At 63.5% G+C, this 69,016-nt stretch overlaps 2 protein-coding genes and 1 pseudogene across 2 annotated transcripts; 2 read left to right on the top strand and 1 right to left on the bottom strand.

Annotated features, from left to right (window-relative positions):
* Positions 1–101: 101 nt before the first annotated feature.
* Positions 102–45,036, top strand: CHD3 (chromodomain helicase DNA binding protein 3; the record flags this gene model as incomplete). Its single annotated transcript, XM_035572137.1, is given in 42 exon segments — positions 102–154; positions 1,600–1,726; positions 1,840–2,007; positions 3,326–3,450; positions 4,142–4,380; positions 6,282–6,412; positions 7,267–7,429; positions 8,689–8,888; positions 10,689–10,922; positions 11,933–11,990; positions 11,993–12,132; positions 13,094–13,308; positions 15,082–15,213; positions 15,483–15,582; positions 17,137–17,328; positions 18,739–18,939; positions 20,493–20,630; positions 20,911–21,032; positions 21,706–21,879; positions 23,651–23,792; positions 24,247–24,279; positions 24,281–24,379; positions 24,864–24,981; positions 25,417–25,541; positions 26,320–26,551; positions 28,748–28,914; positions 31,278–31,455; positions 32,526–32,591; positions 32,884–32,969; positions 33,830–33,963; positions 35,946–36,090; positions 36,339–36,501; positions 37,148–37,260; positions 38,116–38,251; positions 38,333–38,431; positions 38,693–38,806; positions 38,902–39,010; positions 40,844–40,976; positions 41,604–41,799; positions 43,658–43,821; positions 44,250–44,376; positions 44,933–45,036. Coding segments are annotated over 42 exon segments (5,895 nt in total), but the record flags the coding sequence as incomplete, so codon positions are not given.
* A 2,011-nt stretch (positions 45,037–47,047) lies between these two features.
* Positions 47,048–52,096, bottom strand: LOC118261313 (ADP-ribosylhydrolase ARH1-like). Its single transcript, XM_035572138.1, has 7 exons — positions 52,086–52,096; positions 51,768–51,991; positions 50,885–50,983; positions 50,694–50,799; positions 49,942–50,021; positions 49,666–49,849; positions 47,048–47,420 (listed from the first exon to the last, which is right to left on the bottom strand). Exons 1-7 carry the CDS (start codon positions 52,094–52,096, stop codon positions 47,048–47,050), a joined length of 1,077 nt encoding a protein of 358 aa, XP_035428031.1.
* A 14,210-nt stretch (positions 52,097–66,306) lies between these two features.
* On the top strand, positions 66,307–67,343 carry LOC118261314 (olfactory receptor 14J1-like; annotated as a pseudogene).
* Positions 67,344–69,016: the final 1,673 nt, after the last annotated feature.

A 69,016-nucleotide genomic window follows, 5' to 3' on the forward strand; every position in this document is an offset into this window, starting at 1 on the left:
TGAAAGCCGGGGAAACGGGGCTGGCTGCGGTTGGAAACGGCGGGGTTGGTTTTGCGCCCGTTTTTTGGGGCTGAAACCCGTCATTGGGGCGTTTCCGGGAGGATTTTGGGGTGCGGCCCCCCCCCCCCCCCCCCCCGCCAAGGCCACATCCACCCCATTCCATCCCTTTTTGGGGCCGCTAACGATGCTGGATTCGGGCAAAAATCCCCCAAATCCCCTCTCCCCAAATAGGGGGGCTGTTGCATTTCCCCCTGACCCCCCCGAGAAATCGCTCCAGATAACCCCAAATCCTGCAATTTTCACCCCAAAACTGGCCGGGCTCCAGCAAAGCCCCCAAATCCCCCATAAATGGTGGTTTTTTTTTTGTTGTCTGGGACTTGGTGCCCTCCAGTGCCATAAATAAAAGCGAAAACCCCTCAAAAAGCCGTTTTCCGGGCTTTCCGCAAGCACATGGCCGCACCGCTCTCCAAAAGCCACTTTTTCGCCCCAATTTACGCAGGGCTGGGATGGAGGCGGGTGACCAGTGTTTGCTGGGCAAAACCCACGGGGTTTCGGCCTCTTTTTGGGGTAAAAAAGCCAAAAAGCCTTCCAGGTTTCCGAGAAATGGGGGAAATGCCCCAAAAATGACGTTTCTGGTGCTTTTTTATCCTTTTTTTTGCGTGCCAGCGGTGGAGGAGATCCCGGCTGCGGCCGCTTGGTTTTATTTTTGCGAGTTTTGCCCCCCAAAGTTGGGGTTTGGTGCTTTTTACTCCCCTCGGCTTCCCTGCCCCAAAGGCGCCGCGTGAGGTCGTTGGTTTTGGGTTAAGAACCGGCATAAAAAGGAAAAAGGGCGCAGCCGAGCCATCCTGCATGGGTGTACGGCCCATTTTTCACCCAAAAAAAGGGACGAAGTGGGGAAAAAAAAGCCCTGAAGCTCGTTCCTGGCGGTGGGTGCCAGCGCGTCCCCGTCCGTGGGGTTTTTGGGGTGTAATGGGGGCAATTAAAGGCACCTCGGGGTGCTTTGGGGTCCCGTGGGGTGCTATGGGGCACCTTGGGGTGCTGTGGGACTTCTTGAGGGCCCCTCGGGGTGCTTTGGGGACAGCTGTGGGCACCTCGGGGTGCTCCGGGGCACCTTAGGGTGCCGTGGGGTCAACTGAAGGCACTTTGGGGTGCTTTGTGGGCACCTTTGGGTGCTGTGGTGGCTGTTGAAGGCCCCTTGGGGTGCTGCGGGACTTCCCAGGGACCCCTTGGGGTGCTTTGGGGCCTCTTGGGGTGCTTCAGGGCCCCATGGGGTGCTTTGGGGGCTCCTCGGGGTGCTGTGGGGGCAATTGAAAGCCCCTTGGGGTGCTGCGAGGCCCCTTGGGGTGCTTTGGGACTTCCCAAGGACCCCTCGGGGTGATTTGGGGCACCTCAGGATGCTTCAGGGCCCCGTGGGGTGCTTTGGGGGCCCCTCGGGGTGCTTTGGGGGCAATTGAAGGCCCCTTGGGGTGCTGTGGGACTTCCCAAGGACCCCTTGAGGTGCTTCAGGTCCCCATGGGGTGCTGTGGGGTCAACTGAAAGCCCCTCGGGGTGCTGCGGGGGCACCTTTGGGTGCCGTCCCCGCCCCTCAGGCGGCCGTGTCCCCGCAGACGGAGACGAGGAGCTGCTGCGGGGCCTCGAGGGGGCCCTGGGGGTGAAGAAGAAGAAGCGGGGCCCCCGCAAGCAGAAGGAGAACAAACCCGGGAAGCCGCGGAAACGGAAAAAATTGGTGAGGCCCAGACTTTTGGGGGGGGGGTCCCGGCGTTTTTTGGGGGGGGTCCTGGGATTTGGGGGGGGTCCGGGGCGTGACCGGCTCTCGGGGGGGGGGGTCTCGGGGCGCAGGTGAGCGAGGATGAGTTCGAGTCGGAGCGCGACGAGTACCGGGAGAAGTCGGAGAGCGGCGGCAGCGACTACGGCGGCGTGGCCAAGAAGAAGCGGCGGAAGCACCGCGAGAAGAAGGAGAAGAAGACGAAGCGGCGGAAAAAGATGGACGAGGAGGGGGGGCAGAAGGTGAAGGTACGGCCGGGGGGGGCGCGCTGGGGGCCCTGGGGTCCCCCCCGACCCTTTTGGATCCCGTTGGGGTCCCAGTGACCATTTTGGGAGCCTTTGGGGTCCCTGCACCCACTGTGGATCCCGCTGGGCCATGGCTTTCCCCCCACCTGTTTGGATCCCATTGGGGTCCCCATGACCATTTCGGGGCCCTTGGGGGTCCTGGTGCCCATTTTGGGACCCATTGGGTCCCCCCCAACCCCTTTGGATCCCATTGGGATCCCAGTGCCCATGTTGGGACTCATGGGGTCCTCCCAACCCATTTGGATCCTGTTGGGGTCCTGATGACCGGTTTGGGACCCGTTGGCCCCCCCCCCAACCTCTTTGGATCCCGTTGGGGTCCCGGTGACTGTTTTGGGGCCCATGGGGGTCCTGGTGCCCATTTTGGGACCCAGTGGGTCCCCCCCAACCCCTTTGGATCCCGTTGGGGTCCCAGTGACCGTTTCGGGGCCCATGGGGTCCCTGCAACCCATGGTGGATCCTGTTGGGGTCCCGTTGAGCCATGGGTTTCCCCCCAGCCATTTGGATCCTGTTGGGGTCTTGATGACCATTTCGGGGCCCATGGGTTTCCCCCCACCCATCTGGATCCCGTTGGGGTCCCCATGACCATTTTGGTGCCCCTTGGGGTCCTGGTGCCTGTTTCGGAGCCTATAGGGTCCCCGCACCCGTTTGGATCCTGTTGGGGTCCTGATGACCATTTCGGGGCCCATGGGTTTCCCCCCACCCGTTTGGATCCCGTTGGGTTCCCGATGACTCTTTTGGGGCCCATTGGGGTCCTGGTGCCCACGGGGTCCCTGCACCCATGGTGGATCCCATTGGGGTCCCGGTGACCATTTCGTGGCCCGTGGTTTTCCCCCCACCCATTTGGATCCCATTGGGGTCCCCATGACCATTTTGGGGCCCCTTGGGGCCTTGGTGCCTGTTTCGGGGCCTGTAGGGTCCCCGCACCCATTTGGATCCTATCGGGGTCCTGGTGCCCATTTCGGGGCCTTTGGGTCCCTGCACCCACGGTGCATCCCATGGGGTTCCCGGTGCCCCTTTCAGACCCCGCGGGGTCCCCCCACCCATTTGGATCCCGTTGGGGTCCCGCTGCCCCTGCCCTTCCTGTCCCCACCCCCTGTCCTTGTCCCCGTGCCCGTTTCTGACTCGCTCCCCTTCTCTCGGCTCTCGCTGCTGTTTGTGCCACCCCCTGTCCCCGTTCCCGTCCCTGTCCCCGTCTCTGTCCCCTTCCCCGTCCCTGTCCCCATCCGCGTCCCCGTCCCGTCCCCGCCGGGCGCAGCCGGTGGAGCAGAAGTCGTCGGCGCAGCTGCTGGGCGCCTGGGGGCTGGAGGACGTGGACCACATCTTCACCGAGGAGGACTACCACACGCTCACCAACTACAAGGCCTTCAGCCAGTTCATGAGGTGGGTGCTGGGGGGGCGCCTCGGGGTGCTGGGGGGGGCAGGGGAGGGCTCCTCGGGGGGTTTTGGGGCACCTCGGGGTGCTGCAGGGGGACCTCGGGGGTTTTAGGGGCTGTTGAAGGCTCCTCAGGGGGTTTCGGGGCACCTTGGGGTTCTTTGGGGGCCGTTGAAGGCACCTCGGGGTGCTTTGGGGCACCTCGGGGTGCTGCTGGGGCACCTTGGGGTGCTTTGAGGGCTGTTGAAGGCACCTCAAGGGGCTCTGGGGCACCTTGGGGTGCTTTGGGACTTCTCAATGACCCCTTGGGGTGCTTTGGGAGCTCCCACGGGCCCTTTGGGGTGCTTGGGGGGCAGTTGGAGTTACTGAGGCGTTTTGGGGCACCTCGGGGTGGTGTAGGGGCAGTTGAGGGCTTCATGGGGTGCTGCTGGGGCACCTTGGGGTGCTTTGGGGGCCGTCGAAGGCACCTCGGGGTGTTTTGGGGCACCTTGGGGTGCTGTGGGACTTCTTGAGGACCCCCTGGGGTGTTTTGGGGCGATTTGGGATGCTTTGGGTGCTGTCGCGGTCCCCTTGGGGAGCCGTCGAGCCCTGCGGGGCCATCCGGGCGCACCCCGGGGTGCTCTTTTGGGGGGGGGGGGGCGGGGTTCTCCGCGGGCAGCCCCCGGTGGGGTTCCCAGCCCCGCTGCCGCTCGCTCGCAGGCCCCTGATCGCCAAGAAGAACCCCAAAATCCCCATGTCCAAGATGATGACCATCCTGGGGGCCAAGTGGAGGGAGTTCAGCGCCAACAACCCCTTCAAGGGCTCCGCCGCCGCCGTGGCCGCCGCCGCCGCCGCCGCCGCCGCCGCCGTGGCCGAGCAGGTGTCGGCCGCCGTCGCCGCCGTGGCCCCCGAGGCGCCGCCGCCGCCCCTGCGCAAGGCCAAGACCAAGGAGGGGAAAGGTGAGCGGCACCCCCGGGGACCCTCGGCGCTGGGGACAAGGCGTCGGGACCCTCGGGGACCCTCCGTGTTGGGGACAAGGTGCCGGGACCCCTGGGTTCCCTTCTTCTTGGGGACAAGGCGCCAGGACCCTCGGGGACCCTCCCTGTTGGGGACAAGGTGCCGGGACCCCCGGGGACCCTCCCCACTGGGGACGAGGTGTCAGGACCCCTGGGTCACCCCTGCATTGGGGACAAGGTGACGGGACCCCTGGGGACCCTCCATGTTGGGGACAAGGCGTCAGGACCCCAGGGTCACCTCCCATTTGGGGATAAGGTGAAGGGACCACAGGGTCCCCTCCCTTTTGGGGACAAGGTGCCGGGACCCTTGGGGGCCCTCCGTGCTGGGGACAAGGTGAAGGACCACAGGGTCACCTCCCTGTTGGGGACAAGGTGTCAGGACCCTCGGGGACCCTTCGTGTTGGGGACAAGGTGCTGGGACCTCTGGGGACCCTCTGCGCTGGGGACAAGGTGAAGGGACCCTTGGGTCACCTCTGCGTTGGGGACAAGGTGCTAGGACCCCCAGGTCACTTCCCTGTTGGGGACAAGGTGCTGGGACCCATTGGTCCCCTACATGTTGGGGACAAGGTGCCGGGACCCCCGGGTCACCTCCCGGTTGGGGACAAAGATGCCAGGATCCCCAGGGTCCCCTCTGTTTTGGGGACAAGGTGAAGGGACCCCTGGGTCACCTCCATGCTGGGGACAAGGTGCCGGGATCCCCGGGGACCCTCCACGTTGGGGACAAGGCGCCAGGACCCCTGGGTCCCCTCCCTGTTGGGGACAAGTTGCCAGGACCACAGGGTCCCCTTCTGGCTGGGGACAAGGTGTCAGGACCCCCAGGTCACCTCCCTATTGGGGACAGGGCTTCATGACCCTTGGGTTCCCTCCTTCTTGGGGACAAGGTGCTGGGACCCGTTGGTCACCTCCCTGTTGGGGACAAGGTGAAGGGACCCCAGGGTCTCCTTCCTGTCGGGGACAAGGTGCTGGGACTCCTGGGGACCCTCCGTGCTGGGGACAAGGTGCCAGGACCCGTTGGTCCCCGTCATGTTGGGGACAGCGGTCCAAGACCTCAGGGTCCCCTCCCCATTAGGGACAAGGCGCCAGGACCCCAAGGTCCCCTCGGTGCTGGGGACAAGGCGCCAGGACCCCAGGTCCCCTCCCCATTGGCGACAACATACCGAGACCCCAAGGTCCCCTCCCAGTTGGGGACAACACACCAGGACCCTGGGTCCCCCTCCCCACTGGGGACAATGTTCCAAGACCCCAAGGTCCCCTCCCTTTTGGGGACAAGGTGCCAGGACCCAAGGTCCCCCCCCCAAGTTGGGTACAATGTTCCGAGACCCCAAGATCCCCTCCCCGTTGGGGACAAGGTGCCAGGACCCTAGGTCCCCTCCCCACTGGGGACAAGGTGCTGGGACCCTTTGGTCCCCTTCTGGTTGGGGACAAAGCGCCAGGACCCCCGGGTCCCCTCCCCATTGGGGACAAGGCGCCGGGACCCCCGGGTCACCTCCTTATTGGGAACAAGGCGTCAGGACCCTCGGGTTCCCTCCGTGGGGACAAGCTGCTGGGACTCGTCGGTCCCCTTCCTGTTGGGGACAAGTTACCAGGTCCCCAGGGTCCCCTCCGCACTGGGGACAAGGCGCCAGGACCCCAGGGTCCCCTCGGTGCTGGGGACAAGGCGCCAGGACCCCAGGTCCCCGCCCCGTCGGGGACAACATACCGAGACCCCAAGGTCCCCTCCCCGTTGGGGACAACACACCGGGACCCTGGGTCCCCCTCCCCGTTGGGGACAAGGCTCCAGGACCCCAGGTCCCCCCCCCCCGTTGGGGACCCGAGCCCTCGGGGACAGCCGTGTCCCCCGGCAGGGCCCGGGCACAAGAAGCGCAGCAAGAGCCCGCGGGTGCCGGAGCTGAAGCGGAAGCTGAAGGGCAAGAAGATGGCGCCGCTCAAGATCAAGCTGGGCGTCATCGGCGGCAAGCGCAAGAAGAGCAGCTCGGTACGGCCGCCGCGCGGCCCTGCTGTCCCCTGCTGTCCCCTGCTGTCCCCAGGTGGTGGCACCCGGCCCCGTGGGGGGCACCCAGAGGTGTCCCCCACGTCCCCTTCCTCGCCCTCTGGTGTCCCCACGTGGTGGCACCCGGCCCCTCTGCTGTCACCCAGAGGCGTCCCCACGTCCCCTCCTCACCTTCTGGTGTCACCCGGAGGTGTCCCCACGTCCCCTCCTCACCCTCGGGTGTCACCCAGAGGTGTCCCCACGTCCCCTCCTCACCTTCTGGTGTCACCCAGAGGTGACCCCACATCTCCTCCTCAACCTCTTGGTATCGCCCAAAGGTGTCCCCACGTCCCCTCCTCACCTTCTGGTGTCACCCGGAGGTGTCCCCACGTCCCCTCCTCACCCTCGGGTGTCACCCGGAGGTGTCCCCACGTCCCCTCCTCACCCTCTGGTGTCCCCACATGGTGGAATCTAACCCCTCGGGTGTCACCCAGAGGTGTCCCCACGTCCCCTCCTTGCTCTTGGGTGTCACCCAGAGGTGTCCCCACGTCCCCTCCTCGCTCTCTGGTGTCACCCAGAGGTGTCCCTGAGCCCCTCCTCATGCTCTTGGTGTCCCCAGGTGGTGGCACCCAGCCCCACGTCCCCTCCTCACCCTTGGGTGGCACCCAGAGGTGTCCTCATGTCCCCTCCTCACCCTCTGCTGTCCCCGCATGGTGGCACCGAGGCCCTCGGGTGTCACCCGGAGGTGTCCCCCACCCCCTGCCATCCCCCCGCGGTGTCCCCCAGCCCCATCCCCCCTCACTCCCCGCCTCGGCCCCATGCCCCCCCCGTGTCCCCCCGGTGCCCCCCGGTGTCCCCAGTGTCCCCCTGTCCCCGTCCCGTTGCAGAGCGAGGACGCGGGGGAGGCGGAGGAGGAGTCGGACGCCGAGAGCTCCAGCGTGCACAGCGCCTCGGCGCGCTCCGACCCCGCCGCCCGCATCAAGAAGCTCAAGCGGGGCCGCCCCGGCCGCAAGAAGAAGAAGGGTGAGTGGCCTTTGTCCCCGAGCGCCGCCGGCCCCCCCCCGCCCCGTCCCCTTGTCCCCCCCCCTTGCCCTCCCCTCCCCCCCGTGTCCCCTCCCCACACCGGGACCGCGGGTGACGCCGCCGCCGTCTCTCCTTGCAGCCCCCTGCACCGTCCTCAACAGGGAGCGCGGCCCCGCGGGGACGGGCGCTGTGCCCGCACACGGTGAGAGCCCCCTCAGCTGTCCCCAGATTGTCCCCAAGTTGTCCCCCGAGGCCAAGGGGTCACCCCGGAGCAAGGGGCGCCCCTCCCCACGTCTCCTGGGTTTGGGGCTGGGGGTCCCCCGGGGGTGTCGCTGTCCCTGGGTCCCCCTCTCCACCGGCCGGCCGGCCGGGGGCTCTCCCTCATCCGTGTCCCCGTTGTCCCCGTGTCCTGACGTCCGATTGTCCCCAGGTGTCCCCAGCATCTCTCCCCGCTGTCCCCATCCCCGCTGTCCCCATCCCCACTGCCCCTGCCCCCTGCTGTCCCCGTGTCCCCATCCCCACTGCCCCTCGTGTCCTGATGTCCCCATCCCCATTGTCCCCACATCCCTGTCCCCGTGTCCCTGTGTCCTTGTCCCCGCCATCTCTCCCTGGTGTCCCTGTGTCCCCCTGGAGGCGTCCTGGTGTCCCCCTGTCCCTTGTGTCCCAAAATCTGACCTTAGCCCTGGATGCTCCTGTCCCCAGGTGTCCCCCAGTGCCCGTGGTGGCCCCACTGACCATGGTGTCCCCACCCATGTCCCTGTCCCCTGTCCCTGTCCCCGTCCCCATCCTGTCCCCATCCCCATCCTGTCCCTGTCCCCGTCTCCATCCCCACCCTGTCCTTTCCATGTCCCTGTCCCCATCCTGTTCCTGTCCCCATCCTCTCCCCATCCCTGTCCCCATCCCCTGTCCCCGTCCTTGTCCCCATCCCAGTCCCAATCCTGTCCCCACCCTGTCCTTGTCCTTGTCCCCATCCCCATCCTGTCCCTGTCCCCATCCTCTCCCCATCCCTGTCCCCGTCCCCATCCCAACCCCATTCCCCATCCCCAGTGCTGCCACTGCCCCATCCCCCCACTGTCCCCAGTGTCCCCGTCCCTCCTGTCCCCACATCCCCATCCCCGATGTCCCCATCCCAGTGTCCCCGTCCCAGTGTCCCCATCCCCGCTGTCCCCATCCCCCTGCCCCCATCCCGCCCCCCCCCCCCCCATCCCCGCTCTCCCCATGTCCCCCACCCCCGTGTCCCCGAGGGCGCGCGGTGGCAGCGGGCCGTGCTGTCCCCGCAGGCCCGGGGCCGGAGGAGGACGGGGACGGCTACGAGACGGACCACCAGGACTACTGCGAGGTGTGCCAGCAGGGGGGGGAGATCATCCTGTGCGACACCTGCCCCCGCGCCTACCACCTCGTCTGCCTCGACCCCGAGCTCGACCGCGCGCCCGAGGGGCGCTGGAGCTGCCCCCACTGCGTGAGCGGCCACGGCAGGGGGACGGGGGGCACGGGGGGGGGGGGGGGGTCCCTGTGATGGGCTGGGGGCGTCCAGGGGGGCCCTGAGGGAGTCTGGGGGGCCCTGGGGGTGGTTTAGGGATCCCTGGGGGGGGGTCTCTGTGTTGGGTTGGAGGCTTTGGGGTTGGTCTGGGGGCATCCAGGGGGGCCCTGAGGGAGTTTGGGGGTCCCCAGGGGGTCTCTGTGTTGGGTTGGGGGTGTCCAGGGGGTCCCTGAGGGAGTTTGGGGGGCCCTGGGGGTGGTTTAGGGGTTCCTGGGGGGTCTCTGTGTTGGGTTGGGGGTGCTTGGGGGTGGTTTAGGGGTCCCTGAGGGAGTTTGGGGGGCCCTGGGGGTGGTTTAGGGGTCCCTTGGGGGTCTCTGTGTTGGGTTGGGGGTGCTTGGGGGTGGCTTAGGGGTCCCTGAGGGAGTTTGGGGGGCCCTGGGGGTGGTTTAGGGGTCCCTTGGGGGTCTCTGTGTTGGGTTGGGGGTGTCCAGGGGGTCCCTGAGGGAGTTTGGGGGTCCCCAGGGGGTCTCTGTGTTGGGTTGGGGGTGTCCAGGGGATCCCTGAGGGAGTTTGGGGGGCCCTGGGGGTGGTTTAGGGATCCCTGGGGGGGGGTCTCTGTGTTGGGTTGGGGGCTTTGGGGTTGGTCTGGGGGCATCCAGGGGGGCCCTGAGGGAGTTTGGGGGTCCCCAGGGGGTCTCTGTGTTGGGTTGGGGGTGTCCAGGGGATCCCTGAGGGAGTTTGGGGGGCCCTGGGGGTGGTTTAGGGGTCCCTTGGGGGTCTCTGTGTTGGGTTGGGGGTGTCCAGGGGATCCCTGAGGCAGTTTGAGGGTCCCTGGGGGTGGTTTAGGGGTCCCTTGGGGGTCTCTGTGTTGGGTTGGGGGTGCTTGGGGGTGGTTTAGGGGTCCCTGAGGGAGTTTGGGGGGCCCTGGGGGTGGTTTAGGGGTCCCTTGGGGGTCTCTGTGTTGGGTTGGGGGTGTCCAGGGGATCCCTGAGGCAGTTTGAGGGTCCCTGGGGGTGGTTTAGGGGTCCCTTGGGGGTCTCTGTGTTGGGTTGGGGGTGCTTGGGGGTGTCCAGGGGATCCCTGAGGGAGTTTGGGGGGCCCTGGGGGTGGTTTAGGGGTCCCTTGGGGGTCTCTGTGTTGGGTTGGGGGTGCTTGGGGGTGTCCAGGGGATCCCTGAGGGAGTTTGGGGGGCCCTGGGGGTGGTTTAGGGGTCCCTTGGGGGTCTCTGTGTTGGGTTGGGGGTGCTTGGGGGTGTCCAGGGGGTCCCTGAGGGAGTTTGGGGGCCCTGGGGGTGGTTTAGGGGTTCCTGGGGGGTCTCTGTGTTGGGTTGGGGGTGCCTGGGAGTGGTCTGGGGGCGTCCAGGGGGTCCCTGAGGGAGTTTGGGGGCCCTGGGAGGGTCTCTGCATTGGGTTGGGGGTGTTGGGGGTCTCTGGGGGTCCCTGGGGGTGTCCAGGTGATCCCTGGGGGTGTTTGGGGGTATGTGGGGGGGGTCCCATGGGAAGTTTGAGGATCCCTTGGAGGGGGGGGCTCTGCATCACCCTATGGGGACTGAGAGACCCTGTGGGGCTCAGGGGTCCTTGGGGCGGGGAGGTTCCTTGGGGGGGGGGTCACCGGGGGTCCCTGGGGGAGCTCAGAGGGGCCGGGGGGGGTCCCCTGGAGGTCGGGTGCCCCTCAGGACGTCCCCAGCTGGCTCGGGGTCTCCGGGAGCGGTCTGGGGGCTGCGGGGGGAGGGGGTGGGGGGGGGGGTGTTTCCCTGACGCCCCCCTCGGTGCCCCCCAGGAGAAGGAGGGGGTGCAGTGGGAGGCGAAGGAGGAGGAGGAGGAGTACGAGGAGGAGCTGGAGGAGGAAGGCGAGAAGGAGGAGGAGGACGACCACATGGAGTACTGCCGCGTCTGCAAGGACGGCGGCGAGCTGCTGTGCTGCGACGCCTGCATCTCCTCCTACCACATCCACTGCCTCAACCCCCCCCTGCCCGAGGTCCCCAACGGCGAGTGGCTCTGCCCCCGCTGCACGGTACGGGGCGGGGGGCACGGGGGGACGGGGACGGGAAGAGGGTGGGGATGGGGGTGGGGGGTGCGATGGGACCAGGGATGTGGATGGGGCAAGGATGGGGACAGGGACAGGGAGGGGATGGGACAAGGACAGGACGGGGATGGGGGCAGGGATGGGGCAAGGGTGGGGACAGGGACGGGGGGGGGATGGGACAAGGACAGGACGGGGATGGGAGCAGGGATGGGACAAGGGTGGGGACAGGGACGGGGGGGGGATGGGGACAGGACAAGGATGAGGACGGGGACGGGGATGGGGATTGGATGGGGATGGGATAAGGATGGGGATGGGGACATGGGTGGGACAGGATGGGGACGGGGACGGGGACGGGGATGGGATGGGGACAGTGATAAGGGGCTGGGGACAGGATGGGGACAGGGCAGGATGAGGACGGGGACATGAGGGTGGGGACAGGGATGGGGTGGGGACAGGACAGGGACGGGGATGGGACAGGATGAAGACAGGGACAAGGATGGGGACAGGAACAGGGGGCAGATGGAGCTGGGGACAGGGACGGGGATGGGGGTGGGGACAGGGACAGAATGGTGATGGGGACAGGAACCTGTTGGAGACAGAGTTGGGACAGGGACAAGGACAGGGACGGTGACCGGGAGTGGATGGGGACAGGGACATGGATGGGGACAGGATGGGGACAAGAGGCCTGGTGACAGGGACAGGGGGCGGATGGGGACAGGGACAGGACGGGGACAGGGACAGGGTGGGGACAGGACAGGATGGGGCTGGGGACAGGGACCCGATGGGGACAGGCGGGGGACGTGCTGGGGACAGGCACGGCGATGGTTTGGGGTTGGGGACAGGGCCAGGGACCTGCTGGGGACAGGATGGGGACAGGGACCGGGACAGGATGGGGACGGGAGACCTGGTGGGGACGGGGACGGGGCTGGGGCCAGGATGGGGACGCAGTGGGGACGGGGGGTGACGTCCCCTGCGCCCCAACGCCGCTGTCCCCGCAGTGCCCCGTGCTGAAGGGGCGGGTGCAGAAGATCCTGTACTGGCGGTGGGGGGAGCCGCCCCCCCCCCGTGGCCGTGCCCCCCCCCGAGGGGCCCCCCGAGGGCCCCCCCCAAGGTGCTGCAGGGCCGCTCCGAGCGCGAGTTCTTCGTCAAGTGGGTCGGGCTGTCCTACTGGCACTGCTCCTGGATCAAGGAGCTGCAGGTACCGGTGCGCGCGGTGTCCCGGGGGACGTGGGGACACCCCCGGGGGGGGGCGGGGGGACATGGGGACACCCACGGGGGTGGCCTGGGGGACAGTGACATCCCCCGAGTGGCCTGGGCGACATGGGGACACCCACGGGTGTGGCCTGGGGGACACAGGGACACCCCTGGGAGTGCCTGAGGGGGACAGGGACACCCCCTGAGTGGCCTGGGGGACATGGGGACGCCCCCCAAGTGGCCTGGAGGACATGGGGACACACCCCGAGTGGCCTGGGGGACATGGGGACACCCCCGGGGGTGGCCTGGGGTATGGGGGCACCTCCCTGAGGGGCCTGGGGGACACAGGGACACTTCTGAGGGTGTCCTGGGGGACATGGGGACACCCCAGGAGTGGCCTGGGAGACAGGGACACTCCTGGGGGTGGCCTGGGGGACATGGGGACACCCCTGGGAGTGGCTGAGGGGGACGAGGACACCCCCTGAGTGGCCTGGGGGACGTGGGGACACCCCTGGGGGTGTCCTGGGGGACACGGGGACACCCCTGTGTCCACCCTAGGGAACAAGGGCCACCCCTGTGCCCACCATGGGGGGTGACACGGGACCGGGCCCCCCCTGGGGACACACTGGGACCGAGGACGCCCCCAGCACCCACCCCATAAACCCCTCGGGAGCAGTCAGGGACACCCAGAGGGGCCACCCGCCCTGCGGGGCGCCACCGGGGTGTCACCAGGGGGGGCAGGGCCCCCCGTGTGCCCACCATGGGGGGTGACACGGGACCGGGCCCCCCCTGGGGACACACTGGGACCGAGGACGCCCCCAGCACCCACCCCATAAACCCCTCGGGAGCAATCAGGGACACCCAGAGGGGCCACCCGCCCTGCGGGGCGCCACCGGGGTGCCCCGGGGGGTGTCCCCCGCGCCCCCAAAACTAACCGGGGGGTGTCCCCGTGTCCCCCCCCCCAGCTGGAGATCTTCCACCTGGTGATGTACCGCAACTACCAGCGCAAGAACGACATGGACGAGCCGCCCCCCCTGGACTACGGCTCCGGGGACGACGACGCCAAGAGCGACAAGCGGGGCCGCAGCCAGGACCCGCTCTACGGCGGCATGGAGGAGCGCTTCTACCGCTACGGCATCAAGCCCGAGTGGATGACGGTGCACCGCATCATCAACCACAGGTGGGGGGGTCTCGGGGGGGGGGGGTTGGGGGGAGTTTGGAGGGTTTTAGGGGGTTTTAGGGGGGTTTTAGGGGGGTTTAGGGGGGTTTTAGGGGGGTTGGGGGCTGTAGTGGGGTTGGGGATAAGGGGACGCCTTGGGGACTGATGGATGCTGATGGAGGTTTTGGGGATAACTTCAGGGGCTGCTGGACAGCCCTAATGCCTGGGGGTGACCCCAAGCACCCTTGGGTGCCCTCCTACACCCGTGAGTGCTCCCACCCCAGGAGGGGGGCTTGGGGACGCTGCTGGAGGCTTTGGGGACAAGGGGGAACTTTGGGGGCTGCTGGATGCTGCTGGAGGTTTTGGGGATAACGGGGAAGTTTGGGGGCTGCTGGACACCTTTAGTCCCTGGGGGTGATCCCAGGCACCCTTGGGTGCCCCCCTAAACCCGCGGGTGCCCCCCTACACCTGTGGGTGCTCCCACCCCAAAAGGGGGGCTTGTGGTGACATCGGCACGGGGCTTCTGGGGGTTTGGGGACGCTGCTGGTGCCTTTGGGGACAATGGGCAACTTTGGGGGCTCCTGGACACCCCAGCACCCATGGGTGACCCCCAACACCTGGGGGTGCCCCCTCCCCAAATCCGAGCAGGGTTTGGGGACACCCCTGGGGACACTCCCGGGGACACCCCTGGCACCCTTGGGTACCCCCCAGCTTGCCCCTGGGCAGCCCCGAAATCCTGAGTGTCCCTGTCCCCGGTGTCCCAGACCCCAGTGTCCCCTGTGGGTGTCCCCTTGGGATGTCCCCGTGTCCCCTCTGGGTGCCCCCCCGTGTCCCCATGTCCCCTCGGGGTGTCCCCCCCGGGTGTCCCAGCCCGCTGGCCGCGTGTCCTCAGGTGACTCCGTGTCCCCAGATGCCCTCTGCTGCCCACCCGTGGCCTTGTCCCCGTGGCCTTGTCCCCATGTGACCCCTCTGTCACCGCCTGCCCCCGGGCGACCCCGGCACTGGGTGTCACCCGGCTGTCACCCGGCGTGTCCCCGCTGGCAGCGGTGGCAGCGGGTGACCCCTGGTGGCCCTGCGGTGCCCGCCACCCGTCCCTGGGGCCTGGCTGCCACCCGCGTCGCGGTGGCACGGGGGGATCCCCGCTGTCCCCCATGGGTGCCCAGGTCCCTGTGGGTGCCTCGTGTCCCCCGTGGGTGCCCACTGTCCCCATGGGTGCCTGCTGTCACTTGTGGTGCCTCATTGTCCCCACGGGTGCCCCATTGTCCCTATAGGTGCTTGCTGTCACCCATGGGTGCTCATTGTCCCCTTGGGTACCTGCTGTCACCTGTGGTACCTTCTTGTCCCCATGGGTGCCCCACTGTCCCCACGGGTGCCCCATTGTCCCCACAGGTGCCTTGTTATCCCCATGGGTGCTTGCTGTCACCCATGGGTGCTTGTTGTCCCCCCTGGGGTACCTGCTGTCACCTTCAGTACCTTGTTGTCCCCATGGCTGCCCCACTGTCCCCACAGGTGCCTTATTGTCCCTGTAGGTGCCCATTGTCCCTGTGGGTGCTCGCTGTCACCCACGGGTGCTCACCATCCCCCTGGCTACCTGCTGCCACCTGTGCTGTCCCCCTGGGTGCCCGTTGTCCCCAAGGGTCCCTGCTGTCACCCCTGGTGCCTGACACCACCCCGGTGCCCGATCCACCCCCCTGTGCCCGCTGTCCCCTGCGTGCCTGGGGTCCCCCGGGTGCTCGCTGTCCCCCCGGGTGCCCGGTGTCCCCCGGGTGCCCGTTGTGACGGCGTGTCGCGCAGCGTGGACCGGAAGGGGCAGTACCACTACCTGGTGAAGTGGCGCGACCTGCCCTACGACCAGGCCACCTGGGAGGAGGACGAGATGCCCATCCCCGACTACGACCTCCACAAGCTGGCCTACTGGAAGCACCGGTGAGCCTGGGGACACCGGGGGGGGTGGGGGGGCACACCGGGAGGGGGGGACACCAAGGAGCGGGGGGGGACACCAGGGGACGTGCCACGGGGGGACACACGGCGGGGGAATGCGACACGGCGTCGGGAACGGGGGACGCGGGCGAGCCCCTGGGGGGACCAGAGCCGCCGGGCCACGGTGTCACCGTGTACCCCCACCTCTGACATGTCCCCTGTTGTCCCCCCCCGTTGTCCCCCCCTCCCCACTGTCCCCTCCCCGATGTCCCCAGGGAGGTGTTCATGGGGGAGGATCCGGCGCAGCCCCGGCGCTACAAGAAGAAGAAGAAGGAGACGCCGGGGGAGGGCCCCCCCGACTCCCCCACCAACGACGTGAGTGTGGGGCACCGCGTGTCCCCCCCCAGTCACCTGCATGTCCCCCCTGTTGTCACCTGGATGTCCCCTGTCACCTGGGTCCCCCCCGGGTTGCCTGGGTCCCCCCACTCCCTTGGGTTCCTTCCCTGTCCCCCGTGTCCCCCTCCAAGTCCCCTCTGTCCCCCCCATGTCCCCCAAAGTCCCCTGTGTCCCCCCCCAGGTGCTCTGTGCCCCCCATGTCCCCCAAAGTCCCCTGTGTCCCCTCCAACCCCATGTCCCCCCAGCTCCCACTCCCCACACCCCCTTCCACCCCCTCCCCAGTGGCGGTGTCCCCCCCATGGTGACGTCCCCACAGCGACATGCCACCAGGGTGACGTGTCCCCATGGTGAGGTGCCGCACTGTGATGTGCCCCACGGGGACATGTCCCCCACGTTGAGGTATCCCTGCGGTGGCACCTCCCCATGTTGAGGTGCCCCACAGTGACATGTCCCCACGTTGATGTGTCTCCATGTTGACCTGTCCCCACATTGACATTCCCCACGGTGACTTTCCCCACGTTGACGTTCCTCATGGTGACCCATCCCCACATTGACCCATCCCCGCAGTGATATGCCCCATGGTGACATTCCCCATGGTGACCCATCCCCACGTTGACGTGTACCCACCCTGACGTTCCCCACGTTGACATTCCCCCCATTGACCAATCCCCACGTTGACCCATCCTCATGTTGATGTTCCCCACGTTGACGTACCCCATGTTGACGTGCCCCGCGATGACGTTACCCACATTGACATTCCCCACGTTGACCCATCCCCATGTTGACGTTCCCCACCTTTTAGCGTCCCCACGGTGACATTCCCCATGTTGAGTTGCCCCACGTTGACGTTCCCCACGTTGACGTTCCCCATGTTGACGTTCCCCACGTTGACGTTCCCCGCGTTGACGTTCCCCGCGTTGACCCATCCCCACATTGACGCGTCCCCACCGTGATGTTCCCCACGGTGACATGTCCCCACGTTGACGTTCCCCACATTGACCCATCCCCACGTTGACGCGTCCCCACCGTGATGTTCCCCACGGTGACATGTCCCCACGTTGACGTTCCCCATGTTGACGTTCCCCGCGTTGACCCATCCCCACATTGACGCATCCCCACCGTGATGTTCCCCACGGTGACATGTCCCCACGTTGACGTTCCCCACATTGACCCATCCCCACGTTGACGCGTCCCCACCGTGATGTTCCCCACGGTGACATGTCCCCACGTTGACGTTCCTCATGCTGACCCATCCCCCCGTTGACGTTCCCCGCGTTGACGTTCCCCACATTGACCCATCCCCACATTGACGCGTCCCCACCGTGATGTTCCCCACGGTGACCCATCCCCATGTTGACGTTCCCCACGTTGACGTTCCCCACGTTGACGTTCCCCACATTGACCCATCCCCACGTTGACGCGTCCCCACCGTGATGTTCCCCGCGGTGACATGTCCCCACGTTGACGTTCCTCATGCTGACCCATCCCCCCGTTGACGTTCCCCGCGGTGACGCGTCCCCGTCCCGTCCCCAGCCGACGGTGAAGTACGAGTCGCAGCCGCGCTTCATCTCGGCCACCGGCGGCACGCTGCACCTCTACCAGCTGGAGGGCCTCAACTGGCTGCGCTTCTCCTGGGCGCAGAGCACCGACACCATCCTGGCCGACGAGATGGGGCTGGGCAAGACCATCCAGACCATCGTCTTCCTCTACTCGCTCTACAAGGAGGTGGGTGGGCGCCACCATGGGGTGTCCTCGCGCTCCCGTCTGCGGCCCCGTGGCCCTGCCTGTGGCCATACGGCCCCCATAGGGTGGCCCCGTGGTCCTACTGGTGGTCCCAGGGTCCTGCTGGTGGTCCCATGGTCCTGCTGGTAGTCCCATGATCCTAATGGTGACCCCATAGTCCTGCCTATGGTCCCATGGCCACCATGGGGTGTCCTCATGGCCCTGTTTGTGTCCCCATGGCCCTGCCTGTGTCCATATGGTCCCCATAGGGTGACACCAAGGTCCTGCTGGTAGCCTCATAGTCCTACCGGTGGTCCCATGGCCACCACGGGGTGTCCTCGTGGTCCTATCTGCGTCCCCGTGGCCCTGCCTGTGTCCATATGGCCCCCATAGGGTGGCCCCGTGGTCCTACTGGTGGCTCCATGGTCCTGCTCGTGGCCCCATGTCCCTGCCTGTGGTCCCATGGCCACCATGGGGTGTCCTCATGGCCCTATTTGTGTCCCCGTGGCCCTGCCTGTGTCCATATGGTCCCCACAGGGTGACACCAGGGTCCTACTGGTGGTCCCAGGGTCCTGATGGTGTCCCCATGTCCCTGCCAGTGTCCCCATGGCCACCATGGGGTGTCCTCACGGCCCTATTCTTGTCCCTGTGGCCCTCCTTGTGTCCCCACGGCCACCTTCAGGTGGCCACAGGGTCCTGCTGGTGTCCCCATGGCCATCCCAGTGCTCTCACAGCCACCCCACGGCGTCCCCACATCCCTTCCGGTGTCCCCATGGCCACCATGGGGTGTCACCAGGGCCCTGCTGGTGGCCCCACGGCCCTGTGTCCCCACGGCCACCCTGGGGTGTCCCCGTGTCCTCCCGTGATCCCGCCGGCGCTCTGGGCTGTCCCCAGGGCCCTTGGCTGTGTCCCTGCTGCCACCCTGTGGTGACACTTGGCAACGTCCCCGGGATGTCCCCGTGTCACTTCAGTCGCTCTTGCTGTCTCCGTGTGCCTCCCCGTGTCCCCATGGCCACCCTGGGGTGTCCCCATGTCCCTATGGCCACCCTGGGGTATCACAGTGTCCCCATGGCCACCCTGGGGTGTCCCTGTGGCCACAGTGGGATGTCACCGTGTCCCCATAGCCACCCTGGGGTGTCTCCATGGCCACCCTGGGATGTCACCATGTCCCTATGGCCACCCTGGGGTGTCACCGTGTCCCTGCCTGCGTCCCCCTGGGGACATTTTCATGTCCCTGTGGCCACACCAAGCCACCCCCTGCCCCATGTGTCACACTGTCCCCATGTCCCCATGTCCCCACGGCCCCGTCCCGCCGCCCCCCGCCCCCTGTGTCACACTGTCCCCACGTCCCCAAGGGCCCGTCCCGCGCCGCCGCCCCGTCCCCGTGTCCCCGTGTGACGCGCTGTCCCCCAGGGCCACACCAAGGGCCCGTTCCTCGTCAGCGCCCCGCTCTCCACCATCATCAACTGGGAGCGCGAGTTCCAGATGTGGGCGCCCGCCTTCTACGTCGTCACCTACACCGGGGACAAGGACAGCCGCGCCATCATCCGCGAGAACGAGTTCTCCTTCGACGACAACGCCATGAAGGGCGGCAAGAAGGCCTTCAAGATGAAGGTGAGGGGCGAGGGGGGCGCGGGGGACGGGTCCTCGGGGTGATGGGGGTCCTTGGGGTGATAGGGGTGACCTGGTGGCCAGGTCCTTGGGGTGGTAGGGTTACCTGGTGATGGGTTCTTGGGGTGCTGGGGGTCCTCAGGGTGATGGGGTGACCTGGTGGTCAGGTCCTTGGGGTGCTGGGGGTCATTGGGGTGCTGGGTGACCTGTGAATGGGTCCTTGGGGTGCTGGGTGACCTGTAGATGGGTCCTAGGGGTGCTGGGGGTCCTCGGGGTGCTGGGGCGACCTGGTGGCCAGGCTCTTGGGGTGCTGGGGGTCCTTTGGGTGCTGGGTGACCTGGTGGCCGGGTCTTTGGGGTGCTGGAGTGATCTGTGGATGGGTCGTAGGGGCCATTGGGGTGCTGGGTTGACCTGGAGGCCAGGTCCTTGGGGTGCTGGGTGACCTGGTAGTGGGGTCCCTGGGGTGACGGGGTGACCTGGTGGCCGGGTCTTTGGGGTGATGGTGGTCCCTGGGGTGATGGGTGACCTGCGGATGGGTCCTAGGGGTGGTGGGTGACCTGGTGGTGGGGTCCCTGGGGTGCTGGGTTGACCTGGTGGCTGGGTCTTTGGGGTGCTGGGGATGCGGGGTGACCTGGTGGCCAGGCTCTTAGGGTGCTGGAGGTCCTCAGGGTGCTGGGGTGACCTGTGGATGGGTCCTAGGGGTCATTTGAGGTGCTGGGTTGACCTGGTGGCTGGGTCCTTCGGGTGCTGGGTGACATGTGGGTGGGTCCTTGGGGTGCTGGGGGTCCTTGGGGTGCTGGGGTGACCTGGTGACCGGGTCCTTGGGGTGCTGGGTGACCTGGTGGCCAGTCCTTGGGGTGCTGGGGGTCCTTAGGGTGCTGGGTGACCTGGTGGCTGGGTCCTTGGGGTGCTGGGTGTCCCCAGGGTGCTGGGTGTCCCCGGGGTGCTGGGTGTCCCCGGGGTGCCGGGTGACCTGGTGGCCGGGTCCTCGGGGCGATGGGGCCCCTGGGGGGCTTTGGGGGTCCCCGGGGTGCCGGGTGACCTGGTGGCCGGGTCCTCGGGGCGATGGGGCCCCTGGGGGGCTTTGGGGGTCCCCGGGGTGCCGGGTGACCTGGTGGCCGGGTCCTCGGGGCGATGGGGCCCCTGGGGGGCTTTGGGGGTCCCCGGGGTGCCGGGTGACCTGGTGGCCGGGTCCTCGGGGCGATGGGGCCCCTGGGGGGCTTTGGGGGTCCCCGGGGTGCCGGGTGACCTGGTGGCCGGGTCCTCGGGGCGATGGGGCCCCTGGGGGGCTTTGGGGGTCCCCGGGGTGCCGGGTGACCTGGTGGCCGGGTCCTCGGGGCGATGGGGTCCCTGGGGGGCTTTGGGGGTCCCCGGGGTGCCGGGTGACCTGGTGGCCGGGTCCTCGGGGCGATGGGGCCCCTGGGGGGCTTTGGGGGTCCCCGGGGTGCCGGGTGACCTGGTGGCCGGGTCCTCGGGGCGATGGGGCCCCTGGGGGGCTTTGGGGGTCCCCGGGGTGCCGGGTTGTCCCGGCGGCCGGGCGCTGACGGCCGCGGCAGCGGGAGGCGCAGGTGAAGTTCCACGTGCTGCTCACCTCCTACGAGCTGATCACCATCGACCAGGCGGCGCTGGGCTCCATCCGCTGGGCCTGCCTGGTGGTGGACGAGGCCCACCGCCTCAAGAACAACCAGAGCAAGGTGGGCACGGCCGGGGGGGGATGGAGGGAGGGCAGCCGGGACCCCCGGGGGGGCGCCCGGACCCTTGGGGGGGCACCCGGACCTCTGGGGAGCCCCCCTGGGGTGCCTCGGGGGGACGCTTGGGCGCCTCGGTCCCTTGAGTCGGCGACGCCCCCGGTGTCTGCGCCCCTCGGGGAGGGGACACGGGGGCACCACGGGGGTCCCGTGGGGAGGGGGTGTCCCCTTCCGTAGGGTGACACGGGTGATGTGACCCCCCCCATGTCCCCCCCCCACCCCGCAGTTCTTTCGGGTGCTCAACGGGTACAAGATCGAGCACAAGCTGCTGCTGACGGGGACCCCGCTGCAGAACAACCTGGAGGAGCTCTTCCACCTCCTCAACTTCCTCACGCCCGAGCGCTTCAAGTACGGCCCCCGGCATCCCCTCCTGGCCCCATTGTCCCCTCCTGGCCCCCATTGTCCCCTCCTGGCCCCCAGTGTCCCCTCCTGGCCCCCCACATCCCCGGCTCCACCCTCACGTCCTCCCACATCCCCCCGTGTCACCACTGTCCCCAAGTCCCCGTGTGACAGATGTCCCCGTGCGATGGCTGTCCCCACGTCCTGGCCGTCCCCGTGTCCCCATGTCCTCGCTGTCCCCGTGTCCCCACATCCTGGCCGTCCCCCGTGTCCCCACGTCCCTGTGTCCCCACGTGTCCCCGTGTCCCCATGTCCTGTCCATCCCCATGCCCCCACGTCCTGGCCGTCCCCATGTCCCCACATCGTCGTGTCCCCATGTCCTGGCCATCCCCTTGTCCCCTCATCCTGGCTGTCCCCACCTCCTGGCTGTCCCCATGTGTCCCCACGTGTCCCCGTGTCCCCATGTCCTGTCCGTCCCCACGTCCCTACGTCCTGGCCGTCCCGGTGTCCCCACGTTCTGGCCGTCCCCACATCCCCCCCACCTCCCCCAGCCCCTCGTGTCCCCACGTCCCCTCGCGTCCCCCCGCGTCCCCACCTTGTCACAGCCGTCCCCGCGCCCCCTCCTCGTCCCGGCCGCCCCCCGGCCCCCTCCTCACGCCCCCCTCACCCTCCCCCCCCCCAGCAACCTGGAGGGCTTCCTGGAGGAGTTCGCTGACATCTCCAAGGAGGACCAGATCAAGAAGCTCCACGACCTGCTGGGCCCCCACATGCTGCGGCGCCTCAAGGCCGACGTCTTCAAGAACATGCCGGCCAAGACCGAGCTCATCGTGCGCGTCGAGCTCAGCCCCATGCAGAAGTACGGGCACAGCGCCGCGGGCAGGATGGGGCCCAGCGAGGCCCGGCAGTCCCAGGGGGTACCCACGGCCCGCCCGCACGCAGGGGGGTCTCAGCGCCCCGGCTGCCAGGTGCCAGGAGCCCTGGGGGTCCCAGAACCCCAATATCTGATCCCACTGGCCTTGGGGAGGGTCTCAGCACCCCAATACCGGGTCCTACCCACCTTGGGGGTCCCAGCACCCCAATACCAGGTCCCATCCACCCTGGGGGGGATCTCAGCACCCCAATTCCCAGATCACACCGACCTTGGGGGTCTCAGCACCCCAGCACCAGATCCCAGCTGCCCTGGGGGGTCTCAGCACCCCAATACCAGGTTACCAGGTCCTAAAAGCCTCGGGGGGGGGTCTCAGCACCCCAGTTCCAGGTCCTATCCACCTTGGGGGTCCCAGCACCCCAATACCTGATCCCACTAGCATTGGGGAGGGTCTCAGCACCCCAATTGCAGGTCCCACCTACTTTGGGGGTCTCAGAACCCCAATACCAGGTCTCAGCACCCCAATACCAGGTCCCACCCACCCACAAGGGGTCTCAGCACCCCAATTCCAGGTCCCATCCACCTTAGGGGGGGTCTCAGCACCCCAATTCCAGGTTGCACCAACTTTGGGGGTCTCAGCACCCCAGTGCCAGGTCCCAGGAGCCTTGGGGGTCCCAGAACCCCAATATCTGATCCCACTGGCCTTGGGGAGGGTCTCAGCACCCCAATACCAGGTCCCACCCACTTTAGGGGGGGGCCTCAGCACCCCGACACCCAGAGCCCACTGGCTTTGGGGGTCGTGGCACCCCAATACCAGGTCACACCAACCCTGGGGGTCCCAGCACCCCAATTCCCAGATCCCACCACCTTTTGGGGTCTCAACATCCCAATACCAGGTCCCACCCACCTTAGGGGGGGTGCTCAGCACCCCAATTCCCACCGACCTTGGGGGTCTCAGCACCCCAATACCTGATCCCACCCGCTTTAGGGGGTCTCAGCACCCCAACACCCAGATCCCACCAACTTTGGGGGTCTCAGCACCCCAATCCCAGGTCCCATCCACCTTGGGGGTCCCAACACCCCAATACCTGATCCCACTAGCCTTGAGGGGGGGTCTCAGCACCCCAATGCCAGGTCCCAGCACCCCACAAGGGGTCTCAGCACCCCAATTCCAGGTTCCATCCACCTTGGCGGGGGGGGGTCTCAGCACCCCCATTCCCAGACCCCACCAACTTTGGGGGTCTCAGCACCCCAATCCCAGGTCCCATCCACCTTGGGGGTCCCAGAACCCCAGTACCAGACCCCAGCAGTCTTGGGGGGGTGGCAGCACCCAAATTCCCAGTTCCCACCACCTTTGGGGGTCCCAGCACCCCAACACCAGATCCCACCCACCTTGGGGGGGTTCCCGATGCTCCAGACCCCTGTGCCCCCTGTGCCCGTGGGGTCCCGGCCCCTCAGTCCTGGGGTCCCTGCTGCCCTCAGGGGGTCCCAGCCCCCCCTCCCTAAATCCCCCCGCCCTGGGGGGGGGTCCCAGCTCCCCAAACACCCAGACCCCAGAGACCTTGGGGTGCGCGGGGGGGGGGGGGGGGTCCCAGTGCCCTGATCTCTTGCCTCCCACCGACGTGGGGAGATCCCAGCCCCCAAACCGGGGTTCCTTCAGGGTGAGGGGGGGGTCCCACCGGCTGGGGGGGGAGGGGGGAGGGGGGGCTGCCCCCCCCCCCCCCCCCCCCGAGCCGGGTCCCAGCCCCCCGCCCCGCAGGAAGTACTACAAGTACATCCTGACGCGCAACTTCGAGGCGCTGAACTCGCGGGGCGGAGGGAACCAGGTGTCGCTGCTCAACATCATGATGGACCTGAAGAAGTGCTGCAACCACCCCTACCTCTTCCCCGTGGCCGCCATGGTGAGCGGGGGGGGGGGGGGGTCTTGGGGGTCGGGGGGGGCTGGGGGGACACGGGGAGGGTGGGGGGAGATGGGGAGATACGGCGGGATGTGGGGGGACAGGGACACGGGGTGGGGGGAGATGGGGAGATACGGGGGGACATGGGGGGGACACAGAGGGCATGGGGGGGACAAGAGGGATGTGGGGTGGTGGGACGAGCTTCAGAGGGACATGGGGACATGGGGGGGACACGGGATGGGACAGAGGGACACGGTGATGGGACGTGGGCGCTACAGGGGGACATGGGAGGGACAGAAGGACAGGGAGGGGACAAGAGGACCGTGGGGGGACACGGGGGGAGCTCCATGGGGACACCTGGGGGGGGAACGCAGAGCTGTGGGGATGCAGCGGGGGGGATCGGGACCGGGGGTGACGCCCCCGTCCCTGTCCCCAACCTGTCCCCAACCCGTCCCAGGAGTCCCCGAAGCTGCCGAGCGGCGCCTACGAGGGGGGGGGCCCTGATCAAGGCCTCGGGGAAGCTGCTGCTGCTGCAGAAGATGCTGCGCAAGCTGAAGGAGCAGAACCACCGCGTGCTCATCTTCTCCCAGGTCGGTGGGGGGGGGGCTGACCCCCCCCGGGCACCCCCAGGGCCCCCCGCTCCCCACCCAGCACGCCTGGGTGACCCCAGTCTAACCAGTGTCCATCCCAGCACCCTGGGTGCTCCCAGTCTACCCTAGCACCAGCACCAGGTGCACCTGTGGGTGCCCCCAGTGTAACCAGTGCCCATCCCAGTACCTCTCAGTGCTCCCAGTCTAACCAGTGCCTGTCCCAGCACCCTGGCCGCTCCCAGTCTAACCAGCACCAGCTGCCCCCCAGCCCCCTGGAAGCTCCCAGTGTAACCAGTGCCCATCCCAGCAGCCCTGGGTGCCTCCAGTCTAACCAGTGCCCATCCCAGCACCCCTGGGTGCTCCCAGTGCCTTTGGGTGCCCCCAGTCTAACCAGTGCCCGTCCCAGCCCCCCCGAGTGCCCCCATTGTAACCAGTGACACCCCCCAGCCCCCCCAGTGCTCCCAGTCTAACCAGTGCCCCGCAGATGACGAAGATGCTGGACCTGCTGGAGGACTTCCTGGACTACGAGGGCTACAAGTACGAGCGCATCGACGGGGGCATCACGGGGGCGCTGCGCCAGGAGGCCATCGACCGCTTCAACGGTAGGCCCGGAGGGGGCTGGGGGGGTCACAGGGGACTGGGGGGCACCCGGGGGATATGGGGGAGCCCAGGGGTCCAGGGGGGGACAGAGGGGTCTGGAGAGGGGACAGGAGGTGGAGGGCACCAAGGGACCAGGAGGACGCAAGCATTTGGGGTGACACCCAGGCAGGATGGAGTCCCCCCAGGTAGTTTGGAGTGGGGGGACAGGGACTTTTAGGGTCTTTTTGTTGGGGTGGGGGGCCTGACCCCATCCGTGATGGGTTCCTGGGGTGGGTTCAGGGTGCCTGCGTGCCCACCGCTGGGTGCTGGAGGGGAAGAGGGTTTTTAGGGGGGGTTCTGGCAGTACTGGGGTCCCTGATGATACTGGGGGGGGGTGCGGGGGGGCTGTGGGCTTTGCCGGGGGGCCGTCACCCCCCGTGCTGATGCCGGGGGGGCAGCGCCGGGGGCGCAGCAGTTCTGCTTCCTGCTGTCGACGCGGGCCGGGGGCCTCGGCATCAACCTGGCGACCGCCGACACCGTCGTCATCTTCGACTCCGACTGGAACCCCCACAACGACATCCAGGTGCGTGCCCCCCCCACGTCCTCTGCAGCCCCCTCCCCACCTCCTCTGCCCCTTCCCCTTGGCCTTGTCACCTCCCTGTCCCCAGTTGTCACCTCATGCCACCCACCACGGCCCCCTCCCCGGCCGCTGCTACACCGTGATGGGTCCTACCATGGCCCCGGCCACACTCGGGTTCCTCAACGTGTCCCCATCACCACGTCCCCACCACCGTGTCCTCCGTGACCATGACCTCCACGGCCATGTCCCCACCACCATGTCCTCCATGACCATGTCCTCCATGACCATGTCTCCACTGCGTCCTCCACCACCACGTCCCCACCACCACATCCCTACCACCGTGTCCTCCGCTACTGTGTTCTTCATGACCATGTCCCCACCACCGTGTCCTCCACCACATCTCCACCACATCATCCACGACCATGCCTCCACCACCGTGTCCTCCACAACCGCATCCTCCACCACCACATCCTTCACAAACGCATCCTCCACCGCCGCGTCCCCACCATCACGTCCTCCACCACCACATCCTCCATGACCACGTCCCCACCACGTCCTCCACGACCACATCCTCACCACGATGTTCTCCACCACCGCATCCTCCATGACCACGTCCCCACCACCACATCCCTGCTCCAACACTCCCCTCACCTCCCCCCTCACCACGATGTCCTTACTGACATCCCCAACCTGTCCCCTTCCCCCGTGGCGCTGCTCCACGCGTCCTCCACCTCCGTGTCCCTGCTCCGACACGTCCCCTGCTGCGTCCCCGTCCCTGCAGGCCTTCAGCCGGGCGCACCGCATCGGCCAGGCCAACAAGGTGATGATCTACCGGTTCGTGACACGGGCGTCGGTGGAGGAACGCATCACGCAGGTGGCCAAGCGCAAGATGATGCTGACGCACCTGGTGGTGCGCCCGGGGCTGGGCTCCAAGGCCGGCTCCATGTCCAAGCAGGAGCTTGATGACATCCTCAAGTTTGGCACTGAGGAGCTCTTCAAGGACGAGAACGAGGGTCAGCGCCCGCCGGGGCCGGGGTGTGACGGGACGTGGGGGGGATACAGGGGGACGTGGGGGGATGTGGTGGGATGTAGGAGGCTGTGGTGGGATGTGGGAGGTCATGATAGGACGTGGGAGGCCGTGGTGGGACGTAGGAGGCTGTGGTAGGATATAGGAGGTCATGGTGGGACATGGGAGGCTGTGGTTGGATGTAGGAGGCTGTGGTAGGATGTAGGAGGCCACAGTGGGACATGGGAAGCTGTGGTTGGATGTAGGAGGCCATGGAAGGACGTAGGAGGCCGTGGTGGGACACAACAGCTGATGCAAAGCTGCAGTGGGATGTGCTAGGCCTTGGCGGGATGTTTGAGGCAAGGTAGTGACAGGACGTGTAAGGCCATGCTAGGGCCATGATGGGACATGCAAAGGCATGGTGGGACGTGTGAGGCCGTGGTGGGACGTGTGAGGCCATGGTGGGACGTGTGAGGCCATGATGAGATGTGCAAGGCCGCGATGGGTCATGCAAAGCGAGAACGGAACGTGCAAAGCCATGGTAAGGCCGTGGTGGGATGTGCAGATCCATGACGGGATGCATGAAGTCGTGGTCGGGCTGTGAGAGGGCACACAAGGACGTGAGGGGGCCATGATGGGACCCGTGAGGCCATGATGGGACATGGGAGGCTGTGAACTGGGTCACAGCAGGTCATGCAAGGCCATGGCGGGGCATCATGTTGGGTTGTTCAAGGCCGTGTGGAGGCATGCCAGGCTGTGTTGGACCATACTGGGCTGTACTGGGCCATGTTGGTCTGTGTTGGACTGTATTGGGCCATGTTGGGCTGTGTTGGACCATGTTGGACCATATTAGACCATCATGAACTGTGTTGGACCATAATGGGCCTTGTTGGGCTGTGTCAGGCCATGTTGGGCTATGTTGGGCTGTACCTGGACATACTGAGCTATGTTGGACCATACTGGGGCCATACTGGGCTGTGTTGGACCGTATCGGGTTATGCTGAGCTGTATCAGGCCATGTTAGGCTGTATTGGACCATATTGGGCCATACTGGGACATGCTGAGCTATGTTGGCCCATCCTGGGCCATACTGGGCTGTGTTGGGCCATACCTGGACATGCTGAGCTATGTTGGCCCACGTTGGGCCATACTGGGCTGTGTTGGATGGTGTGAGGCCATATTGAGCTGTATTGGGCCATGTTGAGCTGTGACAGGCTATACTGGGCTGTGTTGGAACATACTGGTCCGTGCTGGGCTGTGTCAGGCCATGTTGGGCCATACCTGGACATGCTGAGCTATGTTGGACCATACTGGGCCGCACTGGGCTGTGCTGGACCTTACTGGGTCATGTTGAGTGGTGTCAGATCATATTGGGCCATACTGGGCCATGCTGAGCTGTGTTGGGTTGTGTTGGGCCGTGTCAGGCCGTGCTGGGCTGTGTTGGGCCATACCTTGACATGCTGAGCTATGTTGGACCATATCGGGTCATACTGGGCTGTGTTGGACCTTACTGGGTCATGATGAGTTGTGTCAGGTCATACTGGGCCATACTGGGCCATGTTGAGCTGTGACAGGCCACGTTGTGCTGTGACAGGCCATGTTGGGCTGTGTTGGAACATACTGGGTCATGTTGAGTTGTGTTGGGCCATATAGACCTGTATCGGGCCATGTTGGGCTGTGTCAGGCCATGTTGGACCATGTTGAGTTGTGTCAGGCCATGCTGAGTTGTATCGGGCCATGCTGGGCCCTGTTGAGCTGCGTCGGGCCATGTTGGGCCATGTTGGGCTGTGTCAGGACGTGTCAGGCCACGTTGGACCATGTTGGGCTGTGTCGTGCCATGTTGAGTTGTGCTGGGCCATGTTGAGTTGTGTCAGGCCATGCTGGGCCATGTTGGGCTGTGTTGGGCCACGCTGGGCTGTGTCACACCGTGTTGGGCTGTGTTGGGCCATGTTGGACTACGTTAGGCCATGTTGAGCTGCGTCAGGCCACGTTGGACCATGTTGGGCTGTATTGGGCAATGCTGGGCCGTGTTGGGCCACGTTGGACCTTGTTGGGCTGTATCAGAGCATGCTGGGCTGTGTTCGACCGTGCTGGGCCACGCTGGACCGTGTTGGGCCACGCTGGGCCGCGCTGGGCCATGCTGGGCCGTCCTGGACCAAGTCAGGCCACGCCAGGCCGTGTCAGCGGCGTGTCACCGGCGCAGGGGAGAACAAGGAGGAGGACAGCAGCGTCATCCACTACGACAACGAGGCCATCGCCCGGCTGCTCGATCGCAACCAGGACGCCACCGACGACGCCGACGTGCAGAACATGAACGAGTACCTCAGCTCCTTCAAGGTGGCGCAGTACGTCGTGCGCGAGGAGGACAAGGTGCGCCCGGGGACGGGGACGGGGGAGCACGAGGCGGGGACGGCGGCTTGGTGGGGACGAGGGAGGTGATGGGGATGATGGGGACATTGGAGATGGTGGGGTGAGATGTGGTGGGGATGATGGAGGTGGGGACGATGGAGGTGGGAACGGTGGAGATGATGGAGATGAAGATGATGGGGATGGGGACAGTGGGGACGGTGGAGATGGTGGGGACAATGGGAGCGGGGGCGATGGAGATGATGTGGGTAGAGGTGATGGAGGCAGGGCTGATGACAATGGGGATGGAGACAATGGAGATGGGGACAATGGAAATGGGGATGATGGAGATGTAGATGATGAAGACGTTGGGGATGTGAATGGGGGAGATGGGGACGATGAAGATGGAGACGGTGGGGGTGGTGGAATGGGAATGGTGGAAATGGGAACGAGTGAAACGGAGTCGGAGATGATGGGGGTGATGGAGACATGGAGATGGGGACGGGATGAAGGAGGTGGAGGTGGTGAGGATGGGGATGATGGAGGAGGAAAAAACGGGGACAGTGGGGATGGGAACCATGGAAACAGTGGAGATGGGGACAGTGGGGATGATGGAGGTGGGGACAACGGGGACAGAGATGATGGAGGTGATGGGGACAGTGGAGGTGGAGGTGATGGAGATGATGGGAATGGAGATGGAGATGATGGAGATCATGGGGATGGAGAAGACGGGGACAGTAGGGATAAAGATAATGGAGATGATGGGGATGAAGATGATGGAGATGGTGAGGACAGTGGAGGTGGAGGTGATGGAGATGGGGATGCAGAAGACGGGGGCAATGGAGATGAAGAGGATGGAGATCATGGGGATGAAGATGATGAGGACAGTGAAGGTAGGGGTGATGGGGACAATGCAGATGAAGGTAATGGAGATGCTGGGGACAATGGAGGTGTTGGGGTTGATAAGGATGATGGGGGTGGGGACGGTGGCGATGATGGAGGTGGGGACAACAAGGATGGGGATGACGGAGGTGATGGGGACAGTGGAGGTGGAGGTGGTGGAAATGATGGGGATGGAGATGAGGACAGTGGAGGTGGATGGGGATGATGAGGACAGTGGAGGTGGAGGTGGTAGGGACGGGGAGGTGATGGGGATGATAGGGATGGAGATGAAGACAGTAGAGATGGAGGTGATGGGGACAATGGAGATGATGGAGATGATGGAGATGATGGGGATGGAGATGATGGGGGATGATGGAGATGATGAGGGCAGTGGAGGTGGAGATGTTGGGATGATGGGGACAGGGATGATAGGGATAAAGAAGATGGAGATGATGATGGGGATGGAGATGATGGGGAGGAGACAATGGAGGTGGAGGTGATGGGGACAATGGAGATGGAGATGATGGAGACCATGGGGATGGAGGTGATGGAGATCATGGGGACAGAGATAGTGGAGAGCATGGGGACGGAGATAGTGGAGAGCATGGGGACGGAGATGGTGGGGACCATGGGGACGGAGATGATGGGGACCATGGGGACAGAGATGGTGGAGAGCATGGGGACGGAGATGGTGGGGAGCATGGGGACGGAGATGATGGGGAGCATGGGGACGGAGATGGTGGGGACCATGGGGACGGAGATGATGGGGAGCATGGGGACGGAGATGGTGGGGAGCATGGGGACGGAGATGGTGGGGACCATGGGGACGGAGATGGTGGAGAGCATGGGGACGGAGATGGTGGGGAGCATGGGGACGGAGATGGTGGAGAGCATGGGGACGGAGATGGTGGGGAGCATGGGGACGGAGATGGTGGGGAGCATGGGGACGGAGATGATGGGGAGCATGGGGACGGAGATGGTGGGGACCATGGGGACGGAGATGATGGGGAGCATGGGGACGGAGATGGTGGGGAGCATGGGGACGGAGATGGTGGGGACCATGGGGATGGAGATGGTGGAGAGCATGGGGACGGAGATGGTGGGGAGCATGGGGACGGAGATGATGGGGAGCATGGGGACGGAGATGGTGGGGACCATGGGGACGGAGATGATGGGGAGCATGGGGACGGAGATGGTGGGGAACATGGGGATGGAGATGGTGGGAACCATGGGGATGGAGATGGTGGAGAGCATGGGGACGGAGAAGATGGGGACCATGGGGACGGAGATGGTGGGAACCATGGGGACGGAGATGGTGGAGAGCATGGGGACGGAGATGGTGGGGACCATGGGGACGGAGATGGTGGGGACCATGGGGATGGAGATGATGGGGACCATGGGGACGGAGATGGTGGGGACCATGGGGACGGAGATGGTGGGGACCATGGGGACGGAGAAGATGGGGACCATGGGGACGATCCAACCCACGGCGCCTCCTCCGGCAGATCGAGGAGATCGAGCGGGAGATCATCAAGCAGGAGGAGAACGTCGACCCCGACTACTGGGAGAAGCTGCTGCGGCACCACTACGAGCAGCAGCAGGAGGACCTGGCGCGCAACCTGGGCAAGGGCAAGCGGGTGCGCAAGCAGGTCAACTACAACGACGCTGCCCAGGAGGACCAAGGTGGGCACTGGGAGGGAACTGGGAGGCACTGGGAGGGAACTGGGAGGGAACTGGGGAGCATTGGGTGGGAACTGGGAGGCACTGGGAAGCAGCAGGAGGACCTGGTGCACAACCTGGGCAAGGGCAGGTGAGTGCACAAGCAGGTCAGCTATGGTGATGCTGCCCAGGAGGACCAAGGTGGGCACTGGGAGGGAACTGGGAGGCACTGGTAGGGTACTGGGAGGGACTGGAAGGCACTGGGAGGGAACTGGGAGGCACTGGGAAGCGCTGGGGAGGAGCTGATGCACAAGCTGGTCAAGGACAAGCAGGTCAGCTACAACGATGGTGCCCAGGTGGGCACTGGGAGGCACTGGGAGGGAACTGGGAGGCACTGGGAGGATGCTGGAACATACTGGGAGTTACTGGGAGGGGTCCAGGTGCGCTGGGCACCCCCAAGCTTAGAGAACCAAGGTGGATGCAGGGCGGCTGAGAGCACTGGGAGGCACTGGTGAGGTACTGGGGCGCGTGGAGGAGGCACTGGGATGTACTGGGAAGGTACTGGGATACACTGGGAGGGTGTTGGGAGGCTCTGGGGGAAGTGCTGGTGGTCACGCCCATGAGGATCAAGGTGGGTGCAGGGCAACTGGGAGCACTGGGAGGCACTGGTGCGTGCCTCGGGAGGCACCAGAAAGGACTGGGAGGATACTGGGAAGCACTGGGACAGACTGGGAGGCACCCGGGGGGAGTCCCAATGCGCCGGGCACCCACACCCCAGAGGACTGGGGTGCCCCTGAGGCAACTGGGAGCACTGGGAGGTTACTGGGATGTTTCTCTTGGGCACTGGGAGGCACTGGGACAGACTGGGAGGCACTGGAAGGGTTCTGAGCCGGGCTGCGGAACACGTGGGGGGCATTTGGGGCAGGGGGGCTTTTAGGGGGCATTTGGGTGGGCATCTGGGGGTCCCGGGGGGGCACCTGGGTACTGGGGGTCCCGGGGGGCGATTTGTGGTCCCGGGGGGTGGTGGGGGCAATATTGGGGTGCAATGGGGGGGGGGGGTCCTGGGGGTGCTGATTCCCCCCCCCCCCCCCCAGACAACCAGTCGGAGTACTCGGTGGGCTCCGAGGAGGAGGACGAGGACTTCGATGAGAGGCCGGAGGGTGAGTGCCCCCCCGTGCCCTCCCTGTGTCCCCCCCACGTCCCTCTGCCCCCCCCACGTCCCTCTGCCCCCCCCCATGTCCCTCTGTCACCCCCCCCCCCCCATAATGTCCCCAACTGTCCTCGGTGTCCTCCCCAGGCCCCCCCCTTTCTGGGGTGGGCTCCTTCCTTCCCCTGGGGGGGGGGGGGGGCACCTTGGGGAATCCCGGGGGGCACAGGGGGGGTCCGGGGGGGCCTCCTGGGTGCCCTGGGGGGGTGTCGCGGGGGGGGGGTGACAGCGATGTCCCCGTCCAGGCCGGCGCCAGTCCAAGCGGCAGCTCCGGAACGAGAAGGACAAACCGCTGCCCCCGCTGCTGGCCCGGGTCGGGGGCAACATCGAGGTGAGGACCCCCGGGGGGGGCACCTCGGGGTGGGGGGGTCCCCTGGGTCCCCCCTGGGTCCCCCTTGGGTCCCCTTGTGTCACCTGGCGGGGCATCGGGTCCCCTTTTGTCCCTTATCCCACCCTGGGTGCCTGGGGTGCCCCCCCTGAGACATGAGGGGTCCCTCTGACCCTTGGGGGGGCCACCTGGGTGTCCCCCCCCCGGGCACCACCCCCCTTCCTCCTGTCACCTTTCTGGTCCCCTGGGTCCCCCCCCAGTGTCCCCAGCAGCCCCCCCCCCCCTCGTATCTTCCCTTCCTGTGCAAGCTTCAGGGTGTCCCCGTCCCCTCGGGGTCCCCATCCCTTGGGTGTCCCTGTCCCTTGGGGGGTCTCCATCCCCCCAGGTGTCCCTGTCCCCACAAGTGTCCCCATCCCTCGGGGTGTCCTTGTACCTCGGGGTGTCCCCGTCCCCTGGGGTGTCCCCTCCCCCCCAGATGTCCCTGTCCCTCGGGGTGTCCCCACCCCCCAGATGTCCCTGTCCCTTGGGGTGTCTCCGTCCCCCCAGATGTCCCCATCCCCTGGTGTCCTTGTCCCTCAGGGTGTCTCTGTCCCCACGGGGTGTCCCTGTCCCTTGGGGGGTCTCTATCCCCTAGATGTCCCCATCCCCTGGGGTGTCCCCCCGCCCCTGGTGTCCCCATCCCTTGGGGCGTCCCTGTCCCTTGGGGTGCCCCCACCCCCCCGGGTGTCCCCGTCCCCTCCACGTTTCCCCACCCCCCCCGGATGTCCCCCTCCCCCGGCTGTCCCTGTCCCCTCGGGGTGTCCCCGTCCCCCCGGGGTGTCCCCCCGCCCCCCGGTGTCCCCGTGACCCCCCCCGTGCCGCAGGTGCTGGGCTTCAACACGCGGCAGCGCAAGGCGTTCCTCAACGCCGTCATGCGCTGGGGGATGCCCCCCCAGGACGCCTTCACCTCCCAGTGGCTCGTGCGCGACCTCCGCGGCAAGAGCGAGAAGGAGTTCAAGTAGGTGGCGCCGCGGGGACACCTCGGGGACACCGCGGGGACACCAAGGGGACGCCGCGAGGACAGCGGGTGGTGGCCGCGGGCGTCCCCAGGGCTGTCCCTGGGGTGGGGGTGAAGGGACGGGGGGGGCTGAGGTGGGGTCGTGTGTCCCCGTCTCTCTGTCCCTGGGGGGCTGCTGGTGTCCCCACGGTGTCCCCACGGTGTCCCCATGTCCCTGTGAGTCCCCGTGTTCCTGCGTGTCCCCGTGTCCCTGCTGTGTCCCCGTGTGTCCTCGTGTCCCCATGCGTGTCCCCACATCCATGTGTGTCCCCATTCGTGTCCCGTGTCCCTGTGTGTCCCCATGTCCCCACTGTCCCCACATGTCCCTATGTCCCTGTGTGTCCCTGTGTGTCCCCATGTGTCCCATGTCCCCATATTTGTCCTCGTGTGTGTCCCCATGTCCCCATGTGTGTCCCCGTGTCCCTGTGTGTCCCCATGTCCCCACTGTCCCCACATGTCCCTATGTCCCTGTGTGTCCCTGTGTGTCCCCATGTGTCCCATGTCCCCATATTTGTCCTCGTGTGTGTCCCCATGTCCCCATGTGTGTCCCCGTGTCCCTGTGTGTCCCCAAGTCCCCACTGTCCCCACATGTCCCCTTGTCCCTGTGTCCCCATATGTCCCCGTATGTCCCTGTGTCCCCATTTTTGTCCCTATGTGTCCCCACGTCCCCGTGTGTGTCCCCATGTCCCCATTTGTGTCCCCACATCCACGTGTGTCTCCATTGTCCCATGTCCCTGTGCCATGTCCCCATATGTCCCCATGTCTGTGTCCCCTCCGTGTCCCTCTGTGTCCCCCATGTCCCTGTCCCTGATGTCCCTGCATGTCCCCATGTCCCTGTCCCCTGCTTGCCCCCTGTGTCCCCACCATGTCCCTGTACTCCTCCATTGTCCCATGTCCCTTTGTCCCTCACGTCCCAGCATGTCGCCATGTCCTTGTCCCCTGATGTCCCTGCACGTCCCCATCTCCGTGTCCCCTCCCTGTCCCCATCAGTCCCTCTCTGCCCCTCGTGTCCCCTCACGTCCCTGCGTGTCCCCACCTTCCCATGCCCATGTCCCCATATATCTCCATGTCCCGACATGTCCCTGCACGTCCCCAAGTCTTCCCACATGCCCCGTGTCCCCGAGTGTCCCCGAGTGTCCCCGAGTGTCCCCGTGCCACGTGATGAGCCCTTACTCAGCTGAGCGCCGCTGCCGTCGGCTTTCCTGGGGAGCGGGCGAGCGCCGCGTCCCCCTCGCGCCGACGCACAGCCACCCCCGTGGGGACTGGGGTGTCCCCCTTGTCCCCGTGTCCCCAGGGGGGGCCGGACAGGGCCCAGGGGACGCCAGAGAGGTGGCAGGACCCGGCCACGGCCGGCACAGGCCTGGGACGGGCGCTGTGACGAGGGGACGGCTGATGGCGCGGGGACGTTGGGGACATCGGGGACGTTGGGAACATGGGGGATGCTGGGGACACTGGGGACGTTGGGGACATCGGGACATTGGGATGGGGATCCCAGGAATGGGGACAAGGACCCTGGGGACAAGGACAACAGGATGTGGGGGGACACGGGGACGTTGGGGACATTGGGGATGTTGGGGTGGGGATCCCAGGAACGAGGACGAGGACCCTGGGGACAAGGACAATGGGACGTGGGGGACACTGGTGGCAGGGACCGTGGGGACAGGGATGGGGACAGAGCCCTGGGGACTATGGAGACAGGGACACGGGATGGGGACATCCCCACAGATGAGGAGAGGGGACCCTGGGGACAGGGACCCTGGGGATGGGGACAACAGGGACGGGGTCTGTAGGGACAAAGCACCTCGGGGACAGGGACAATAGGGACGGGAGCCCCTCGGGACGGGGACGCCGGGGATGGGGCTGTGGGGACGAGGGGACCCTGGGGACGAGGGGCCACCGGGGGGTGGCGGTGGCGGTGTCCCCAAGGGCTGGCGTGTCCCCAGGGCCTACGTGTCCCTCTTCATGCGCCACCTCTGCGAGCCGGGCGCCGACGGCTCCGAGACCTTCGCCGACGGGGTCCCGCGGGAGGGGCTCTCGCGGCAGCAGGTGCTGACCCGCATCGGTGTCATGTCCCTCGTCAAGAAGAAGGTACGCGGGTCCCCCCGTCACCTCTGTCACCTCTGTCACCTCCCTGTCACCTCCGTCCCCTCCCTGTCACCTCCATCCCCTCCGTGTCCCCTGGGCCCCCACCTGAACCCCGGGGTCTCCTCGGTCCCCTGCCTCCCCCCTGTCCCCTGGGTGTCCCCCCCGGCTCCCCCCCGTCCCCTAGGTCCCCCCGTGTCCCCCGGTGTCCCCGTCCTGTCCCCAGTGTCCCCACTGTCCCCGCCGCCCCCCAGGTGCAGGAATTCGAGCACATCAACGGGCGCTGGAGCCTCCCCGAGCTGGTCCCGGAGCCCAGCGCCGACTCCAAGCGCTCGTCGCGCGCCTCGTCCCCCGCCAAGACCTGCAGCACCGACCCCGAGCAGAGCCGCACGCCCACCCCCTGCACCTCCAAACCCGGTACGGGCACGGGGACGGGGGCACGGGGACACGGGGACGGGGACACGGGGGTGTGGGGACACGGGGATGGGGACACGGGGACGTGGGGACACGGGGATGGGGACACGGGGACGTGGGGACACGGGGATGGGGATATGGGGACGTGGGGACACGAATATAGGGACAGAGACACTGGGACATGGGAACACAGGGACACGGGGACACGGGGGACACAGGGATATAGGGACAGGGACACGGGGACATGGGGACACGGGGACACAGGGATATAGGGCCAGGGACACGGGGACACAAGAGTGTGGGGACACGGGGACACAGGGACAGGGACACGGGGATGTGGGGACATGGATATAGGGACAGGGACATGGGGACGAGGGGACGAGGGGACACGGGGACAGGGACATGGGGACACGGGGTCACAGAGACGGGGATGGGGACACAGGGGTGCGGGGACAGGGGATGATGACCAGGATGTGGGGACATGGGGACATGGGGGCAAGGACATGGGGGACAAGGGATGGGGACAGGGACGCGGGACAGCAGACACGGGGGACAGGGGGTGGGGACATGGGGGACACAGGAGCATCACCGGGGTGCTCAGGGCCCCCGCGTCCCCGTGTCCCCACGGCTCAATGTCCCCTGTCCCCAGCCACGCCAGCGCCCAGCGAGCGCGGGGACGGGATGGGGCCACCCCCGGACAGGGACGACGGTGACACCCGGGACGAGAAGGAGCCCAAAGGTCCCGAGAAGATGGAGACGGAGGTGGGTGACGGCGCTGTCCCCGTCCCTGTCCCCAACCCTGTCCTTGTCCCCAAGGCTGTCCTCACCTTCCTGTCCATGTCCCTGTCCCTAACACTGTCCTCATTCCTGTCCCCAATCCTGTCCCTGTCCCCAGCACTGTCCACACCTTGTTCCTGTCCCCAACCCTGTCCTTGTCCCCAGTGCTGATCTCACCGTCCTGTCCTTGTCTCTGTCCCCAACCCTGTCCCTGTCCCCAGCGCTGTCCTCACCTTCCTGTCCTCATCCCTGTCCCCAGCCCTGTCCCTGTCCCCAGCCCTGTCCCTGACCCCGACCCTGTCCTTGTCCCCAGCGCTGTTATCATCTTCCTGTCCTTGTCCCTGTCCCTGTCCCGGTCCCTGTCCCCAACCCTGTCCTCACCTTCCTGTCCTCATTCTTGTCCCCAACCCTGTCCTTGTTGCCGAGCTGTCCTCACCTTCCTGTCCTTGTCCCCGTCCCCAATCCTGTCCTTGTCCCCAGGGCTGTCCTCACCTTCCTGTCCTCATCCCTGTCCCCAACACTGTCCTTGTCCCTGTCCCCAACCCTGTCCCTGTCCCCAACGCTGTCCTCACCTTGTCCCTGTCCCAGCTGTTTGTCTTCTGTCCCTGTCACCGCCTCTGTCCCTGTCACAACCTCTGTCCCTGTTCCTGTCCCGTGTCCCCATCCCTGCCCTCCTCCCTGTCGCTGTCCCCTTCATCCTCATCCTCATCTTCGTCCCCTCTGTCCCCTCCCTGCTGTTGTCCCCACGTCCCCCGTTCCCCCCAGCCCCCACCCCCACCCCCTGGGCTGTGTGGGGACACCGGGGGTGACGCCACCTCTGTGTCCCCGTTGTCCCCGCAGGGTCCCGTCCCCGAGGCGCCGCCGTCCCCGGGCGATGGCAGCGAGGCCGAGGGGCCGAGGAAGGGCGAGGAGGAGGAGGGCCCCGGCGGCGAGCGGGAGTCTGAGGCCGAAGGGCCCCTGGCCCGCGACGAGCGCGGTGAGCGCCTGGTGTCCCCGTGTCCCCCCCTAACGTCCCCAAGGACCCGGGTCCCTGAGCCCCCCCTGCCCCCCCCCGCAGGCGCCGAGGTCGAGAAGCCCCCCGGGGGGGAGAAGGGCGACGAGAAACCCCCCGAGGAAGAGCCCAAGGAGCGGCCGGGAGACCCCGACCCCAAACGAGGTACCTGGGGGCGGGGCTTGGCTGTGTGGGCAGGGCCTGATAGGGTGGGGACCCACTTGGGGGTGGGGCTAAACTAAATAGGGGGCGGGGCTTAATCCAAAAGCCCCGCCTGCAGCGTTCCGTTGGTACTTGCGCTGCGTTCACTCTGAAGCCTACTGATGGCCGGGAGCCGCTCCCTGCTTGGCAGGGGGGTCTGCGGGTGGTCTGGGGGAGCCGGGGGGGGGTGCGACGCGGTGCTGAGCCCCGTGCCCCCCCTCGCAGAGGAGGTGAAGGCCGAGAAGGAGCCCAAGCTGGAGCCGCGCGCCAACGGCCGGCGGGAAGACAAAGCCGAGAAGCCGCGGTTCATGTTCAACATCGCCGACGGCGGCTTCACGGGTGAGCCACGGGGGGGGTCCCCGGGGTTTTTGGGGTGCGGGCTGGGGGGAACGCAGCGGGGTCCCCACGCTCCTGACGCCCCCCCGGCCCCGCAGAGCTGCACACGCTGTGGCAGAACGAGGAGCGCGCCGCCGTCTCCTCGGGGAAGCTCAACGAGATCTGGCACCGGCGCCACGACTACTGGCTGCTGGCCGGCATCGTCCTGTATCCTTCCAGCGCCCGCAGCACCCTGGGGTGCCCACAGCACCCCCAGGTCCCGCCTACAGCACCCTGAGGTGCCCCCAGCACGCCCAGGTCCCCCCCCAGCACGTTGGGGTGCTCCCAGTATGCCCAGATCCACCCCCACAGCACCCTGGGGTGCCCCCAGCATGCCCAGGTCCTCCCAGCAGCACCCTGGGGTGCCCCTGGTACCCCCCAGCATGCCCAGTTCCCCCCCCCCCCAGCACTTCTTAAACTCTCCCAGCACCCTTGGGTGCTCCCCAGTACCTTCCAGGTCCGCCCAGCACCCACAGGTGCTCCCCAGTACTTTGTGGGTGCCCCCAGCACCCCCGGGTGCCCCCCAGCTGCCACCATTCTCCCCGGGGATGGTGGCAGTGGGGCAGTGGCTGCAGGGTGACACCTGGGGGGGGTGGAGAGGGGCGGGTAATGTGGGGACAGCGGTGACACGGGGACAGTGGTGACGTGGGGACAGTGGTGGCAGTGATGGTGACACTGGGGACAGCCCTTAGGGCACAGCCTGGGGGGTGACGTGGGAGCCGAAGGAGGTGTTGGGGACAGAGTGGTGTGGTGACACCGTGACATGGTGACACAGTGACTTGGTGACACGGTGACACCGTGACAGTGACTTGGGGACACAGTGGCATGGTGACGTGGTGACAGCATGACACAGTGACTTGGTGACATGGTGAGACAGTGACTTGGTGACATGGTGACACTGTGACACAGTGACTTGGTGACATGGTGACATGGTGACATCATGACATGGTGACACACTGCCGTGGTGACACAGTGACATGGTGACATGGTGGCTGTCCTTATCACACAGCTCTGGCTCCACGTGCTGGACATGGGATGGTCGGCGGGTACGAGGGGGATGTTGGGGACACGGTGACACGGTGACAGTGACAGGGTTGTGGTGACCTGGTGGTAGTGATGCAGTGACAGTGACATGGTGACGCGGTGATGCAGGGACGTGGTGATGCGGTGACACGGTGGTGCAGTGACAGTGACCTGGTGATGCGGTGATCTGGTGACATGGTGACGCAGTGACATGGTGACACTGTGACACGGTGACATGGTGATGCAATGACATGGTGACACTGTGACACAGTGACATTGTGACACGGTGACATGGTAACACAGTGACACGGTGACGCAGTGACACAGTGATGTGGTGGTGCTGTGATCTGGTGACATGGTGACACAGTGACATGGTGACACTGTGACACAGTGACATTGTGACACGGTGACATGGTAACACAGTGACACGGTGACGCAGTGACACAGTGATGTGGTGGTGCTGTGATCTGGTGACATGGTGACACAGTGACATGGTGACACTGTGACACAGTGACATTGTGACATGGTAGCACAGTGACATGGTGACACGGTGATGCAGTGACATGGTGATGCGGTGACACGGTGACGTGGTGACGTATTGATCTGGTGCCACGGTGATCTGGTGATGTGGTGATCTGGTGATCACGGTGACATGGTGATGCGGTGACACGGTGATGTGACACAGTGATGTGGTGGTGCAGTGGTTGGTGACACGGTGACACAGTGACACGGTGACACAGTAATCTGGTGACGCGGTGACACAGTGACATGGTGAAGCAGTGACACGGTGTCTCAGTGACGTGGTGACACGGTGACGTGGTGACAAAGTGACAAGGGGACAGTGACAGTCCCTAGCACGCGGCCACAGCTCCGTGCGCCAGATGGGGAACAACTTGGGGGGGAAGAGGTTGACGTGGTGACGCAGTGACAATGGTGACATAGTGACACGGTGACGCGGTGACAGTCCTTAGCGCGCAGCCACGGCTACGCGCGCTGGACGGACATCCAGAACGACGGCGCCTTCGGGGTCATCAACGAGCCCTTCAAGGGCGAAGCCTCGAAGGGAAACTTCCTGGAGATGAAGAACAAGTTCCTCGCACGCCGCTTCAAGGTGAGCGCGCGGGGGCCTTGCACGAGGGCCTTGCACCCGCACGGGGGTCTTGCACGAAGGTTGGCCTCGCACGGGGGCTGCTCTGGGGACACGGCTTGTGGGGCTGGCGCACGGGGGCCGTGTTTGCACGCTTGTGCGAGCTTTTTGCACGAAGGCCTCCGCACAAGCGCCAGGCTCGCACGAGGGGCCGGGCACAGCGAGCGTGCACCCAGGCGGTGCTCACACGCATGAGCGCAGAGAGGGCTTGCACGGGGACAGGGCACAAGAGGCAGAGCCCCCACGGGGGGACACGGAGGCCACCGTGGGTGCATGGAGACCACCGGGGGGACGCAGAGGCCACCGGGGTGGTGAGGCCATTGACGAGGCCACCAGGGGGCCATGGAGGCCACCGGGGGGAGCGCAGGGGACACCGGGGTGGCATGGAGGCCACTGGAGGTGCCTGGAGGCCACCGGGGGGACGCGGAGGCCACCAGGGATGCGCGGAGGCCACTGGGGGTGCCCGGAGGCCACCAGGGATGCGTGGAGGCCACCGGGGTGGCGAGGCCGGTGGCGAGGCCGCCTCCCCCCTCCCCCTTTTCTCCCCTTTTCCCCCCCTTTTCCCCCCCCCCCCCCCCCCCCCTCCCGCAGCTCCTGGAGCAGGCGCTGGTGATCGAGGAGCAGCTGCGCCGCGCCGCCTACCTGAACATGACGCAGGACCCCAGCCACCCCGCCATGGCCCTCAACACCCGCTTCGCCGAGGTCGAGTGCCTGGCCGAGAGCCACCAGCACTTGTCCAAGGAGTCGCTGGCGGGCAACAAGCCCGCGAACGCCGTCCTGCACAAGGGTAAGAGGCGGGCGGGCCGGCGCGCCCGGCGCGGACGCCCCGTGTAGCGCCTCGCACCTCTCTGTACCCGCGCTCTCAATCATTAAAGTGGGGTTCTCCTCCCAACCGGCTCCCGGTGTATCCTTGCTCTGCGCGTGCTTTCTGGCGGCCGGGGAGGGCGCGGGGGGGGCGGCGGGGCAGCTGCTGGGAGGCCCCCGAGGGGTTTCCGGGGTGTGAGTAAACCTTGAGTAAGCTCGGAGTAAGGCGGGGCGCGGACGCAGGGCTGCCCGAGGGGCTCCGGGGTGCGCGAGGAGGAGCAGCCGGGTGCTTCTGTTGCATACCGCGGGGCTTTGCGCTAAGATGTATCTGCTTAGTAACTGTAGTGTAAGTCTGGAGGATGCAAGTAGTATGTGCCGTGTACTTCGGGAGTATGTAATGCTTTACCCAGTGTATCTCTCGCGGGGGTATGGAATGAGTATATTCTGAGTAACCCTTGCAGTGGCCAGAGTATCCCTGGTGCATGTAACGAATAAGCCCGGAGTAATTCTGGTGTACAGAGTGGGAGTACCCAGACGGTTCCTGCTTGCATGTAATGCGTAAGCCCAGAGTATCCCTGCAGCATGTACAGGCTTTGCCCAGAGTGCCCCTGGTGCATTTAATGAGTAAGCCTGGAGTACTCTCGGGGCATGTGCTGAGTATGCCCAGAGCATCTCTGGTGTATTTAAGGTCTTTGCCAGCAATATCACTAGAGTAAGCCATGAGTATCATTCATGTAGGCTGCTGTAGCTATGGAGAGGTTCTCAGGGGGATCTGATGAGTATTCCCTGAGTATTCCTTCCCTAAGGGTCCATTAGCAATGTGCCCTCAGGATCTCGTGGCTGAGTAATGATTATCAGTGATGTAGCTGCAGGCTGTCCCGTGAGTCCCTTGGCCTTAGGAGTATGCGAGGAGGATGCCCGGAGTATCTCTGGTAGAAGTAGAATGTATCTGGAGTATCTCTGGTCTATCTGAGGAGTATCTTTGGTGTGCCTAAGGCATAAATCCAGAGTGTCTCGGAGCATTTAAAGAGAATATCCAGAGTGGCTAAGGAGTATACCCTGAGTATCTGTGGTGTATCTAAGGAATATGCCCAGAGTGTCGAAGTAGCATACGCTACCTCAGGTGTCACTAAAGATTATACCTGGAGTAGCTCTGGTGTGTCTAGGGAGGATACCTGGAGTGTCTAAGGAGTATGTATGCCTGGAGTATCTCCAGTGTAGCTAAAGCATGTGCCCCCAGGTGCCCGAGCAGTCTGCCTGGAGTATCTCTGGTGTCTCTAAAAAGTATACACAGAGTATCTCCAGTGTGTCTAAGGTGTATGCCTGGAGTGTGCAAGGAGCACAGCCAGAGCAACTCTGGTGTGTTTAGAGTAAACCCAGAGTGGCTAAAGAGTAAACCTGGAGTGTCCCAGTGTGTCTAGAAAGTATATCCAGAGTAAGTAGCATAATTAGAGCATCTCCAGTGTGACTAAGGAGCATACCTGGAGTATGTACACCCAGAGTACCTCTGGCGTACCCATACCCAGTGTACCTCTGAGTCCTCCCACCCTGGAGCATGCCCCCACTTCCCGCTGGTGCATCCCCCGAGTATCCCTTGAGTAGCTCCCCGCCTTCTCCTCCCTCTCCCCACCCCTCTCCTTGCTCTCACGTGAGTATCTCCACCCCCCTCCCCAAAATAACCCGTGACTATGCTGTGATTAACCTATGAGTAAGCTGCGAGTAACCTATGAGTAACCTATGAGTAAGCTATGAGTAGGCGTGGGGTGGCCCCCCGGCACTGACGGGCCGCCCCCCGCCCCTCTTTCTCTCTCTCTCCCCCCCTTTCGCCCCCCCGGCGCCAGTGCTGAACCAGCTGGAGGAGCTGCTGAGCGACATGAAGGCGGACGTCACCCGCCTCCCCGCCACCCTCTCCCGCATCCCCCCCATCGCCGCCCGCCTCCAGATGTCGGAGCGCAGCATCCTCAGCCGCCTCGCCAGCAAGGGCACCGAGAGCCACCCCCCGCCCGTAAGTCACTGCGTGCCCCCCCCCCCCCCTCCCCCGGGGATGTCTCCCCCTCCCCCTCTCCGCTCCCCCCGTGGGGATGTCCTCCCTTCCTCGGGGTCGTTCCCCTACACACACCCTGACCTCGAGGCCTTGGGGACATCCCTCGGGTGCTGACACCCCCTGCCTTGGAGGGCACCCTGGGGACACCCCCTTGCCTTGGGGACCCCCTCTTGGGGACACCCTCACCCCTTGGATCCCTTGCGGACACCCTGACCCCCCCTCTCGGGGACGCCTGGCCCCCCCCCCCGCCCCCGGGACACCCTCATCCCCTGGGGACACCCTGATCCCTGGGGACACCCTGGGGTGCCCATCCCATGGGGACACCCACCTTGGGGATCCCCAGAGGCAGCAGGGTGGGGGGGGTGACAGCGTTGTCCCCGTGTCCCCAGACCTTCCCGCCGGGGCCCTACGCCACCCCCCAGAGCTATGGGGGCACCTTTGGGACCCCCCCGGCCGGAGCTCTCCCCCCTGGGGGGGCCAACTACAGTCAGATGCCGCCCGGCTCCTTCATCACTGGTGAGCACCCGGACCCTGGGGTCCTTTTTTTTGGGGGTTGGCACCCACATACCTGGGGGGGGCACCCACATACTTTGGGGGGGGCGGCACCCACATACCTGGGTCCTTGGCAGGGGGTACCCGGACTCCTGGGTCCTTTTTTGTGGGGGTGCACCCAGTCCCCTGGGTCCTTCTACTGGGGGGGGGGGGAGCACCCACATACTTTGTGGGGGGGGCACCCACATACCTGGGTCCTTCTGGGGGGGGGATCTGGACCCATGGGTCCTTTTTTTTGGGTGGTGGGGGGGCATCCGGACCCCTGGGTCCTTCTGGGGGGAGCACATGGACCCCTGGGTCCTTTTTTTGGGGGGGGGCACCCACATACCTGGGTTCTCCGGGGGGGCACCCAGGCCCCTGGGAAGGGGGAGGGGACCCCTGGGTCCCTTTGGGGGGGCACCCAGATGCTTGGATCTGGGGGAGTGGGGAGGGACTGGGGTGTTACTGGGGGGACGGGCAGTGTGTGGGGCCCCCCCTTGAATTATGTGTCCCCCCCCCCCCCCCCCCAAACCCCGTGCAGCCGCTGCCAACGGCCCCCCGGTGCTGGTGAAACGGGAGCGCGAGGCCGAAGGGCCAGAGAAGAAGGAGCCGCGCGGGGGCGAAGTCATCTGCATCGACGACTGAGGGGGGGGCTGGCGGGGCCCCCCCTCCCCCCCAGCCCTCCCCCCCCACACCCGGGCCGCCCCCTCCCCCCCTTGGCGACGGCAGGGGCGGGAGGGGGAGGGGGGGAGAGACACTGCTGGAATCGCCTCGTTTCACCCCAAAAGCTGGGGCGGGGCAGCACCCGGCGTGGGGGCGTTTTGGGGGGGGGGGGGGGGGTGACGAGGACCACTGCAACTATAAATATGAATATATATATATATCCCCGGTGGCGGGGGGGGCCCCGGCGTCCGGGTTGGCCCCAGTGTCCCCCCCGAGGTCCCCCGGTGTCCCCAGGGCCCCCCCCACCCCGGGGCTTGGGCACTTGTTTAACCGCAGCAGAATAAAACCCGGTTCCTTGGCTACGGCACCCGGCTCCGCTCGCTGCTCGGGACCGCACCGCGGGGCCACCGGCGCGGTCGTGGGGATGGCCACGGTCATGGTCATGGGTATGGGCCACCAGCGTGGTCATTGGGATGGCCACGGTCATGGTCATGGGGACGGCCACCGGCGTGGTCATCGGGATGGCCACGGTCATGGTCATGGGGACGGATGGTCATGGTCATGGGGACGGCCACCAGTATCATGGTCATGGGTACAGGCCACCAGCGTGGTCATTGGGAAGGCCATAGTCATGGTCATGGGGACGGCCATGGAGGTGGCCACCAGTATGGTCATGGGGATGGCCATGGTTATGGCTACAGGGGCGGCCACCAACGTGGTCGTGGGGACAGCCATGGTCATGGTCATGGGGACAGCAATGGAGACGGCCACCGGCATGGTCGTGGGGCTGGCCACCAGTAGGGTCATGGGTACAGGCCACCGGCGTGGTCATCGGGATGGCCACGGTCATGGTCATGGGGATGGATGGTCACGGTCATGGGACCACAGCCATGGTCATGGCCATGGGGAAGGCCACCAGCATGGTCATGGGGACAGCCACCGGCGTGGTCGTGGGGATGGCCTTGGGGACGGCCACCAGTCCAGTCATGGGGACAGCTACCAATGTGGTTGTGGGGATGGCCACCAGTACGGTACTGGCCATGGCCACCAACATGGTCATGGGGACGGCCAAGGGGCGGCCACCAGCATGGTCATGGAGATGGCCACGGGGACGGCCACCAGCATGGCTGTGGGGATGGCCACGGGGACGGCCACCAGCATGGCCGTGGGGATGGCCACCAGTATGGTCAGGGGGTGGCCGCAAGTATGGTCATGGGCATGGCCATGGTCATGGGGACGGCCACCAGTACAATCATGGGGACGGCCACCAACATGGTCATGGGGATGGCCACCAGGATGGTCAGAGAGATGGCCACCAGCACGGTCAAGGTCAGTGGCCATGGCCACCAACACGGTCTTGGGGACAGCCACCAGCCGTGGCTACCAGTGCCAGCAGGGGGCTGGCCGCCAGCCACGCCCACCCGTGCTGCCATGGAGGTGCCGCGTGGTGGCCACAGCCACCGGTGTCACCCTGGGGGCCCAACGCCCTCTGCACTGGGGGGGGGGGGTGGCCACTGAAGTGACCGGGCCATGGCCACGGTGGCCTCGCGTGGCCCCAGCCCCGTGGTGGCCGCAGTGACACAAAACAAGACACAGGGGGGTGGCAGGGGACACGTTTTTACTGGGGGGGGGGGGGTAGGGGGGGACCAAGGCTTTGCAGGGAGCTTCTGGGGGGGGGGGGGGGGTGTCTCCATCCTTGGAGGGAGCGAAGGCCACCGGGACGTGGCTCTGGTGGCCCCCCAGGGACCCTCCTCAGCCCCCCCTGGACACCAGGAAGGTCCCTGCAGTCCCCAGGGACCCTCCTGAGCACCCCCCAGGACCCTCCTCATCCCCCCAGGACCCTCCAGAGCCCCCCAGGACCCCACACAAGTCCCCAGTACCCCCCCGGACCCGCCCCCCCCCCCCCCCCCCCCCCGATATTTCCTGCTGGGACAAGTGGGTGACACTGAGGACCCAGGGTTTTGGGGGGGGGGGGGGGGGTGGTCAGGGGGGTTCAGGCCCCCCCCCAGGCCAACTCGTGGAGGCGCCGGGCGGCGGCGCTCAGGCGCCCGCGGTACTCGAGGCCGCGGTGCAGCCCGGGGGGCACCGCCGCCAGCCCCCCCAGCAGCCCCCAGCAGCCGGCGGCGATGGTGCCGGTGGAGTCGTTGTCCCCCCCGTGCAGCACCCCGCGGTGACACAGGGTGGCCCAGCACCCGCCGGCCGCCAGCAGCGCCTCCAGGGCCACCATGGGGGCGTCGTGGCCGCTGCGCCCCGGCCACCCCCCCAGCGCCCAGCCCAGGTACTCGGCGTCCCGCTCGGCCGGGGACGGCAGCGCCGGCAGCCGCGGGGGGCCCGAGCCCTCCAGAAGCCCCCGGGACTCCAGGTACCTGCGGGGACAGCGGGGGCAGAGGGGACATTGGGGTCAGAAAGGACATTGGGGTCACCGGGGACACTGGGGTCACTGGGGACACTGGGGTCAGTGGGGTAATGGGGACATCACGGTCAGTGGGGACATTGGGGTCATGGGGTCAGGGTGGTCGGGGGGGGTCACAGGGACACTGGGGTCGGTGGGGACATTGGGGTCATGGGGTCAGGGTGGTCAGGGGGGGTCACAGGGACACTGGGGTCGGTGGGGACATTGGGGTCAGTGGGGTCATGGGGGCATCAGGGTCAGTGGGGACATTGGGGTCACAGGGGTCAGTGGGGTCACAGGGACACCGGGGTCAGTGGGGACATTGGGGTCAGTGGGGTCACAGGGACACTGCGGTCATTGGGGACACCAGGGACATTGGGGTCACCAGGTCATGGGCCCCTAGCAGCCCCCGGGACTTTGGGTACCTGTGGGGTCGCTGGGGACACCGGGGTCATTGGGGTCACCAGGCCATGGATGTCCCTAAGCACTCCCAGTATCCCCAGCAACACCTCCCAGCACTCCCGGTGCCCCCCTTACTAGTGCCACGTGTCCCTGAAGAAGGACCAGTCCACACCATTGTCCCCCATGGCCACCCCAGTGCCCTCCCAGTGCTCCCAGTAACCCCTCCCAGTGCTCCCAGTGCCCCTTCCCAGTGTTCCCAATGCTCCCTGTTTCCCCTCCCAGTGCTCCCAGTGCCCCCTCACCAGCGCCAGGCGTCCCCGAAGAAGGGCCAGGTGATGGCGTTGTCTCCGACAGCCACACCAGTCCCCTCCCAGTGCTCCCAGTAACCTCTCCCAGTGCTCCCAGTGCCCCTTCCCAGTGTTCCCAATGCTCCCTGTTTCCCCTCCCAGTGCTCCCAGTGCCCACTCACCAGCGCCAGGCGTCCCCGAAGAAGGGCCAGGTGATGGCGTTGTCTCCGACGGCCACACCAGTCCCCTCCCAGTGCTCCCAGTAACCCCTCCCAGTGCTCCCAGTGCCCCTTCCCAGTGTTCCCAATGCTCCGTTTCCCCTCCCAGTGCTCCCAGTGCCCCCTCACCAGTGCCAGGCGTCCCCGAAGAAGGGCCAGGTGATGGCGTTGTCTCCGACGGCCACACCAGTCCCCTCCCAGTGCTCCCAGTAACCCCTCCCAGTGCTCCCAGTGCCCCTTCCCAGTGTTCCCAATGCTCCCTGTTTCCCCTCCCAGTGCTCCCAGTGCCCACTCACCGGCGCCAGGCGTCCCCGAAGAAGGGCCAGGTGATGGCGTTGTCTCCGACAGCCACACCAGTCCCCTCCCGGTGCCCCCAGTAACCCCTCCCGGTGCTCCCAGTGCCCCCTCCCAGTGCTCCCAGTGCCCCCTCCCAGTGCTCCCAGCGCTCCCAGCACCCCCTCACCGGCGCCAGGCGTCCGCGAAGAAGGGCCAGGTGATGGCGTTGTCTCCGACGGCCACACCAGTCCCCTCCCGGTGCTCCCAGTAACCCCTCCCGGTGCTCCCAGTGCCCCTTCCCAGTGCTCCCAGTGCCCCTTCCCAGTGTTCCCAATGCTCCATTTCCCCTCCCAGTGCTCCCAGTGCCCCCTCACCAGCGCCAGGCGTCCCCGAAGAAGGGCCAGGTGATGGCGTTGTCTCCGACGGCCACACCAGTCCCCTCCCGGTGCTCCCAGTAACCTCTCCCAGTGCTCCCAGTGCCCCTTCCCAGTGTTCCCAATGCTCCGTTTCCCCTCCCAGTGCTCCCAGTGCCCCCTCACCAGTGCCAGGCGTCCCCGAAGAAGGGCCAGGTGATGGCGTTGTCTCCGACAGCCACACCAGTCCCCTCCCAGTGCTCCCAGTAACCCCTCCCAGTGCTCCCAGTGCCCCTTCCCAGTGTTCCCAATGCTCCGTTTCCCCTCCCAGTGCTCCCAGTGCCCCCTCACCAGCGCCAGGCGTCCCCGAAGAAGGGCCAGGTGATGGCGTTGTCTCCGACGGCCACACCAGTCCCCTCCCAGTGCTCCCAGTAACCCCTCCCAGTGCTCCCAGTGCCCCTTCCCAGTGTTCCCAATGCTCCATTTCCCCTCCCAGTGCTCCCAGTGCCCCCTCACCAGCGCCAGGCGTCCCCGAAGAAGGGCCAGGTGATGGCGTTGTCTCCGACGGCCACACCAGTCCCCTCCCGGTGCTCCCAGTAACCCCTCCCGGTGCTCCCAGTGCCCCCTCCCAGTGCTCCCAGTGCCCCTTCCCAGTGCTCCCAGCGCTCCCAGCACCCCCTCACCGGCGCCAGGCGTCCCCGAAGAAGGGCCAGGCGGCGGCGTTGTCCCCGACGGCCACCCCGGTGCTCTCCACGTAGTCCCACGCCTGGGGCAGCACCCGCAGCAGCTCGGCCCCCCACTTCTCGGGGGGCTCCCCCCGCGCCCCCAGCGCCCCAAAAAGGGCCACGGCCAGCGCCCCCAGGTACCCTGCAGGGATGGGGCGGGGGGGGGGGGGGGGAGTCAGGGGATGAGGGCGGGGGGGTCCCCGGGGGGTCCCCGCGCCCCGGGGTGGCACCCACCGGTGGGGTGGTGGTGGGTCATGCGCCCGCTCTCCACGCTCACCCGGATCAGCGTCGGCAGCTCCCGGGCGTGGGGGTACCTGCGGTGGCCCCGGCCCTGTCTTTGTCCCCGTCCCCACGTCCCTGTCCCTGTCACCCCCTCCCCCAAATCCCACATCCTCATCCCCATCCCTGCCCCCCCCCCATGTCCTTGTCCCTCACCCCCCCCCCCCCCGCCATGTTCCCGTCCTTAATGTCCCATGTCCCCATCCTTGTCACCCCCATGGCCCTGTCCCTGACCCCCCATGTCCCTGTCCCATGTCCCCATCCCTGTCCCCCCATGTCCCAATCCCTGACCCCCCCCATGTCCCTGTCCCCCAGCCCCCTCCATGTTCCCACCCCTAATGTCCCATAATCCCATCCCTGTCCCTCCCCCCCCCATGTCCATGTCTCTGTCCCCCCCCCCACCTCCCTGAACCCCGCCCCATGTCCCCATCCCTGTCACCCCCATGGCCCTGTCCCTGACCCCCCCCATGTCCCCACCCCTGTCCCCACGCCCCCCTGCCATGCCCCCAATGTCCCCATCCCTGTCCCGTGTCCCCATCCCTGTCCTCCCATGCCCCAGACCCCCCCATGTCCCCCCCTATGCCCCCCCCATGCCCCCCATCACCCCCATGTCCCATGTCCCTGACCCCCCCCCCCCCCCCATGTCCCCCCCCGTCCCCATCCCTGTCCTCCCATGTCCCTGACCCCCCCCCCCGTGCCCCCCCCACCTGAGGCCGATGGCCAGGCTGCGCATGGCGGCCCCGCAGCCGGTGCCGGTGGGGTTGAAGGGGATGCGATACCCCTGGGGCTCCCCAGGCCGCAGCTGCGAGGTGCCTGGAGGGGGGGGGGGGGGATTTGGGGTGAGCTCCCCCCCCCCCAACACCTCCCCCCCCCCACCCCAATAACCCCCCCCACGCACCCAGGATGCTGGTGGGCCCCGGCTTGCGCCCCTCCATGTCCCCCATGGCGGCCACGTAGCGGCGAGCCAGCTCCTGCAGGAGGGGCTCCCCCTCCAGGCCTGGGGGGGGAGGGGGGGACAGTGGGGACCCCCCATGAATGGGGGAGAGGGAGATCACCCCCCCCCCCCCAAGGACCCCCCCCCCCCACACCCCCCCAAAAAAAAGAAAAATTGGAGGGGAAGGAGGATCCCGCCCACAATATCCCCAAAATGAGAGGGGACCCACCTGGGCACCCCAAATTGGGGGGGGGGGGAACTGGGGACCCTCCCCCTAAAATAAAGGGAAAAGGATCCCCCCGACCCCCCCCCGCCATGAGTATATTGGGGATCCTCCCCCCCCAAATACCCCCCAGGGACCCTCCAAAGTGGAACTGGGATACAAAGGGGACCCCCCCACACCCCCCCTTACACCACCCCCCAAGGACCTCCCCCCCCCCCCCAGTGTGGCTCTGGGGTACAAAAAGGACCCCCCCCCCCCCCCCCCAAATTGCCCCCCCCCCCCATATGGCTCTGGGGCACAAAAGACACCCCCCTCCCCCTTATCCCCCACAACCCCCCCCAAAATGGGTCTGGGGTACAGAGCGACCCCCACATTACCCCCCAGACCGCCCCCCAAAATGAGTCTGGGGTACACAATGACCCCCCCCTTACCCCCAGCCCCCCCCCCAAATAGGTCTGGTGCACAAAAGGGACCCCCCCCCCCCTTACCCCTCAGACACCCCCCCAAAATGCCTCTGGGTTACAAACGGACCCCCCCTTTACCCCCCCCCCCCCCCCCCCCCCCAAAAATGGGTCTGGGGGTCCCCACGCCCCCCCCCCCCCCCCCCCCCCCCCAACCCGTTACCGGTGGCCAGCCCCTCGGCCGTGGCGAGGTGCAGGACGGTGTCGTCGCTGACGGGCCACTCGGGGGGCTCGAGGACGATGGCTCCGAGCCCCCCCAGCTGGGCCAGCTCGGCGTGGATCTGGGGCCCCGAGGTGCAGTACTCCCAGCGGGACCCCCGGTACCCCAGGGCGTCCCCCACCCCGCTCAGCACCAGGGCGGCCTCGTACGCCTCCACCGAGGGCACCCTAAGGGGTTTTTGGGGGGGGGGGGGGGGCATGGGTGTTGTCACAGAGGGACTTTGGGACCTCCCCCCCCCCAAGCCCCCCGGGGGACACTCACGTCTCCGCCATGGTGGTGGCAGCTGGGGACGCCTGTCACGGGGGGGGGGGGGGGACAGAGCTGGCGGGGGGCCCTTAAGGGAGACGGGGATTTTGGGGAAGGGGGGGGGATAAGGGGGGGGGGGTCATTCAAAGGGGCCTGAAAATGGGAGGGGGGGGGGGTTAATGGGGGCTGGGGTGGACGCTGAGGGGGGGGGGGAGAGAAGGAAGGGGGGGGTCCAGAGGGAACTGGGGGTACCCAAAGGGATTTGGGGGCACTCAAAGGGACTCAGGGGGCACCCAAAGGGATATTGAGGGGGGGGGCACCAAAGGGATATTAAGGGACTTGGGGGGGGGCCCCCAAAGGGATTTGGGGGGGGGGGGGGCACCCAAAGGGACATGAAGGCAGCAACACAGAGGGGGAAAAGAAAAAAAAAAAAGAAGGCATTTCCAAGAAAAAAAAAATATTTCTACCAAATATATTTTTTTTTCATACTGGGATGAGGCAAAAAAATAAAGATTTTTTCCCCCCCCCTCCTCCCCACTCCACAGACCACATGCCACATTTTGGGGCAAGATCCTGCAAAAAAAAATCACCATTTCTCACCCGAGTGGGTCCCACCAGGACGGGGCTGATAACCAGGGTCTGAGACGACCTAAAAATGCTACTTTTTGAGTTAAAAAAATGATAATAATAAATACAATTAGTGGTTGGTGGCGGGCAGCAGGGAGTTAAAAGCTCATCCCTAATTTTCAGCAGCTTAATTAAAAGTCCATCGGCGAAACCCCAGTGCTGGACCCCTGCCAAGCTCTGGGGTTTTGTCTTTTTTTCGGGGGGGGGGGGGCAAAATTGCACCAAATGACCACAGTTCTTTGGTTTTTATTCAGTGTAAACTTGGTAAAAGAAATAAAAAAGAAAACTTAAAATTAAGTAATTAAATAATTAAAAAAGAACCCCCCCCCAAAATGAAACTGAGTCTTTAGAGCCTGAAATAAGGACTTGAATCCTAAAAATGCACCTTTGGGCAGTAAAAATGAGGCTTTGGACCCTAAAAAATAAAGGTCTGGACCTCAAAAGGAGGCTTAGGATTGTAAAAAGAAGTTTTGGGGACCTAAAAATGAGGGTTTAGACTCTCAAAATGATGTTTTTTGTCCCCAAAGAGGAAGCTTTGGATCCCAAAATGAGGCTTTGGGCCCTAAAAATGAGGCTTTGGACCCTGTAAGTACAATTTGGACACTCAAAAATAGGATTTGGACACTGAAAATCTGAACCCGAGACTCAGAAATGACTGTTTGAAACTCAAAAATGGGGGAATTGGACCCTAAAAAACTTCGGACCTTAAAAATAAAGCTTTGGGCCCAAAAAGGGGGGGGGGGGGAGGGGGGTTAGACACCTCAAAATGAGGATCTGAGCCCTAAAAATGGGTGTTTGGATCTTAGGAGAAGGCTTTGGGATCTAAAAATGAGGTTTTGGGCAATAAAAAGAAGAGTTAGGATTCTAAAAATGGGATCTTCGGACCCTAAAATTAGGCTTTAGTTCCTACAAATGTGGGTGTGGACCCTAAAAAGAGGGTTTCATCCCTAAAAGGAAAGTTGGGATGCCAGAAATGAGGCTCCAGGCCCTGAACATGTGAGTTAGGAACCCAAAAATGAGCTGTTTACACTCAAAATGAGGGTTTGAGGCCTAAAGAGGTCGCTTTGGACACAAAACCTCTGCCCACGGCATGCTGGGAGTTGTAGTCACAGCCCTTTTGCCCCGTGGCATGCTGGGAGTTGTAGTCCCGCACCCCATTGCATGCTGGGAGCTGCAGGCCTGCACCCCACAGCATGATGGGAGTTGTAGTCCCCACCCCCCAGCATGCTGGGAGCTAAAATACTGTACCCCGTGGCATGCTGGGAGCTGTAGGCCTCTGCTCCCATGGCATGATGGGAGTTGTAGTCACAGACCCTTCCCCCCAATGCTGGGAGCTGTAGTCCTTTGCCCCCCATGGCATGATGGGAATTGTAGTCACAGTCCTTTGCCCCCATGGCACACTGGGAGCTGCAGTCCTTCACCAAGTGTGTGCTGGGAGCTGCAGGCCTCCCCCCACATGGGATGATGGGAGTTGTAGTCAATATCATTTGCCCCATGGCATTCTGGGAGCTGTAGTCCTGCACCCTGCTGAGAGCTATTGGCCTCTGCCCCCATGGCACCTTGGGAGTTGTAGTCACAGTCCTTCGCCCTGCAGCATGCTGGGAGCTGTAGTCCCTCACCCCAAGGCATGCTGGGAGCTGCAGTCCCTCACCCCACAGCACGCTGGGAGCTGCAGTCCCTCACCCCACAGCTGGCTGCCATGGCCCAGCCCCTGGCCCCCTCCTGAGCCCCCAGGGATGGGCAACGCCGTGTCAGGACGCACGCCGAGAAATCGCTATGTCCGTGTGCCAGCGGGCTGGGGCAGGAAGAAATGGGGAAGAGATGAACCCCACCGACCTGCGGCGAGCCCCCAGGGCTGGGGCAAAGGGTAGAGCAAAGGACGTGCGGGCCTGCAGGGCTGTGGACCCCAAGGTGACACGCGATTGCCAGCACCCCTTGCTCCTGAGGCCCCAGGTGTCAGCTCACACGTCCCTGCATCACTGGTCAGGGGCCAAACCTCTGCCTCGGCCATGCTCTGGGTCCGGTTGTGCATTAGGATCAGATTAAAATGGAAGACGAAGACGACGAAGATGGAAGACGAAGACGACAAAGATGAAGAAGATGAAGGAAGAAGACGAATATGACAAAGACAGAAGATGACGAAGGAAGAATATGAAGACAAAGATGGAAGACAAAGATGATGATGAAGATAACAAAGGAAGAAGTAGTGTAAGAAGAAGATGAAGAAGTACGCACAGCCAGGCGTGGGGCATCAACCACCTCTCCTGGAAGCCTGTTCCGGCATCCGACCCCCCCCACGATGAAGAAATTTGTCCTCGTGTCCCATCTGAACCTCCCCTGGTGTTGCTTTGTGCCATTCCCATGTCCTACCATTGGTTCCTGTGAAAGGCCAGCAGAAACAGGGACCTCCAGGCTTTCATCTCCCACGGTACCACACCGTGATCCCTATCGCACACAGACAACTCTCGCAGCTGGCTGAACTCCCGGAAGGGAGGTGGACAGGAGGACAACATCTGCTGCGGGGGGCGTTAGCAAGGGTGGTGCAAAGGGAGATGCTCCAGAGCTGGACTCTACACGAGGAAGCGATGAGGCTGGCCTCCTTCCTCTTTGTACAAGCCATTGCAAGGAGGGCCTTCATCCTGAAGGCTGCGTCGCCATCCTGCTGGGCCTCCACGACCACGTTCTTCTCACCTGGACGATACATCAAACAGCCGTTTGGTGGAGGACCACCACAGCCAAAACACGGGGAGCTCCAGGGGGCTCTGGTTACTCTGGAGGCCGTGCAGAGGCTGTGCACAGCCGATGTTGGTTCCTGCCCCCTCTTTAAAACCTCCCTCTTCCCCCTAGGAAGAACGACAGCGGAAGTGCTGATTACAAGTTTATTGAGACAAGAGTTAGAGCAGATCGTACTGCACGTACCTATTCATGGGATTACTGGCTCCAAATGCATCCAACGGATCCCAGAAGGGAAAAGGAAGCAGGGAGAAAGAGGGGCGGTGATGTTGAGTAAACGACCTCCAAATGAAAACCAACCACCAAATGGGTCAAAAAACGTTAACAAAAGAAAACCAACCATCAAACGGGTCCAAAAACATTACCAAAAGAAAAACGACCACTGAACAGGTCCAAAAACATTAACAGACAGAAAACCAATGACTAAATAGGTCCAAAAATATTACCAAAAGAAAAGTGACCACTAAAATGAGTCCAAAAATGTTAACAAGAAGAAAACCAATCAATAAATGGCTCCAAAAACATTAACAAAAAGAAAACCGACCACCAAACGGGTCCAAAAACATTACCAAAAGCAAACCAACCGCCCCCAGGAACGGGCTCAGAAGGTGACTGATGAAATAAAGGAAGATCAGCAGACAAAGCATTACAGACCGACCGTGACCTGCATTCCCCATGCGCATTTTCCTTTTCTTTGGGGCAGAAAAGCTGCAGTGCGCAGAGCTTCCAGGTCCCCAGGAGGGGGAGGGCTGCCAGGTGGCACCTCCTCCCTCTGTGATGGTGAATTTAAAATACAAAGCCTAATTTTAGGGTCCAAACCGTATTTGAGAGTCCAAAACCTCCAGTTGGAGACCAAACCTCCCTTTTCAGTGTCCAAACCCTAATTTCTGTAGACCTAAACCTCCCTTTTTAGTGTCCAAACCCTCCTTTAAGTGTTCAAACACCCATTTTGTGGGGCTGAAGCCTAATTCTTAGAACCCAAAGTCTCATTTTTCTGGTCTAAACATTAATTCTGAAAGACCAAAGTCTCAGTTTGAGGGTCTAAAGCCACCAGTTTGGGTCCAAATCTGTTTTTTTAGGGCCCAAAGCCTCTTCTGCTGGTCCACAGCATATTTACAGGGGCCAAATTCTCTTCTCCAGAGCCCCAGGCTCAGTTTGGGCCAGTTGTCCCAGCAGAGTCCTCTCCCAGCTTCTCGCCCCAAGGCCTCGACGCAGTTCAAGCCCCAAGTTCATGGCCAAACCAAGAGCAGTGAGCATTTCTCTCACTTCTACGATGCTACGATTCTGTGACTTCTACGATTTCTACAGTTCTGGGATTCTATGATTTCTATGATTCTACAGTTCTATTTCTACGATTCTTTTCTGACTTCCGCAATCCTACAGTTTCTACAGTCCTAAAATTCTTTTCTGATTTCTACGATTCTATGATTCCAAGTTCTACAATTCTATGATTCCAGTTTCTACAGTTCTTACAATTCTACAACTTCTACGATTACCCACAACTCTTTGATGTCCTCCTCCCAGCACAGAGGTGCTTGGGCAGGCAGCGGGCGCTTGGTGCCGGCGTCACTGCGGGCAACAGCCAGCACTGGCCGTGTCACCGTGATGTCACAGATATCACTGTGACATGACCGTATAAAAGAGGCTGTGCCTGCGACAGCGGTACAGAGACGTTCGGGCAGGATGAGCTCCCAGGTGGCTGTTGCCAGCAAGGAGCAACCTGCTTGCACGAGGCGTACCACGTTAGGCTTCCCAGAGAGCAGCGCGATGGAGCACATCTCCGCGATGCCAGGTGTCACTGACCAAGGTACGGGCACCCCCAGCACCGCAGGAGTGTGGCTGACCCCCGTGTCTGGGGCTTTCCGTGGGGGGGACCCGGCTCTGCGGTCACCTCCGGGGAGTCTCTGTTTGGGGCCGGAGATGTGATGGCTCTTTTCATCTGCCACCAAAACGCGGGGCTGGGGGTGCTGGGAGGGTGGCAGCCACCAGACGCAGAGCGTGACCTGATTTTCTTTGCCTTCCAGATCAAAAATCTGTCTGGGATGCAGTGTCTGTCTACATCCAGGAGCACCTCCAGCTGCGCCAGGTGGGTTGGCACCCACGTCGCCCTTGTTCCCCTCCTCAAAAGCAGGAAACTCACCCCAAAAGGCCCCACCCAGGAACCAATAGGTATCGCACAAGTGCGGTGTTGCTTGTGGTAGGTGGTGTGGTATCTCAGGGCTGATCCCAGTCGCTGGAAGCCCCTGGATCCCCTCAGCCTGGCTCCCAACAGCGGGAAGGGCACAGCAGGACCTGAAGCACCGTCCCTGGATGGGACCACCTCCAGATGATCCTTAACCTTCGGCCCTTCCGTTCTCTTCCACGTGCAGGGCGTCCGAATTCCCGCTCTTGGCTGCTTTGACGTTGTTTCCAAACGGGTCGAGGATGGGAACAAGTCCCTGACGGTGCAGTGGCCCACGTTTCGCCTGGCCAGGAACCTCGTCGTTGCCCACAACCTCACAAACGACAAGGAGTACCTGCCAGGTAAGAGGGTGCATGAATCCCTTGCTGCATGGATGTTCCCCTCCCTGGATCTCAGATGCTTCTCAGAAGTAAAGTGTCCCCTGCACGGAGCAGGTCCCAAACCGAAGCCTTTCTGGGCGATGACTGCAATGAGCAGCACCTGGGGAACACGCGGGGAAGGGCCGCTGGTGACCGACTCCATCCCTCTTGTTTGGTTTTCCAGGCCATAAGGAGCTGGAACCCCTCAAATTTGGTGAGGTGGCTGCTGCTGCCTCCGTGTCCTGGAAGAAGGTGGAGGGCTGCATCCGAAGCACCACATCCCTCATCTCTCACTGCCTGGGGAAGGGCGAGAACATCGCCCTCGTCCTGAAGGACATGGGGGTGCTCCTCATCGAAGGCACGAGGGTGGAAATCAAGTTCTATTACAACTTCTTGGAGAGCCTGTCACCAAAGGGGAGCCTTCAGAAGGCTGTTTTCAAGGTGAGGGTTTTGTTTTCCCCACGGCCTGGGCAGCCTCACAAGGGTGCAGTAGCAATGCCTGCCCTTGGCCCACCCGTACCTCTTGGGTTGGATCTCTTGGCCAACCTCTTGGGGTGGCCAAGAGCTGCGGTCCTGCCGGCTCCCGCTGCCCTGGGCTCCTCCGGGACCGAGTGCCTCGGCCAGGCAGAGGACATTTGCCATCTCCATGCTCCTCCACTGCAGGACCCCCAGCTGATGGACATGGTGGTGTCGCGGCTGGAACCCGTGGCCTCCCTGACCTTCTCTGGCCGCGTCATCGTCTTTCCCGAGTGAGTATGTTTGCGGCTGTGGCCGCTGCTCCTGTTCGGTAGCGTTTGCTCCTTGCACCCATGGGTGCCCAGCCAGTGAGGTGGATCTGACCTGACAGATGGAGGAACTGAGGCAACGCCTCCTTCCCATCGAGGCCTGGGCTTCTTTGCAGGGCGACCCCTCTTCCCAGGACAGTCCTTGGGGATGGGGCCTTTACGGCAACGCGAAAACGTCTCCCTGAGCGGGTGAGCGTGGGGAGTGGTGGTGCCCTGGGTCACGCCGATCTCTTCTTTTTCCAGCTTTAAAATGGACAAAGTGCCCCAACTATCACCCAGAGAGCGTCTCAAGGCCCGCAGGGACAACAGGCAGGAGAAAGAACGGGCTGTGTTGTCGTCTCCCAGCCAAGGTAAGAGACGCAAAGCGGCTGCTGGCTCCTCTTGTGCCACAGCTTCATGCCAGCTCAGCACAGCCTCTCGTCTCCGGGCCTCCAAAATGGAGCCCCCGTGTGTGATGTGCCCAAGGTGCCCGGCCCTGGGTGCTGCAGGAGGTCGGGGATCTGGAACACCCCCTAAAATTGGCTGTACCCAGCTCCTCTGTCCCAGAACTTGGCCCCAAAACCATGTCATGGCCTAAAAATGAGCCGGGTGAGGCTGGTGCCAAAGAGGGCCAAGGCACCTGGAGATGGAGGCTGTGAGGGGAGCACAGCGGCCTCTGGGACACCACAGGAGGAGGCCTCAGCACCCGCCGTGTCCCGGGTACAGCAGAATCACAGAAATGTTCTTCTGACATCTCTCCTTCCCGATTCCAGAGAAACTTCCTGAATTGCCACCCTTCCCGGGCACCTTGACCATCGTTTTTAAAGAAAAAGGGCAACCCTGGAAGAGGAGGGCCGAGCAGAAGAAGCCTTTGTTCAGGTGAGGCTGGAGGCTCCGGGAGGGGGGGGGGATGACGCCGCGGGGAGCCCCCCACTTCTCAGGGCTGGCCCCTCTGTTTGGGGTCTGCAGCCACGGGCGCTGCATGGGGGGGGGGTACAAGATGGGGCCCCAAAGATGTGGTGCAGGTGGATGAATTCTTTTCTCTTTGTCCTTTCAGCAGGCTGCCAGTGATCCCCGAGCTGCCTCATGCCGAAAATGAGCCTTTGAGCGACCAACTGCAGGAAGACACAGCGCCCAAAAAAGAGCCCAAAACAACGCCCAAAATAGAGCCCAAAACAACGCCCAAAAAAGAGCCCAAAACAACGCCCAAAAAAGAGCCCAAAAAAGAGCCCAAAACAGCGCCCAAAGACCAGGCGCAAGACCGGGGCCGGGCGAAGGCTGCGAAATCTGCAAAACCTCAGAAGAGCAAAGGCCAAAAACCAGCAAAAGCCCCTCCTGAAGTCAGGAAGCCATCCATCCTGGAAGCCCTGCCACAGACGGAGCGAGTGAAGCGCCCTGAATCTCAGAAAGCCCCAGGCCCGCTACAAACACCCATCGTTTCCATGCTGTCCTTGTCAAACTCAGAGGGCAGCAGGGTTCAGGAGCCCAGCGACGACAGAGGCAGATTCCAGCTAGGGAGGTCCAGCTCCCAAAGACTGATGAAGTTACGGGCTGAGAAGTTCTGGTCCGTGCTTCCAGACCGTCCGAAGATGGAAGCATCTAATTCCAAGGCCAGCCCCAGCCCGCCCAAGGAGCCCAGCTACCCCTCTGTTTTTGGGCCACTGACACACAAGGGGGCCAGGTCTATGCAGCTTCAACCGCCAAAGTTTGTTCCCAGACCCCCTACGCCATGGCCCAGTCCATGGTGACCCGAGCTTTGCCCGGAGTTGCAAGAACGCCGTCAGAGGTGGCAAAACAGGTGCGTGATCCACATCCGTGTTCTTCTGGGGGGCTCAAGCCTTGGAGGAAAGTAGTTACGGGGACAGCGGGGTCTCTCCAAAGAGATCTCAGTTTTGAGCCGTGGGTTGGCTCCTCCATCGCTAGACTCAAGTCCCTCAATTTCTCTTCTGTTGCCACGCAGACACACCAGGCCACATTAGTTGTCAGCATTTAGAAGGCCTAACAAAGCAGGAGGCTGCTCTTGGCCAGAGAGGAGAGTGTGTGTTTGCAGCTGGGTGCTGGTTTCCAGGCCTGGTGGGAAGAGAGGGGCTTTTTGGGTGGGCCTGGCAGAGCTGAACCCTGCTGCTGGCCGGGGTCTGGTGATGGGGTAAACGGCGGGAGGGAAATGGCGGCGTTGCCCTCGGTGTTGTGGCCTGAAGCCATGCCCGGGGTCCGCATGTGGGCAAAGAGCCCTAAAAACCTGTAGCTTTTTTTGCTCAGAGTCTCACTTGTTTTACAGAAATCCATCTGACAGCGGACCGCGAGATATTGGAGAAAAACATAACAAACTCTTGCCAAAGACGACCAACTCCTCGTTTGTCCACGACGCGGTCTCACCAGACCAAGGATGAAGGTTTTCCAGCTGTGGCTCTGCAGTCAGCCCAAACTTCTGCTGGGAGCGGGACCATCACGGGGATGTTACCAGCTGAAGGACTTTCTTCATGGCCTCCATGGCAAGGAACCTCCCCTTGCTGGGGCAACAGATGGGAAGCGGGCCCTCAGAGCAACGTGGAGAAAACCTGCACATCCCTGGAGGGGAAAGGAGAGGATGCGACGGCAGCTGGGGAGAAAAAGAGAGCACCATTTCCATCCTGCTGGCTTATGTTTTCAAAACGGAACCTGCAAATTAAAATGATTTTTCAAAATGTTTCTTCTTGTAGAGTAAAATTCTGTACAGAAATTGCACCACTTAAGACTGATTTTGGTTTTGAGGATGATTCCATTGATCAAGAATTTCAACTTTTGATGGTTAGCATTGTTTGGATAAATGCTCATCGGTGGCTTTTGATGGCAAATTGCACGTTTTGATGGTCAGCTTAGTCCAAGTACTGAATGCTTCTGCCCTGGAGACCCGCATCTGAAAACACCCAGCAAAGAATCAGATAACGTTTGCTGGTAACACTCTAACCTTGCTTACCTTTACGTCTTCCCTCGAGATTTCTCTCTGTATTTTTTTTCCTGGACCTTCTCATATTTCTTTTTGCTCTTTCTGTTTCTTGACCGTGTTTTCGCAGGCCTCTTCACCCTTTCTGTGTGGTTTTTACTCATAAACCACGAGGGAACGGGCAGAGTTGAGGGCACAAATCTTTTCTGCGCCTATTTCCAGGGTGCTGCCAACCCACGGCACCAGTCTGCTCGGTGGTCGCTCACGCCATGCGCGCCAGTGGCTTTATTAACAATCCCCCTGAGGCCTACTGTCATCATTTTGCCTCGACTCCCCCAAAATCCTCATCCCAGTGGTGGAAGGCTCTCTCAACCACCTCTTGTTGCAGGGGAGGAGGAGTAGCGGCTGTTGGAGGAGCTCTATTTCTCCCACCTCAGTTCTCCTAGCAAAGCTCTTTCTCTGTGCTGGTTTCTCCCCCTTCTGCCGTGGCAGTGCCCACTCCTGCCTTGTCCTGGTTGTTCTCTGCTCTGAGAGATGGAGCAAGGATGTTTTCCTGAGCTGCTGCCATTGCTGTTTCCCTCACGGTGGCAAGGGCTCTTTGTTCTTCAGCGTCTCCTACTCCTCACTGTCCAAGCGTGCTCCCTTCCTGCTGTAGTGCTGAGGGGAGAGTTCGGAGAGCCGGGTGGTTTGTGATATCTCCCCTGCATCTTTTCTTCACATCCTCAATCTCTCAGTCCCTGGATGCCTCCAGAAAACGGACTGTTCAGCGCTACGCACAGCTTCATCACTCGAAAGCTCTCTCTATCTTGGGATTCAGCACCTTCACGAGGCCAAACCATCGTGCCTGGAGAAACAACGGTCAGAGTGGAGTTCCTGCAACCTCCTCCTGGCGCCAGTGCCCTTCTGGCACGTTCTAGGAGCACTTTGCAGGACGAGCAGAGGACTCTACCAGCGCTACACGCTGGAAATGAGATCCTGGTCTTCCTGCCCTGGCTGCTCCTGTCGGAGCAGAAGCTCATCTTTACACCCTCTCAGACCTCCGTAACTCCTCTTCTCACTGCTGGCCAGTTCGGGAGAGCAGACCGGGAGCAATTTACTCAGGCACCAAGCGATGGGAGAGAATAAAGGACCTGCAAATCACAGAGAGGACAGAGACCAAGGTCAGCAGCAGGAGAGGGGGCGTATTCTGCCCACCACCTACTCGTTGTTACCTGCAGAGGAAATAGGCCTGCCAATGGAGAACCGTCTGTGCCACAAGAGCGGAATGCAGCTCGTGCAGCCTCCTGCAAAGAAAGGAGAGCGGTGCCTTTGAGTAACTGCAGGGTTTCTGAAAATAAAAGATACCACACCCCTGGAGAACAACACACCGACACAAATCAAAGCCAAGACCCTCTCCCTGAGAACAGTGCTTAGCAGGAGCACCCGTATTGAAGTTTCTCCTCATTATCACCAGTTTTACAGTCAGAAATAAAGGTGATGTTTACCTTTATAGAGCAGTGATCGTCTCCTGCCTGACACCTGAATATTTCCTGCATCAGAACGGGACGTAAGGAACAGAGCGGTGCTTCTCCAGCTGCTGCACAACCCGCAATGCTTTGCCACTGTGAAGTAAAGAGCAGTGTGTAAATTGGTGTCCCGAGGCATTAGTCACTGCCCAGGTCATGGAACACAGCGAGCCTGCTACGACAGGGTTACCTGAAACATCATAGAAGGACCAGAGCCCAGTCTCTTGCTCTCCACATGCTACTGCATCAGCACCACGAAGGAGATGGGCATCTCGTTTTGGGGGTGTGCGCGCGTGTCTATGTACTGGGGCGACTTCCAGGCTGCAAAACATTTAAAAAGTCAACCTAAGATCTCCCCCCTATTTAAAGGACAATTTCTCTTTATTATTAAGAACTTTTAGCGTGATCGGTTTGATAATATTAGAGTGAATTCTCTCTTTTTTGCCAACAAACCACCTCGGTGCAATGCTTGCTATCACCACCAGGAGCACAAACCACCTCCTGATCGCACTCACCCTACACCCAACGAGACAGTATTCCAAGACCACTCCTCACTATGGGAGGGGGAATTTATTATTTATTACTATTTAATTTATTAATTTATTATTTATTATTTAACCCATTATTTCCCATTTACGTCCCGTTAAGTACGGGAACAGAGGCGTACTTTGAGGCAAAAGCAGCACAAGCAGCTCCTGGGGCTTTCCACGAGGCACTTGACTTTACCAGTCAGCAATATCCTGCCATGATGCAGACCCGTCAGTGAGCAGGGCACGAGGCTTCTCGTTTTCTGCTAATTTCTTGTATATTGGCGCCTCTTCAGCACGTGTCACCTCCTCCTCTGGTGAGGATATTCCCAAATCTTCGTCTTTCGGTCAGTCCACGATCACTTCCAAGATTCCTAGGAGGACTGGTGTTTCTTATTTGAGCCTGCTGTGCTATCAGTGTGACCCATTTACTCCACACAACACCACTGCATGTCCAGAGGGGACCTTTCCCTTGAACATCCAGCTCAACACCTGCAGCCGGGGTGCCAGGAGGAGCCGTGCTGCAGCACCAACCACTCCCGAAGAAGCTCGGACCCCTTCATATGCTGCCAGTATCTTTTTTTTTTTGGTTGGTTTCAGATCCTCTTCATCCCAGACTCCAAAATCCTTGGGGCTGACCTCAAATCTCCCCCGGTGCTTTCTGCCAGAGGCTCCAGGTGGGGCCATTCTCCCTGCCTCTGGTGTAAAGCACATTTTTTTATTTTTTTTTAAACCTTTTGTCCTACCTGAACTAGCCCAAGGGCTACTGCGTGAACGATCTCCTGCTTAATTCGCTCAAAGGCTTCTCGTTGCTCGGGTTCCTGATTGGAATTGTTCTTTTGGGTCACTTGGTAGAGAAGGCTACAAATCATACCACAATTTAGATTAGAGGTGAGGAAGAAATTCTTCACTCAGAGGGTGGTGAGGCACTGGGACAGGTTTCCCAGAGAGGCTGTGGATGCCCCATCCCTGGAGGTGTTCAGGGCCAAGCTGGATGAGGCCCTGGGCAACCTGACCTTGTTGGTGGCATCCCTGCCTATGGCAGGGGTTGGAAATCTTTGAGGTCCCTTCCAACCCAAGCCATTCTATGATTCTGTGATTGACTCAGTACAGAGAAATGGGAGCCCTGCCCGTCCTGTCTGATAACGGGGCAGAAAAGCGATTCTCGTGCCCAGCTCTTTTGTTTTTCTCTGATAGAAGAAACCACACTGCTGGGAAGAAGCACATCTCCCCAGCCGAGGGCGGCTGTTGCACCGGGGATTACCTGTTTGTTGTCGGCTTGTTTCCCTGCAGGCTCCTTCTGGAGCCCCAGGGACATCTCGAGGGGCAGAGAAAGCAATCCCGAGCCAGAGGGAAGCCGCAGCGCTGCAGAGATGAGCGGCTCCTCCGCATGGCGAGGCTGGGGGCTCTGCCTGCAGGGGACACAGGCAGAGGAGATAAAAGAGAGAAAAGAGAGAGGTTAAGGGAAGAGGAGAGGAGACGTCGCGTCTTTCGACGTGGTAGGTCTGCGGCAGCAGAGCAGGGCACGAGTATCCCGCAGCACAGATGGGAAAAGTTTTGTTTCTTTGTGGTGGAGAAGGGCACGGTCCAGAGCAGCATCAGAGGGGTTGGCTGAAAAGCGAGGAGTTTTTTTTAGGGTCTCTGCTTTCCCTTCCCTGCCCCACAGGGATGGAAACGGAGCGGTTGGTTTAAGACAGGAGCCTCCTAGGGCATCGCACTGAGAGCACGACGCAGCTCCTAGGTTCTGCTCAGCCCACGGCCAGCACCAGCACCGCCACTGTGCTCCCCTCAGGGTCAATTCAAGTCAAGGAAGAGTTGGTTGGAGGCTGGAGCCTCCGCCACCAGCAGGAAGCCATTGACATTTCCCCTCCTCGTGGCCCTGCTGCCCTTCTTCTTTCTCCCACCCCTTATGGGGTTGGGGATTCAGCTGCATGGAAGAAAGGCACCCAAGCACCCTCCTGACCCGGGGGCTTTGTGCTGAGAGCTGAGCTCTCCTTTGGGTATGACGAGGCAGGGCGAGGAGACTGGAGCTGGGTGCTTTGAGCCCAGATTCCTACACTCTCGGCACCATCCAGGTTCTTTTTTGGGGGGACATATGAGCGCAGTCCCCCTCCGGCTCCAACCCGTGCAGTATGGGGCGGCCAGGCAGCTCTCCTCGCACCTTTCCTCTCGGGACCCACAGAATTCCATGCGGAGTGCACAATGCCAGGATTTCTGCCCGAAAATCCTCCGCAGCTGAGGTGGGGGGTACCAGAAGAGAACACAACAGAAACCACCACCACCGACAACAAAAAACGCAGGGCTGCTCTGCAGTCGGCTGGAGTGGGAGCAACCACGCTGGGAAGCAATTTGGCGCCAGGATCTAACCCAAGAGCACCCCGCGTTCCTATTTACCCATGGCTGTAGGGCAGCGCCAGCTCTTCCACCGTGTCCCCCGATCTAAGTGGGATTCCTGGAAGGAACCATCCAGAAATCATGAAAGGGACCTGCTGAAGGTCTTCTGAAATGGGGAGAGGTAGCCCGGGCTGGTTTTTCTAGTGGGTTTTGCTCCCAGAGGTGTTTTCTAACTTTCTGCTGTCGTTCTGTCTTTGGGCAGGTCGCTGTGCCCAGAAGCAGATGCCCAACAGCAGCTCCATCACCGAGTTCCTGCTCCTGGCATTCGCAGACACGCGGGAGCTGCAGCTCCTGCACTTCGGGCTCTTCCTGGGCATCTACCTGGCTGCCCTCCTGGGCAACGGCCTCATCCTCACCGCCGTAGCCTGCGACCACCGCCTCCACACCCCCATGTACTTCTTCCTCCTCAACCTCGCCCTCATCGACCTCAGCTCCATCTCCACCACCCTCCCCAAATCCATGGCCAACTCCCTGTGGGACACCAGGGCCATCTCCTACTGGGGGTGCGCAGCCCAGCTCTTCCTCTTTTCCTTTCTGATATCAGCAGAGCTTTATCTCCTCACCATCATGGCCTACGACCGCTACGTGGCCATCTGCAAGCCCCTGCACTACGGGACCCTCCTGGGCAGCAGAGCCTGTGCCACCATGGCAGCAGCTGCCTGGGGTGGTGGAGTTCTCCACGCTCTGCTGCACGCCGCCAACACATTTTCACTCCCTCTCTGCCAAGGCAATGTCCTGGACCAGTTCTTCTGCCAGATCCCCCAGATCCTCAAGCTCTCCTGCTCCAACTCCTACCTCGGGGAGGTCGGGCTTCTCGTGGTCGGGGTCTCTTTCGCCTTTGGGTGTTTTATTTTCATCGTGGTGTCCTATGTGCAGATCTTCAGGGCCGTGCTGAGGATGCCCTCTGAGCGGGGCCGGCACAAAGCCTTCTCCACGTGCCTCCCTCACCTGGCCGTGGTCTCCCTGTTCATCAGCACGGCCACGTTCGCCTACCTGAAGCCCCCGTCCATCTCCTCGCCACCCCTGGACCTGGTGGTGGCCGTCCTCTACTCGGTGCTGCCTCCGGCGCTCAACCCCCTCATCTACAGCCTGAGGAACCAGGAGCTCAAGGATGCCATCAGGAAAATGAGCTCCTGGATATTCCTCAGCGGTGCCAACTTCCCGACTCGCTCTGCAAATTAGTCGGGGGCGTCACATCCCTGGCTTCTGCTTCGCTGTTCCTCCGTCGGTGGCACCACCAGCATTTTTGTTGTCAGTGACGTTGTGTTTATCGCCACCGTTGTATTCACTGTCACCATCACGTCACGGCAATTTGTGGTGCTCGTGCTCCTACACAACTGCTGAGCTCACTTCTAGTGACGTCCTACTCACTTCAGCTCACTTCTAGTGAGGAACGGGGCTGCTCTCTCCTGAAACCCCTCAAAGTGGACACCTCCACCGGGTCAGAGCGGGCTCTCAGAGCTTTCTGGAACAAAACAATCTCCCCATTTTACCTGCAGTGCCTGAAGACTCTCCTGTTCTTTGAAAGCTGGTAACACAGGCACAAGCAGCTTTTCCAGGAGCAAAGCGCTCTACTCCGGCACCTTGGGACCTGCTGGAGACCCAGGGGTGCATTTGGGACTGACCACCAGGCTCTAATGCCCCTGGAGATGGAGAACGGTCCCTGCTTTACATACCTGGGCTGGCCCACACGGATGAAATCCTTAGAGAGGGGCCGCAGACCCTCGCAGCACCCGCAGGAGCCCCGGGACGCGGGCTCTCAGCCCTCCCTCGCAGGCAGGATCCTCGTGCACCTCCACAGAATCCCAGAAGCGTTGGAAGGGAGCTCTGGAAATCACCCGGACCGCCACCACCAAGCGGGGTCGCCCAGAGCACGCTGCTCAGGATCGCACCCAGCTGGGTTTATGAGGATCTCCAGAGAAGGAGGCACCACAGCCTCTCCGGGCAGCGCGTGCCAGCGCCCTGTCACCCTCACGGTACAGAAATGTTTCCTCATATCCAGCTAGAGCTCCGGCTACAGGACGTCTCCGTTCCTTCAGCGAGGTGGTGGATGAAGGAGTTGAACAAAAGGGGGACACCACCACCGAACCAGCCCTCGATCCACCCCACTGCCCGCTCCTCCATCCCCAAGCTTCATCGCAAGGATTTCATGGGAGGCAGAAGGCTTTCAGGCTGGCTAGCCACGATTCCCCCTCGGTGGAGCCACGCTGAGCACTCCTGATCGCCTCCATGCGCTGTGAGAGGCCACCCAAGACGAGCCGCCCCCAAAACCTTCCCAGGGATGGAGGCGAGGCTCCTGGGTCCCGCTTCCTGCCCCTTTCTTGGAGGCTGGGGTGATGCTGCCTTTATTCCAGTCCTCTCCTTTTCTCCACGATGACGAAGAGTGGCCAACAAAACTCCTCCTGGCTTCCTACTGCCCCCAAACCTCCTCAGGATCCCCTCGGTGCCACCATCCAGGAAGGGCTGAACACAGAGGCCAATTTTCCTGCTCATGTTTCGGGCCGTGCCCCCAGAGGTCGCCATCCACGTCCCTCGCTTCACCTCCTGCTTTCTTCGCCCTCTTTCCTCACTCCCAAATCCCCCCAATCTCCCGCAGACGCCCCACCTCTCGAGGTGGCTTGATTAGAGGACTGGAACACCTGTTAAACGAGGACAGGCTGAGGGAACTGGGCCTGTTTAGCCTGGAAAAGAGAAGACAGAGAGAAGAGACTGAGAAGGTCTCACCAGCGTGTATAAATATCTGAGGGAAGGTGTCAAGAGAACGGAGCAGGTTTCTTTTCGGTTGTGCCCAGCGACAGGACGAGGGGCACTGGGCACAAACTGAAGCCCAGGAGGCTCTGGCTCAATGTGAGGGGGCGCTTCTGTACTGGGAGGGTGACAGAGCACTGGGACAGGCTGCCCAGAGGGCTTGTGGAGTCTCCTTCTCCGGCAA

This window comes from Cygnus atratus, unplaced genomic scaffold (genome assembly GCF_013377495.2).
Source record: "Cygnus atratus isolate AKBS03 ecotype Queensland, Australia unplaced genomic scaffold, CAtr_DNAZoo_HiC_assembly HiC_scaffold_52, whole genome shotgun sequence".
Lineage (NCBI taxonomy): Eukaryota > Metazoa > Chordata > Aves > Anseriformes > Anatidae > Cygnus > Cygnus atratus.

Bases quoted from the DNA above. Each gene is read 5' to 3' on its own strand.
- LOC118261313 (XM_035572138.1), bottom strand. The intron at 50,984-51,767 runs GTAACGGGTTGG...CTCCCCCCCCAG, and splicing joins GGCCGAGGGGCTGGCCACCG to GCCTGGAGGGGGAGCCCCTC. The intron at 49,850-49,941 runs GTGGGTGCCACC...CCATCCCTGCAG, and splicing joins GACCCACCACCACCCCACCG to GGTACCTGGGGGCGCTGGCC.